Raw genomic sequence first — 72,089 nt, forward strand, 5'->3', positions numbered from 1 at the left:
AGAGCCATGAGAAATCATGGCACTTGTCTCTAAAGTTGTAGTGGAGATCTTGTCAATAGGTGTCGAGCATAAGGCTCAGGAGAAAACCTCATCAACTGTAGGAAGGGAGCTTTCGGACGTAATCTGTTGACGAAGGGAGGAATATTTAGGCCCTAGTGCTTTAAGAAATAGTATCGCTTGAAGATCCTCCTGGCGTTTGACTAATACATTCGAATCATTGGAAGCTGGAAGATAAGCATCTAGCTGTCGGCAAAGTGTAGTGAAACGAGCATAATATTCGAGATAGAGACCGATCTCCATGTTGAAGATCAAACAAGGCCTCCCATGTGTCACACTCGTGTCATATTATTTTGGCCGAATAAAGTAGAGCACATTTATCCCAAACTTCATTAGCGAATTACATTGAATGAAGTGAGGGCTAATCTTTAGATCCATACTATTCCATAACAAAGTGTACGAATCATTACATCTCTTGTAATCCAATCATCTACTTTACTCTTATCCGAGGGAAGTGTAGATGTAAGATAATCATGTTGTCTAGTTGCGGTAAGATAAACTTGTACAGCTTTAGACCATGATGGATAGTTAGTGCCATCCAACTTGACAGATGTCAATTGGAAATGTGTCAAACCAGTAGATGATGTAGAAGCCATCAGTATTAACTCCTCTGAACTCCAATAATGCAATTAGCCATATAGGTTGAACACAAGAATTGACCGAACCCAATAAGAATGACACAATAATCAAGCACTTAACTCCAGTTGTGCAATCAGCCACAGAACAACAAACAAAAATAAGGGTTTACCAACCAGTACTTCAAAGATGACTGGAAACCATCCAACACTTGAAAGATTACTGTTTGCATACCAACCAGCACTTCAAGAGGTAATATACTTCAATGAGAATCCATATAAGTATACTGGAAAACAACTTCTGATGCCCTCAGTTCGGGTCGATTTTTATTTTATTTTTTGATTTTTTTTTGGGTTCAGGTTGAAACCCTTGCAGAACCAAAGGCTTCCGAAATCCTCAAGATATATGAAAAACATAGAATCTAGATCGCAAGACAAACAAAGACCAAATCGTGCAATCGGTCTTCAATCTCATCATCAAGAAAGAAGGTTGAACACCTACCGATATTGCTGGATGGGCTTTGACGATTGATGCTGGGTAATAGTTCTGTCCAAATTTGCCGGACAGGCACTGTTGGGAGGTAGCAGGTGATGACGATGACGCCGGTGAGGGGTGGCTACGATGAGGGACGGATCTGGGTCTGGAGTTCAAACCTTAGAAAACCAATGGACAGATCTGGATCTGGGACGATGACCGAACGACGATGTGGGCGTTCTTTATGCTCTACTATCTAGAAGAGAAGCATGCTGCGGCGGCGGAGGATCTGGATCTAGCGACGGCCTCCGCCGCCGGGCTGTGTTGTCGTTGGGATTGAAGACTCTCTTTTTTTTAACTGTGCTTTGATACCATGTTGAAAGAGAGAGTATTCTATGTATTATATTCTCTTAATCAAAAAAGGATTACAAGAACACATACAATATATATATATATATATATATATATATATATATATATATATATATATGAATAGCCCTCTCAACATAAGATTTGTAATGACTCGGGTCCCATTGTGTAATATTGTCCGCTTTAGACATTGAGTCCTCACAGCTTTAAAATTCGTTATGCAGGGGAAGAGGCTCACCTCTCCCGAGCCATAATATTGTCCTCTTTGGGCCCTGCATTGGCATGGACGCACCGCCATCCCAGTCGGGCCACCTCTCAAGGCTTTGTTTTTAGTGCAGCGGAAGCGTACGTGAAATGCGTTACACAGATTTAGAGGGACGCAAGCCTTATAAACTAGCCCCGGGACTCCCCCCTAAGTGATGTGGGACTAGAGAGGACCCTTTCCCCTTCCCTGCGCACGTCCAGAGACCGAGGTGCGGACGCACTGCCATCCCTCCTCCCCGCGCACTGTCGCTTGGGTTATCACACTCTCCACCCCGTAGCAGCACAACGTCTTCACTGTGGCCCCACACGCGGTCGGGAGTCGGCTTTGATACCATTTGTAACGACCCGAGCCCCACTGTGTAATATTGTCCGCTTTGGACACTAAGTCCTCACGGTTTTAAAACATGTTATGTAAGGGCAGAGGCTCACCTCTCCTGAGCCATAATATTGTCCTCTTTGGGGCCCGCACTAGCGCGGACGCACCGCCATCCTAGTCGGGCCACCCCTCAAGGCTTTGTTTTCAGCGTAGCGGAAGCGTACGTGAAACGTGTTACATAGATTTAGAGGGACTCAAGCCTTATAAACTAGCCCCAGGACTCTCCCCTAAGCGATGTGGGACTAGAGAGGACCCCTTACCCTTCCCTGCGCACATCTGGAGACCAAGGCGCGGACACATCCCCATCCCTTCTCCACGCGCACCGTCGCTTGGGCTGTCACAAGATTAACTATTGACTATTTTACCCTTATTATTATTTCCTAACACAAATTATTTATTATGATCTTTTCCTCTCATTTAAAATTCTTTCCTTGCGTCAATCTACAAAAACAATGTTAAAGGCAGGACGAATTGGTCGACAACATCTCTTTTTATGTTTTCATCTGTTCAGACCTCGTAGTTATCAATAATAAAATCCTTGTTTATTTTTATTGTTGTGTTTGTTTTTGATTTGCTTAACCAAAAATGGAAAAAAGAAGAAGAAAAGAATTTGTTAGACCCTGGAACTTATAATATGGTAGGTTTTAGGTTTCAAAAGACAAGAACCGATACCCAATGGTAGGTTTCAGGTTCTTTCTAGAACCTGGAAGCACTCATCTCTACCTATGATATTCCATGGCATTCAATAATAAGTGTGTAATATGAAATTACTAATCTAACCTTTCATTTCTAGCATTAACCATAACTGAAACTTTTACTTTGTTAATATTTCATAATTTTTATGTATCTAAATATGAATTGTTATAAGTGGATTGTAGCAAATGTATCAGTAGATGTGATAATTTAATGTAATCGTTTAGTTAAAATTACATGTAGAATTTGGATAGACTCTAAAACCTCTGACATGATAAGTTATCGATTCTTAGGCATGCAGGGTAGATTCAAGTTTTCAAAAATTAGGAGCCATATCAACAAGTAAGTTCCGGGTGGAACCTGGACAAAAACCACTCACCCGTAGACGTGACCTCATGCAGATCAATCATTACATGTGGAGAATCGTCAAAGAATATCCGATGAGATGCTACTTTTTCCATTACATGAGATACTAATAGTTTAAGACGTTGTTAGCGCATGTTAAGGTTGTCTGGTCAAAAGTGTTAGGACATGGGGGAGGTGGGAAACTCTCCACTATCAAATAAGCTTCATAGACCATTCTAGGTTTCCTCACAGTCAACCAATTCCAACAGCTTCCAGTCATTACCTGGCAAGAATCGTCAGAGGAAATCCAATGAGATGCAACTCTTCCACTGCAGTCCACATGCGATGCTGATATTTTAATAGGTTGTTAGCGTATGTTAAGGCGATCAGTCAAAAGAGTTAGGAAATGGGAAACATGGCAAATTTTCCACTCTCAAGCATTATGTAAAATGGATGTTCAGTACCATGATGATTAACTTAAGTAAGTACTTCAAATGAGCTTCATAAACTACTCTTAATTTCCTTACAGTCTTCCAACTTCAACTGCTCCGATCTTTTTGGTACAGCGGTTCATCTCCTCCTATCCCAGTCTAATATGCAGTCCTTCGGGTTTTGTACTTTCAAGCAGATCGAACAGCTTCTCTTGGACTACTCAGCACTTTCCATGTTGCTGACCCTCCAGAGGATTAAAACAGTTTGATTGAACAGTACAAAGTCTCAGGAATTGTTTTCCCACGTCGATCATTGCTTACAATTCGGTTTTAAGTAGATAAGAGCTCAAGAAATGGGTTTTTCAGGAATTTAAAACGCCCAAACAAGTTCGAAATTTTTTCCTAAGAACGCAACATCGATATTGCCATGAATTGCCTCAAGCAAGACCAGACTCGTTTCTTCGTTTACCAACTAGTCATGCACAACACTTGCCAGGTGATGGTGTTACTAATCGTGATCGTTATACATCTGTCCCATAATGCCATGGTACTTGGCTGTGAAGTAAAATCCTTCACCATGGGTTTGGAACTTTCAGGGCCGATCATCGAATAACTAGGACTCTCATGGCTTATAATACCCCAGATCTCATCTTGAGAGTTTATTGTCACTTTTACTTTTTTTTTCAGCATTGGACGGATGAAGTTGTTACTTGTCAGTACTAGTATGCTGAAGCATCTTGATCATCAGCGACTCGGTTGGAACGACTGCAAATCAAGTGTGGTAGAGTGACAAAGATCTTTAAAACTATAAAAGATCAGATTGCATTGACAAATGAAGCAAAAACTGTTGGTCTGTCATTTTCGCATTCGGAGATTGAGGTGATGTGAGTTAAGGACGAGAAAATTAATTGAGTTTTGTGTATAGCTGTTGGAAAAACTGCACTGACTCGAATTTGAATGGACAATGGCCTAATCAATGTTTCTGTGCTTTGTGGAGAAAATTATGAGATGTGCATGAGGTCTGGCATCTATAAATAGGCATCATTTTGCAGCAAGTGTTCGCATCCATTAGAGCACCCGAGAGTAGAAAAAAGAAGAAGAGAAAAGAAAACAACATGACAATGAGCATTCGACTTTCCGCCAGTTTCGCACTCTTGGCTCTGATGCTGTCCCTTGCCGACGCCTATGACCCAAGTCCCCTGCAGGACATCTGTGTGGGAGTCGCAGAACCCCACAATGCTTGTAAGCTTGTCTTCCCCTTGCTTGGCAAAACAGTCCGAGTTAGTACATTTTGCTTTAGATTTCAGAGTAGTCATCCTTTAAGACTGACACTCTTAATGGGTGCGCTGGGGAAGCTCGTTAGGCATTACGATCAATTTTTTTGAACCAGACGTTGAGTTTCCACACCAAACAAGACAATTAACCTAACAAAAAGATAACATTTCTCATTCTCGGTGCAACCTTATTGTATCCTAGGATGTGCCTCAAAGGTATATGTCAACAACAATTTAACAGAAACTCCTCCCTATGCAGTGTTTGTGAATGGACAGTTCTGCAAGAACCCCAGTCTTACCACAGCAGATGACTTCCTCTTTCTGGCCTCCAAGTTCCTAGAAGCACGGCCAATCCCGTGGGCTCCACGGTCACCCCAGTGTTCGAGCAGCAGCTACCAGGACTCAACACTCTCGGCATTTCCATGGTTCGTATCGACTTTGGAATAGGTGGTTTAAATCCTCCGCACACTCACCCTCGTGGCACCGAGATTTTGCTCGTCCTGGAGGGCACCCTCTATGTAGGCTTTGTCACATCCAACCAACTGAACAATACTTTCTTTGAGAAAGTCCTCCACCCTGGAGATGTTTTTGTTTTCCCGATTGGGATGATTCACTTCCAGCTCAATGTTGGAAAGACCAACGCAGTCGCGATTGCTGGTCTAAGCAGCCAAAACCCAGGAGTCATCACGGTAGCCAATGCATTGTTCAACGCAAAGCCACCTATTTCCCTGAGGTTCTGGCCAAGGGGTTCCAGGTGGATGAGAAGCTTGTTGAGACACTTCAGAAGAAGTTCTGGTACTACAATTAGCCAGAGAAATGCATCTGATGGTGTCTGTCATCTCCGTGTACTTGATTAAACAAACTACTACTTTTTAAGTCTTCTGATGAAGTTCCCAGTTCAAGTATGAAGAAAGCTTCCTTCTGTCACAACTTGTATTGATGTCAGTATAATAAGACTGTTGTTTTCTGCACCATCTACTATGAGGTTTTTGTGATGAACCTATTTCATGGAACCAAGACAGAAAAAGACAGTGAGCTCGACACTAGACTCTACCATGTCAGAGGATTCCCGTACTGAATGCTTTACATGCACGAACTGCAAATAACCATCGCCAGTTCTGCTAAGGCCGCATAACTAATTAATAATGAACAATCAGAAAAATGAAACTTCAGTAGTTTCAGGAATCATGATGCTGCGTTGATTTTATTGGGAATGAAGCCTCAAAGCATTCCTGTTTTATGAGAAACTGCCATTGCGATTTGCTTGCAGTATGTACTAGTTTGAGATATTTGATCCACCACTTTGCGTCCCTTCTTTTTTTTTTCCAAGTTCTGTTGTACATGTTTGTAGGGGTTCTCAAATTCCATTTCCTTTCAATTTTGCTCACCATTGATTATGTCCCTTTGCTATTTACATAATCTATGAACGAAAGAAGGTCTTAGTAAGTGCTAAAGTAACTAATAAAAGAAATGAAAAACAGAAATTGACAGCTATGATGTTGGTTTCCTCATACGTATATTAGTAAGTTTCCTGAAGTCCCCGTGATTGTACAAAAGTCATTAGTGAATCTCCTAATTGATTGGTTAATCTTATAATATTATGTTAGGTGAAAAGATAAGTTGAAACGCGGATGCTGGTAAGGTTTCTCTATCATTAGTAGTGCCTTATGGTGAGGTTTCTCTATCATTATAGTAGCTTCTTAAGCTACTATAAAGTATGGGGATGAAATTGAAAAACAACGACAATCAATTTGCCATCCGTCAAACGAGGTGGAGACCAATACGGTTAAACAATGCATGAAAATCTCCTGTTATTTTGACTTAACAGAACCGTGGAAGGTCCGACAGCACAAGCGAGTTGCGAATCTAAACTTTCCATTCGGCATTATCGTTAATCCAAAAAGAGATGCAACTTCATTTTTCATTATTGCTGAAATGATCAGAACCATAATGGTATATCCATAAAATAAATTGTTTGCATGGATGCTGGCCCTTGATAGTAATTAGTAATGGATGATTGTTAAGGTCGCTGGTCAAGTGTCAGGAAATGGGAAAACCTTAAAATTCTCTACTTCAATCAGTTTTCCAAGGTATCAATCACATATGTGACTGCAAGTACCTCAAACAGAAATAGAGAAGAATACTGACAATAGTTTTAATACAATCAGCCATGCTCACTAATCCAATCTTTTTGGTGCAATCATTCCTCTTCTTCTAGTTGAAGCACATCAACCATTCTTTCTCAGCCCTCAGCATATTCCTTGTTGTCAACAGATGCCGTATTAAGGTTCAACCACTCCTGATTTCATTTTATTAATTTGTTCAATACCTGTCACGCTCCAAACCCCAGGCATGCGCACATCCCTCGGTAGTCGATCAAATTGCGACGTTCCTAGGACTCGTTGTCGACCCATTCATTTAATGCACATGCGAAAGCAAATTAAACAATCTCTAGACAATAATCAACAAGTGATAGAAAAGCAGGACAACCAAGTAACACAAAACATATTTTATAAACAAACCGGGTTTATATACAATCAGGCTAACCCTATGGTTATATATACAGGAGCCTATACTAAAAAAGAACTACAGAGCCACCTAAGCTCCGAGCTCTCCAGTCATGGGCTCCGGGTCCTCCACAACACCATCAAGGGTGTCAATATCCATAGGATGCCCTATTTTCCACTCCTTGGTTCCGACGGGAGGCCCATCAAAACCTCCCATAGGACCCTCCCGAACCCTGTTGGGCTTGTTAAGGTACCACGCCTTGAAGCGATGAGGTATCAAGTGAGATAGGCCCTCATCAACTCAAACAGTGGACTCAACTAGCTTACGGGTCAGGTTGGTCTCGGGAATAGGGAAATAGGAGTGCTGAAAGTCTACCTCCTGCGGGACCCCATAATGTATCTGCCATACTTCCATCTAAGGACCTGTAAAAGTTTAAACCACGATGGGGTGAGATAAATCTCAGCAAGTCTACATCCTAAACCCTGATTAGGACGAGAATTCACCTAGAGGCAGCCTAAATATGCATCATATAAGACTTACCTCGCCTCAGCACCTCCCTACACATTAGTACAGCTCATATAACATATCAATACGGTAAACATATTTAATAACTGGAACACTGCACATCAATCATCAAATATTCACAGGGGTCCTGATTATAAGGCCAAATTGTTATGACACGTCTCATTTTGTGCCAAAAATTTTTGTCCCATAATCAGGCGCGACTATTTCACTCATTCAAGCGTTCTAGTTAATTACGACCCAATGGCCATGGCCAATTCAAAAGTTGGCGGTCATCTGGCATAATTGGGCGTTGTCTCGCTTTGTCGGACACAACAACGTCTACATCTAGATAACATTCCCGAAGGAGCATCGGCCCAGCCTCCACTATGATCGGCATCTGTTAACGTGGTGCATTCCATATAGGAACATCGCTCCCGACTTTCATTGGGTGATGGGTTCTCATAATGATCACACGCACATCCAATCTTGACCAATAACATCGTGCTTTGCACTCAAATGCCTTAATTTCAAATAATGCACTTGTCCTATTTTCTTCATATTAAAAACATTGGTAAAATAATTGTGTGTGGACACACGATCAGATTGAACCATAAAACGTGGTATACCCTTTTTAAAAATTCCACGATTTGATATAGTACTTAAAGTTTTTTTGGTGTCAAAACCCGACACCCAAAAGTATTTTTCCAATTAAATACCAAAATTTCCTATTATTGAAATAATAATTCAAAATCATCATTGAGCATCCAATTGCATAGTTTAGCACTCAATTTCACAAATCAATGCCACCATGACAATCATCGTAAAATTTTGACAACCGCTATCCCGATATAATTTACGCTAATTAATAATTAATTATATAAATTACATTTAATTAAATAAATTGCAAATTATTTAAATTAAACCACTTAACTAATTTACATAAGCTAATCTAGCTAATCTACTTAGACTAATCAAACTAATTGACTAAGCTAAGTAGATTATCTAATAAATCTAACTAAGCCACCTAACTAACCACCTAATAACTAATTAGCCTAATTAACCAATCCTAACTAACTTAGTCATATAAACTAATTACAACTAATCCATAATTAGCCTAACTAATCCACAAGCCTTAATTAGCCCACTAACCCCCTAATTAGAGTTTAGGACGTTAACTCACCGGTTTAGTGAGCTAACGAGTCCATGGCGACCAAAACCCAGGCCTACGACGACACCAAAGGAGGCCAAACCGAGGCTGAAAAAGGCTTAACACGGCTCAGCCCAAGGGCTGAAATCCGGTTTTGCTTTGGAGCTGGTCGAGGGAGTCGAGGGGGTTGGCTGCGACGCCGGTGGTTGGACGGCGTGGGGATGGCATCTGGACAGGCGACGGTGGCGAGCTAATGCAGAGCTGGGACGGGCGGAGGCTGCAGATAGACGGTCGGCCAGGCAGTTGCGATGCGGATTTGGAGGCACGGGGTCGAGTGGCTGTGCGGGGCTGGCTTGGACGCGAGTAGGCGGGCCGGCAATGCAGCTGGCTATGCTAGCTTGGCCTTGGGTGTTTGCAACTTCAACAATGGAGGAAAAGGAAGCTTTGAGGAAGAAGAAGAAGGCAGTAGCAGGGGAGGCTTCTGCTAGGTTGGTTCACGCATGGGAGGAGAAACAAAGGGGAGAGAGGGGGAACAAGGTGGGGACAAGGGCCAAGAGAGTCTTGCCTATGGCCCATGGGTTTACAAGGCAAATATCTTGCACTCAAGTGCAAGACACAAAATCTTCAGCCACCCCAAAGGTCAAGACAGCCTCCAATGGCTATTTTCCAGCATTTCCCCACCCAAACAAAGCCAAATTGAAGGCTAGAATAGCTCATGGCAGCAACCCTACGAATTCCCTTGAATTTCATCTCAAATCTCCACAAAATACTTCAATATGATGGCCAAAAATCACACCCACTCAGGCCATACGAATTTGCATAATTTCCCCCACAAACTAATCCACTTTGGTAGCCAAAAGATCTCTCAAATTTGCCCATCCGAATATCCACCATTTATTTTGCCAATTTTGCTTTGCCAATATTCTGGGCTCGCTGAAAATTCTTCAAAGGATGAGTCGATGTCCTAAAAATGAATCGTGATATGCTCGAACTTTCGATTCTTGAAACCGGGTTCAATTTAATGGTTAATTTCGATCGAACACGATTTTAGCGTGACCTAACATACCATATTACTTTTAGAGATTTTATCGCATTTAACCCATGGTCGATAATTCTCGATCCAAGTTTGTACATCTTCAACTCATCGGCGGCTCTTGGTTGTTGTAAAAATCTCAAGGTTTCAATTATGAATACCGGGTATAGAATCGACAGAAAAATCGGTTTAGTATTGTTTGACACGAATTTTGCAATCATGTGGAATCACTCACAATTTAATCACATGCTTCTGTCGAATCGACCTATCTCCGATCTCTAATCGATTATAACAGTGCCGTATAACCTTTGCCATGAGAGCAAGAGATAGATATGATGTTTGCATAAGAAAGAGCATATCAATTGACTTTTATGTGTAGCTGTTGAACAATTGCACTATCTAGAATATAGAGGAAAACAGTTAACCACCAAATATCTATCATTGTAGTCTTTTCTGCTTCGTGTTCAGTTGGAGAATGCACATAGACTCCAAATTCTAACTTAGCACAACAATAGACGGCCCCATAGTACAAGTCAGTTGGAGACCCAAAACTGATTAGTACAGCTTTGTTGAAGCCTAGGTCATTGTGATAATAGAAACTTGGTTTCGTAAATGTAATGTCGTCCAACGTAACTGTCAGATGATCACAATGCGTATATCCATGAAATGATTGTTTCAAAAGTTAAGGTAGCGCATGAGAACGTTTCTGTTTCTCAAGATTTTTGTTCTTTTGTTCCCCAGAATAAAAAAAGAACAGAAACCCATTTGGTAATGCCAAGTTGTTTTTCTATTCCTGGGAATAGAAAGTTAGCTCGGGAATAGATTTGGAGCAGAAATGAGAAGCAAAAAAGTTGCCTTTTGTTCCTTGGAACAATTTTTATAAATAAGCTAATTTTTTTCTTTTATTTCTCTCTCTTGTCGCGGCCACCTTCAACCGCCCGGAACCACCGCCCATCACTGGCCACCGCCACCTCCAGGTCACCGGTCGCTGCCGTTGCCGCCGGTCGACTGGTCGCCGCCCACCGGCCATCGCCGTAGCCACCGATCGCCGGTAGCCACGTCGGTCGCCGATAGCCACCGCCGGTCGCCGGTCGCCACCACCACCCACTAGTTGCCGCCGGTTGCCGCTGCCGCAAGTCGCCAATCGCCGCTGCCGCCCGCCGTCGTTGCCGCCGTTGCTAGTCACCATCGATCGCCACGGGCCACCGATCATCGCTGGCAGCGGCGATTCACGAGCAAGAATAAAAAATGAATAAATATAAAAAAGAAATTGTTGCGTTATCAAACGCATTTCTATTCTTTTTCTATTCTAAGAGTAGAAATTTTGTATAGTTACCAAATGAGTTCTTTTACTCAGAAACTGTTCCATGGAATAGAAATAGAAAAGAACCATTTCTTAAAAAAAACTCTTTCCCAGCCAAGAAGCGTTGTCACGCGCAGCCTAAATAGCGACATTTAGTTGTGGACTGGTCAAGTGTCAGGAAATTGAAATGTTATATGAATCCTACTTTATACAGTATTGCAAGGCATTAGTACTATTAGTACTTCAATTAATCATAAAAGACCCAATACTAATTTCCGTACAATCAACTAATTCTAACTACTCCAATCTTCTGGTGCAACAACTTATCTTCTTCTACATCACGGACAATATTTTTCTCAAGCTGATTGACAATTTTTCCTCAGTTTCCTTCAGCATATTCTATGATGCCTTATTAGGGTTATGGCCAGCCTAATTTTCATCATTTTGAAGTCCTTAACTAATGCAGTGGACGCTGCCAAATGGGCAATCCTGGTTTCCCCTTCAAATCCATTGTTATTCATGTGCTCCGCTTACATATGTAGACCAGACTCTGAAATCCTAGGAGATTGCACAAATCTCATCTTTAAAAGTAATTGTTACATTGACGGAAACTGAACTCCATTTCATGCAAAAACTATATAACTAGTATAGCATCAGGATTGAAATAACCTGATTTGAGTGAGCTAGAGTAAAGTAGAGGACAACAACGTATGAAAGAGATGAAAAAGGGATGACTGAGTGTGTATATGACAGAAACTTACCGCTAGAAAATAGATCACACAGCACTCCAATAGCCATGTAGCATAACTCACACGTACTCTCTCGCTTTGAGAGCTGGGCACCCTGAGTGTCAAAACTTGGTACAGAAGACACTTAAGTGTTAAAAGTTATGACACTTAAGTGTCACTTTTAAAAAAAAAATAGAACACTTGAATGCTAAATCCGGCAAAGGTCGCTGGAAATTCTACGTAGCAATTTTTTAATAATATAATTCACCTACATGGCATGCTTTGGAGAGCTGAGTTAGCGATGAAGAACCAAAATGATGTTGTTTTGTTTTTTTATAAAAATTATAATATACATATTAATTAAAATAAAATATTTATTTTATAAACATAAAAAAAAAAAAAGAAAAAGAAAAAGGAGGAGGAGGTGGAAAGTGAGGGCTCAACCTCCAATCTTGTCTTCTTCCTTTCTTTTTTAAAAATATTTAATTAATATATAAATAAATTTAATTTAATTAATATTTATATTAATTATCTAGCCATGTCAGCAAAACAACGTCGTTTTTATACTTATCTAGCCACGTTAACATGCGAAATGATGTCGTTTTGTACTTGTCTTGCTAGAAAATTGTCACGTCAACATTTTTGCCGGATTTTTTTGTTGTTGGCACTTAACTGATTTATTTTGCTCCGATTTTGGAACTAAGTGTTAATTTCATAACTTTTGACACTTAAGTATTTCCTCGTATTAAGTTTTGACACTTCATTTTTTTTTTTTGGCCCTTTTGCTTTTGAAGACGGAGACGAAAGTGACCGGTTGTTTTAAAAAAGAGTAACAAACAGATTATTGCGTAGCTGTTGGATTTTAGTACTGTTTGGAATATAGAATGAAAATGGCCAACCAATCATAGCTGTCAAAACTTTCTCTGCTTTCAGACACTCCATCCATAAATAGGCTTAGTTTTTAGCCTAGTTTCCTCACCCTGCTAAGCACTTGTGTCAAAAATAAAAAAGAAAACCAGATAAAAATGACGAGCAGTGTCAGATTTTTGGCGGGCGTGGCACTCTTGGCTCTAGCATTGTCCATAGCCGATGCCGAGGACCCTAGTCCCGTCTAGGATACCTGCGGAGCAGTCAAAGAACCAAACAATGCTTGTACGCTTGTCTTTCCCTTGCTCAATCGAACTTAATGGATACTAAGGCAACATACCCTATAATATGACATTACCACATATATTTTTCTCCTTATGAAATGATTAAGACGCCAGGTTTCGCATGCAACAGGACAATTAAGGTGCAAGAGAAATTATCATTATATTTTTCTGCAACAATTTATGATATACCTCTGACCGTTCCGAGGCAATTGTCAACCATTCCCTCTTAACAACGAGTTTTCTCCCTGCAGTGTTTGTGAATGGAAAGTTCTGCAAAGAACCCAAATCTAGCAACAGGGGAGGATTTTCTCTTTTCTGGCGTCCAAGTTCCCAGAAGCACCGCCAATCCCTTGGGCTCCACTGTCACCCCGGTAACTGTAGACCAGATAGCGGGACTCAGCACTCTTGGCATTTCCATGGTTCGTATTGACTTTGGAATAGGCGGTTTGAATCCTCCCCACACTCACCCACGTGGTACTAAGATTTTACTAGTCTTGGAGGGTACGCTCTATGTGGGCTTCGTCACGTCCAACCAGTTGAGCAATACTCTCTTTGCAAAAGTTCTTAACCCGGGAGATGTTTTTGTCTTCCCCATTGGGATGATTCACTTCCGGCTCAATGTTGGAAAGACCAATGCAGTCGCGATCGCTGCTCTAAGCAGCCAGAACCCATGAGATATCACTATAGCCAATGCATTGTTTAATGCAAAGCCGCCTATCTCGCCTGAAGTTCTAGCCAAGGGGCTCCAGGTGGATGAGAAGTTTGTTGAGAAACTTCAGAAGAAGTTCTGGTACTACAATTAACCTGAGAAATGCATCTATTATCTCCCAGATTTGTGTCCCTGATCAAACAATTTTTTTTGACTTTCACGATAAAGTTTCTTGTTCACGTATAAAGAAAAGTTTCCTCCTGTAACCGTGATGTATGGATTTCAGTGTAACAAGATTGTTATGTTCGATAAATCCTCCAATCGAATTTGTAATTTTTGTGTATGATTTCATTTCCTGAAAACCGGCCAAAGACAGTGAGCTTGATACTTGCCTTGAGAGTTTCTTGTATGATGATACACTTGAAAGGAGGGGAGAGAAGGGAAACAGTGTTAATATCTAATTACGCTTAAATGTTTAGCAGCATTAAACTATCTTCAATTTGAAAAGGAATTGACACTAAAGGCGGTAAGCCTACCGGCAAGATGCTTCTTGATATGATAACGGGCCAACTTCATCAAACCGGAAATAAATTCAAACTGAAAGATTTGCTTCTGTATGTCTCGTTCTTTCCGTATACTTCCAATTAAGCTACTCAAATTTTTGGCAAAAGACCAGAAAACAGGGGCAGAATCTGGACTATACACGATAACATCAATGGCAAAAAATTTCTCGTGATCTCATGGATACAAACCTAGGGGCAGCTTTTCTAAAACCATTTTTTAGGCACTTGTAAAACATGAATTTTAGTATTTATTACTGAGACAACACATTGGTGGAGGAAATATGGATAAGGTCTAGTATCTTGAAGGATCGGATACTCAATTATCATCAAGTATGGGTGATTTTGGTATCTGATTCTTCAATCTTGAAGTTGGATCTGATCCCTGAAACTTTGAGTGCATTCCTTATTGATATGGTCATGAGTGGTTCTTAGGCACTCGCGCAGTCATCCTGTAATATTACTCCGTTTCAGGTTTTATGGCCCTGGCAATTAGTAATAAATGTGATAATCATAGGCGCGTGTTGGTGTATCATCACATAAACCTTCTACGACGAGACCTCTAGCAGTGACACAGTACCCCACGCTGGATTGCATAATTTATAAACCTTGGTCGTATTAGTAGTACATTTGACCAAATTCCAAGCACATTAGCTGCTCTATGAGAACGTGATTGACCACATGTTGCGATGTGTTCATGATATACAGTTCTCTATCTTCACTTTCCTCAATTTCTCCCCCTTCATTTGAAGTCCTAGTGAAATTCCTATATATTTAGAAGAGGTGCTTCTTATAGGATGTTCCACCGACTTTTGGCTGGAAGCTGGGCGCAACAGTTCTTTCGGCTGTTACAAAGTTAATTTAGTTACTGTCATTAAGTTGGATATTCAACACATCATCCATGAAGCTACAATTTGCAGAAGATTTGTAATAATTCATGGAACCAAAGCAAGAGAAGACAGTGAGCTCGACGCCTGACTCTGCCATGTCAGAGGATTTCCAATCTGAATGCTTTACAAGCACGAACTTCTAGTAACCATTGCTAGTTCTGCTAAGGCGGCATAACTAACTAATAATGAACAATCAGTAACAACGAAACTTGAGAAGTTTCAGGGATCATGATGTTGCGATGAGTTTATTTGGGAATGAAGCCTCAGAGCATTTCTTTTTTCTGAGAAACTGTCCTTGCTATTTGCTTGCAGTGTGTTCTAGTTTGAGTAATTTGATCCACGACTTCGTGTGCCTTTTTTCTTCCAGGTTCTGTTGTACATGTCAGTTGGATTCTTAAATTCCATTTCCTTAAGATTTTGCTCACCATTGATTATTGTCCTTTTCCTATTTACTTAATCTATGAACAAGAGGAGGTTTAAAAGAAATGTAAAAAAAGAAAACGACAGCCATGCTGTAGTTTCCTCGTACATAAATTAGTAAGTTTCCTGAAGTCCACGTGATCGTAATGAAGATATCAGTGATTGAATCTCCTAATTGATTTGTTAATCTCCTTATATTATGTTAGGTACTAAGATAAGTTAAATCACAGATGCTGGTAAGGTTTCTTCTGCATTAGTAACGGATTAAGCTACTATAAATTATGGTCATAAAGTTAAAAAAAAAAAAAAAAAAAAAGAAGAAAACTTTCAATTTGTCATCAATCAAATGAGTTGAAGACGAATACGGTTGAACAATGGACGAAAATCTTATGTTAATTTCACTTGACAGAATCACGGAATGCCCGACAGTACAAGCGAATTGGAGACTTAAACTACCAATTCGGCATTTTCATTTATCCTAAAATAGATGCAACTTCATTTTGGATTATTGCTGGACAATGATCGGGATCAGAAGGGTATATCCACCGAATAAATTGTTTGCATGATTCTGGCACTTGATAGTGATATCTCGCATGGATGATTATTAAGGTTGTTAGTCAAGTGTTAGGAAATGGGAAAACCTTAAAATTCTCTACTTTAATCAATTTTCCATGTTACCAACACTATATATGACCAAACCACCGAAAAGGTATCCGTACCGGAAGTACTTCAAACAGAAAAAGACAACAAAGCTACACACTAGTTTCAGTAGAATCAACCAATTCTAACCACTGTCAGACCAAAAAAAAAAAAAAAACCAATTCTAACCACTGGAATCTTCTTGGTGCAACCACTCCTCTTCTCCTAGTTGAAGCTAATTGATTGTTCTCTCTCAGTCTACTCAGCATATTCCTTTGTTGTCAACAGATGCAATATTAAGGTTCTACCAGTCCTGATTTCATCATTATCAGTCTACTCAGCATATTTCATCGTTTTACGTGGCTTATAACTGGCCTCCGATAAATTAGTGGGTCTCATCAAATACGAAGAAATTTTTTTCATAATTACCTGAGTCAAACTAAGTTGTAATTAGTAAGATTTGAGAGAGCCCGAATCAAATATGAGTGTCATTTCACAAGAGAAATCATTCATGCTTTTTTAATAGGGTTAATATTCTTAAAAACTCCAAATTGGTATATTTATGATAAATTTATTTTAAATTATTTTTTTGAGCACGAAAAATCTCAAACTAGTACACTTACGACAAATTTATCCAAAATAATCACAAAAATCTTAAACCGATATATTTATGATAGATTTACTTCAAATTAATTTGTTTGATCGTCAAAACCAACTGTTACATTTGTGACAAATGAACCTTTCGTTAAATTGGATTAATACAAAAAATCATAAAAACAAAAATCCCAAACCAGTACACTAGTCAATTATCACATATCATCCAATTTAATAATCTGACAGTAACATTTAACAGAAATTAATAGAGGATATATTTGTAATAATCGGTTTAGGATAAATTTGTAAAAAATGTATCAATTTGGAATTTTTAATAGTAAAAAAAATTAGTTTAGGGTAAATTTATCATAGGTGTATTGGTTTAAATTTTTGAGGGTATTAACCCATTGTATTAACTCATCTTGAGGAATTGTGTTTAATGTTTCCCCTCAAGAGGATCACGACAATTTATAGCACTACTCAACAAGCATTGTTGTCTTTTGACAATTCTTCATTGCATGCTCCCTGGCCATAGCAACAACCGTGTTGAGCGTAGTAATTGTAACCGTTATGTGATGTATGAAGGAATAGATCGTCCACGACAATCCACAAGTCGTTGCAATATGGGTCGGTCTCACTGCTGAGTGTCCTTGCACTGCATATTTTGTACACCAAGCTATCATTATAACCACTTGACATCATTGCAAGAACAAAGTAACCAAAAAACAAGGAGCAGTTTCACAATATGCTGAGATAATGTATTCATGGTTGGCCACTCTACGCCTTTCCTTTCCTCAATGGTTCTTTGAGGTTCAAGTAGTCGTGTGTGTGTGTAAATATAAGCGAAACTTCCTCTTACAGGTTTCTCCACCAATTCGTCCTTACTTGGGGGGCTAAACCTTGAGAATGTCAAAATAAATGAATTATTAAAATCCTTTCTCTCGTTTAATATCCTTCTCCCTGGAGCAATCTACGGAATCAATGTTAACGGCAGGACGAATTGGTCGACAACATCTCTCTTTGCTACCGCCACTTCCATGTTTTCATTAGATCAGACCTCGTAGTCATCCATTGGAGTCATATTCTGCTCGAAATCATTAGGCGGCTTTGTATCCCTTTCCATGAGCAACTGCTCAAATTTAGATACTGTTTGTCAGAAACTGAAGGCAAGCAAGGAACGGACGAGAAAAAGAACGAAGTTTAGGGAGAAAGATTTTTTTGTATTCTGACTTGTAATCAATGTACAGGGCTTTTGCTGTTTATATTACAAGATGTATACATAAAAAAAAAAAGGCAATGTAATATTTTACAAATCAGTCTAATATTTGGATTGATTCTCTATAATCAGAAATCGGATCAATCAATTCCCGGTATATTTCCAGGATCTCTGCATATCTTCCAACACTCCCCCTCAAGCTGGTGGCTTGTAAATGTCCAAGACGCCTAGCTTGCTCAGTAGATATGCATGTTGTCTTTGACATAGGGCTTTGGTAAACACATCTGCTGGTTGTTCAGCCGTTCCAATCCCTCTTGTCTCGATTGTCCCTTCTTGAATCTTCTCCCGAGTGAAATGACAATCCACTTCTATGTGCTTGGTCCTTTCGTGCATTACAGGGTTCGCCGCAAGTTTCAAAGCCGATTCATTGTCACAGAATAACTTCGTCGGACCTTTCAGCTGTATTCCGAGATCACTCAATAAACCTCGTATCCATACAATCTCACATGTGGTCTTTGCCATGGCCCGATATTCTGCTTTAGCTGAGGATAGAGAAACTGTTGCTTGCTTCTTGGTTTTCCATGAAAGAAGAGAATCTCCTAGCTTAATAAAAAACCCAGTTATGGATCTTCGACTCATAGGACACGTTGCATAATCTGCATCGCAATATGTTGTCATTTCCATGTCGCATCTTCTAGATAAAAGTATCCCGAGTCCTGGACATCCCTTCAAATACTTCACAACTTTTAGAGCGGCATTCATGTGAGATTCCTTCGGACTGTGCATAAACTGACTGAGGTTCTACACTGCATATGATATATCAGGTCTGGTCATAGTCAGGTAAATAAGTTTTCCAACGAGCTTTTGATAACTCGTCAAATCCTGTAATATAGGATCATCTTGAGATGTTCCTCCAGTGTGGTCTGCTGTAGTCAATCTGATATTCTGCTCGATTGGAATGACAGCTGGCTTGCATCCTGATAAACCGGCCTTTGATATAATCTCCAACACAAATTTCCTCTGATTGAGAGAAATTCCTTGGTGAGATCGAGCGATCTCAATCCCAAGAAAATATTTTGGTGCTCCCAGATCTTTTATATGAAATGTGGTATGCAAATATTTTTTACAGCTCTTTATTGCAGCTTCATCATTTCCCATGATGAGAATGTCATCTACATAAATCATCAAGTAAATAGATGACGTACCTTTGGTCCATGTAAATAAGGCATAATCATACTTGGATTGTTTGAAGTTTGCACTGATGAGAGCGTTAGCAAATTTAGCATACCATTGTTTGGAAGCTTGTTTCAGCCCATAAAGGGATTTGCGGAGACGACATACTTTATTCTCCCCCTGTCTCCGTAAGCCCTGAGGAATATCCATGTAAATTTCTTCATCCAGATTACCATGAAGAAAAGCGTTGTGAACGTCCATTTGGTGTAACGGCCAATCATGGATGGCTAGAACTGATAAGAATGAGCAGATGGTGACATCTTTAGCAATTGGAGAAAAAGTTTCGTGATAGTCGAAACCTTCTCGTTGTGTATATCCCTTCGCCACCAATCGAGCTTTGTATCGTTCAATGGATCCATCAGCTCTATACTTTACTTTATAGACCCATTTGCATCCTATGGATTTCCTATTTGGGGGCAAATGAACTATCTCCCATGTGTGATTATCAGTTAAGGCCTGTAATTATGCTTCCATGGCCTTTTGCCATCGTGGGTCTTTGGATGCCTCATCATAACTAGACGGTTCTTTCTCATCTAATATACGACTAATGCAACATCTATGCTCCGACGAAAGCTTTTCAAAGGAGACATAAGAAGATATTGGATAATGAATACCTGGTCCGTTAAGTGAGGCACATACATAGTCTTTGGTCCACGTTGGTGGTTTCGTAGCTCGCCCCGAATGTCGTGGATGATCCGTTGGTGGTGGAGGAGGAGATATTTCCGCAACATTGTATTATGTTTGTTCGCCAGAATCATCCTCAATGTTTAATGGAAGAGCAGGTACATTTTCCAATGTTGCCGTCTGAGGTGATTGATCAAATGAAGAAGGCGGAATCACCTATCCTGGTGATGCTGCGAGAAAATATTCGGGAGATATATTTTCCTCAATTGAGGAGCGATGAGAATTGGTTGAGATATCCAAATCCTCTGTAGACTCATGAAATTGAAAGATAGCTTCGTGAAAAATGACATCCCTGCTCACGAAAAATTCTCCTGTTGATGGATCGAGAACATAATAGCCCTTATGTAGGTTAGGGTAACCCATGAAAATGCACCTCCTGGCACGTGGACTCATTTTGTCTTGAGGCTCCATAGTTGTAGTATAACAAAGACAACTGAAAACTCGCAGATGATCTACTGCTAGTTTTTTTTTTTTCATAAAGTAATTCAAAGGGTGATTTACTAGCTAATATTCGAGTAGGCATACGGCTTGATGAGATAGGTTGTAGTGAGGACACAATCTCCCCAATATATTGCTAGAACGGATGCCTGAAACTTCAAAGCTCGTGCGACCTCTAGCAAGTGACGATGTTTACGTTCCACCACTCCATTTTGTTGTGGAGTATAAATGCAGGAGCTTTCATGTAGAATGCCATGAGACAAGAAAAGTGATTTGCAATCATGACTAAAAAATTCCTTCCCATTGTCAGTCCGTATTCACTGGATTGATTTCCCAAACTGATTTTTAGTCAGGGTGATGAACATTTTCAAATGAGATGGAACTTGAGCTTTTGATTGCATTAGGAAAACCCATGTGGCCCGAGAGTGATCATCCACAATTGTGAGAAAATATCGTGAACCATCATGGTGTGCTGTGTGATAGGGTCCCTAGACATCCACATGAATTAAAGAAAGTATAGTAGCGGAACGTTTTGCATTCGAAGGGAAAGATGTGCGAGACTGTTTTGCAAGAGGACAAATGGGACATTTAGAGTATGGAAACGAAGCACTATGCCCCATTCTTGAATGTAAAAGAAAGTCTTTATCATTGGCAATGACATTACACAATGACAACTTATTAAAAGGAATTGAATTCAAATCAAGATGACTTGGAATACTGGTCCAGAAACATAAACCTTCAGAAAAACTACCCAAGCCCATCAGTTTTCCAGTCCGAAGGGCCTGAAAAAAACATGTGTCAGCATCGAAGAGTATTTGATAGGAATTTTCCTTGCAGACTTTGGATACAGAAATGAGATTAAACTGAAATTGTGGGACATAAAGGACATTGTGCAGGACAATTTGAGAGCTTAGTTGAATAGTCCCTGTCAATGTGACATGAGTAATGTTTCCATTTGGAAGTTGCACAGAAATAGGCGTATCCAATTTCCTATGCATTCTTGAGAAAAAAATTTATATCACAAATGATATGATCACTTTCTCCTGAGTCAACTATCCATGCCCTTTTTGAAATTGAATTAATCAGGCAGTGGGATATACCTGAGAAACTTCCTCCTTTATTTCCAATGTCTGCTTTCTGTAGTGCCTACATCAATTGCTGATATTGCCCATAAGTAATCGGTCGGTCACTACTTGGTCCAGTAGGTCCAGTCACCTGGTAAGCTGCAGAAAACTCTTTCTTTTTTCCTTTTTCTCCTGGCTTTCCATGCTATTTCCAGCAATTATCTATGGTATGATGTGGACGTTTGCAATGCTCACAGTATAATTTACCTCTCCCCCTTGAATTTTGGCCGAAATTCCTTATTGATGCGGAAAACATTTGACCGTCGAATGCTTTAATTGTGGAATTATCTCCACCGTCCGATGCAGCAGATACATCGACCCCTTGCAGACCGTCAGATCTCCGAGGGAAATCAAGGCCGTCAGATCTTCGCAAGAAATTTGAGCCGTCAGATCGCCGGATTGAATCTGGGCCGTAGCTTCCTTCCCTTTTAAGGACTCTTTCTCTGGTTGCGGACACTAGCCCCTCGCAATTTTCTCTCCCGGGCTAGGGTTTTCACCCCCAATTCTCTCCTGCGGCGTTCTCTGCGAAGAGCGAGAGTGATAGCCTTGCCTCCTCGTGTCTGCTCCGGTGTTGTGAGCCGCTGGCTCTCTTCTTGCACGGCCAGCTGGGAAATCCGGCCGAGGGGCAGCACGGGATCATCACTAGGATCTACGAATGAAATGTTAGGTATGTTTCATTCAATATTAAAAGGAATCGAGTGGATTTCTCCCTCTCCTTCATGGATTTGTATTGCCTGAGAGTTTTTGGAGGTCCCTCGAGTTTTTCTTCCGCGGCCTCGAGCTCGTTCCAGAGCGATGAGAGTTTGTTATAAACCGCGGTGACAGACATATTCCCTTGCTTGAGATCTGTGAGTTCCTGCATGAGACAAAAGATTTTTGCTTGGTCTAATTTCCCGTACATTTCTTTGATGTTATCCCACATGGTTTTCGAATCTTCCGTTGGTGGGAGGCCTACTGCGACGTTTGGAGAGATGCAATTGCCGATCCAGGTGCGGATCGGGTGATTGCACTTTCTCCAGTGCCTCACCAGCCTTTCGTCCGACGGAATTGGTACGGTTTCGTTGAGGAAACCATCTTTATCTTTTGTCACGAGGGCCCGCCGGAAGTCTTGTGACCATTTGTTGTAGTTTTTTGGCCCAGTCAGTTGCAGACTAATTAGTCGCAACTCTGGACCGTCAGTGGTTGACACATGCAAGGGATCGCCTGGCTCTGGTCGGCCAGTGATGGCCACAATCGAAAACGGTAAAAATCCAAGTGAAAAGTTCGGGTAGGGATTTGTCCCTGTACCCGACCCATTGAACCTAGTTGCATGACCCGCATTGAAGAGTCCCAGTTGAGGGTTTGTTCCCGAACCCACTTCTCTAGACCCGTTTACTTGTTCTGTCTTGGCGGCTGAGTTTGCCCTACTTGCGGCTGGTAGACTCCCATCGGGCTGAACGTTATTGTGGTAACTCATTACCCCCGGCAATGATGGTTTCGGGCCTTGCCCGACGTACCATGGATAGGGTACCCATTGGTAAGGATGGCCCAGAATGGGCTGCCCCATATTCGCTTGAGCCGGGAATATCTGCCATTGAGTCTGGATTTGTTGCTGGGTTGTGGGAATTGCAGGTATTGTGCTGTGGCCTTATGTCTCTCCCGTCGGTGTGACGTCGCTTGTGGAAGGAACGCTAGTAGTGGCAGGGAGCAGATTCTCTGGATTCATGGTAAGAAAAAGAATTCTGTTTCTTCTTCCTTCTTACATAATTTGATTCTTTCGTAATCAAGATGCCGATCTGTCTTGCAGCTTCGAAATCAATCAATTGCGGAAGATGGAGCTTAAAGCCAAAGCTTTGATACCATGTCAGAAACCGAAGGCAAGCAAGGAACGGACGAGAAAAAGAATGAAGTTTAGGGAGAAAGATTTTTCTGTATTCTGACTTGTAATCAATGTACATGGCTTTTGCTGTTTATATTACAAGATGTATACATAAACAAAAAGGCAATGTAATATTTTACAAATCAATCTAATATTTGGATTGATTCTCTATAATCAGAAATCGGATCAATCAATTCCCGGTATATTTCCAGGATCTCTGCATATCTTTGCAACACTCTTGTCGCCAACCAGAACAAGCCGGCAAAGCCCGTATCTTCAAATCGTTCTCTAATGTTGAACTTCAGAACGTCAAAGGCAAGATTTATGAAATCTTTCTCGGAGAGTGCCGTCAGATAATTCCCAACTTTCGATCAGTACATAGGTGCAAAGGCCCTTAGGAAGTTAGTTGACTTAATCCTATTATAATTTTCAGCATTAAATAATGCATAACTAAAGTCTCGTGTAAACCGAAGCGTCATATATGATGTGCAACAAGCCCGGTCAATCACAATGTAGAGATGTGGGGACTTGTACTTTTAATTTTCACAATCAAAAGCAGTAATGTTTTCAACTTGCATGAAATCGATTATTCCCATATTCCAAAATTAATAATCTTGTCACAAATAAAGAATTGAGTTTGTCAGTTATAACAATTTAAATTTTTTTAAAATAATTAGTTTCTCACCACACCACACAAAATGCTATGCCTTGACCATGCACTCTTTGCAACGCCCATTAGCATTAAAAATTTAGAAAAGCGCATTAAGGACGATCAGAGTGCCCATCCCTCAAGCATTTCTTTTGAATTCTATTCCATTTGGCGAGGGAGTGCAGGAGACAGCAATGACCCGATACCACGAGGGGATAGGGAATCCCATAGCGGCTCCTATGATGACACCTCTAGCAGTGACATAAGTATCCCACCGTCGATACTTTCTCTAGAATGCATAAATAATAAACCTCGGTCGTACCAGGAGGACAGATATGTGGTAATGTGTTGATGATATGTGGCCCTCTATCTTCACTTTTATCCTTAATTTCTTTGTTCCCTTCATTTGAGACTAAAGGGAAATGTCTATATATAGAAGAGGTTCTCCTTAAAGGTGCAAAGGAAGATCGGCAATCCATATGATATGTAGGATGACGACTCTGGTGAACGTCATCTTTTTTAAAACTATGTTTTGTTTAACTCTACTAATTCAACTTGTACATAACGTGGAATGGACATCCCTGTTTTCACTCGTAAGTGTCCCATGCACATCATGCAAGACATATTTTGTGACGTCATCCCTTACCATAATTGTTTCTTGTCATCCTTGTAGTAGAGAAGAAGCATCCGTTTGTTGTTCCTAATATTCCAAAATTAAGATTATCGCTGCAAATAAAGAATTGAATTTGTCTATTATAACAGTTTGGTTTTTTAAAATAATTAGTCACACACTACACTTCAAATTTGAACCAGTATTATTTTACTAGGATTTTTGAACTATGAACAATTGCCTTGACCAGGCACTCTTTCTGACGGCCCATTAAAAATTGGAAATTAAAAAGAGAGCATTAAGGACGATTAGTATGCCCATCCCTAGAGTATTTCTTTTGAATTCTATCACATTTGGCGAGAAAGTACAAGATACATATACCTGTGTAGAGGGGAGTTATTCCTAGAACAAGAGGGCTCAAGCAAAGTGTGTCTCCTAGCAAAATTTCAGAATGACGAAAGATGTAAGAATAAGGAGGTTCAGCCATCGTGGTTGAGCTCGATGAAGCTCAAACAACTATGGCCAAGCTCCAAGAAAATCTAGTGGTTATCACAGCGAGCTCAATGAAATTCAAGTGGCCATGGCTGTGCTTGACCAAGCTCGAGCGACCATGAGAGAACTCAATGAAGCTCAATCTGCTTCAGCCACTAGCTTAATGAAGTTAGATTGGCCGTGGCTACGAGCTCGAAGAAGCTCCAGCTGCCATTGCGGTAAGCTCTCTCTCTCTCTCTCTCTCTCTCTCTCTCTCTCTCTCTCTCTCTCTCTCTCTCTTTAAGTTTCCATGGCTGATGTGGCAATGTCACATAAATTTTTATTACGAATCATAAATGAATGAGTGCATTTCGACTTCCAATTTAACAATTCGATCATCTATGTTTTAAGACACATATCAAGAGATTTTATAAAATCATTGTCGACTACTCTAAAAGTTTAAGCTGTTAAAATGTGTGATTTATTATATAAATATACTATCCCTTCTTGTCAAGCTTAGTCTTTTTGCCTAGTACTAAATATGAAAATATTCCATTCGCCAAGCAAATATGGGACTTGAAAAATTCCAAATTCAACACCTCTTGCTCTAATATTTTGTGGGATTACCATTATAGCAATATTACATATCTCTCAGGATTATGCATATATCTAATTTAATTGTGCATATTCCTGATTGATTATATTTGACAATATATTTATTTATTACCATAAATATTCATCTAATAAAGCCTATAAGTAGACTTGTGTATTCTTCTTCAACATAGATTGAAACACACATGAAATTCCATATTTCTCTCCTTTGAATTATTATTCTCTACTCACATGATAGGAGGAGAGAGAAGAGAGAAGGAAACAAATTTAACATGGAAGCTACGTTTTAATACCACAAAAAAACATCAAACTTATACACATGAGTTATATTTACCCAAAACTTATTTTTATGTAATGAAAAATAGCACCATATTCACCCCAAATTGGTATATCTGGGCCACATTTACCCTAGCTTGTCGTAAATCTGGGATATTAATGGGTAAATGTGGTGCATGTGTACTAGTTTGGAATGAATGTAGTATGGGTGTATTGGTTTTGGACGACATATATACTAATTTGTAATTTTTCAAACACAAAAGTTATATGTAGCATGGGTATACTAGTTCGGGAGTTTGTCTAACACAAAAATTATATATGGCAAGGTGTATCAATTAAGAGTTTTTGGTGGTATTAAGTCTCAAAAAAGGACTACTTTATCCTAGACCAGTTCAATCAAAACTGAAATTCCTTTCGCAAGCAAGAAGGCAATTAGACTACTTGCTAGGTGCTTCTTGCATATGATACCCGGTCAACTTCTTCAAACGAGAAATGTATCGTCCGATAGATTTTCTATTAACATGTCTCTTCCTTACGATATTACTCCCATTAGGTTATTTAAATTTATGGCACAACACCAGAAAACAGCTTAGCTATGCACGATAACTCCAATGGCAAGAGACATTTCTTCTAATCTCGTGGATAACAAAATCATGGCGCACTTTAAGCACTTGTAAAAACATGGGTTTTAGTATTAATCGACGAGACAACACAGTGGTGTAGGATATGTGGTTAAGGTCCAGTATCTTGAAGGATTATATACTCAATTGTCATAGAGTGGAGACTTTCGTATCTGATTCTACAATCCTAAAGTTGGATTTGAGCCCAGAACTCTGAGATTATTCCTTGTCGATATGGTCCTGAGCGGTGCTCAGGAACTTGCCGCAATCGTCCAGTAATAATGCTCGTCACAGGCAGCATTGCCATAGTAATTGTTAGGAGCACATTCAACCAAATTGCAAGCACAAAGTAGCCTTTAGCCCTATGAGAACGAGATTGACAATATGTGGTGATGTGTTCATGATGTATGGCTCTCTATCTTCGCTATCCTCCTCAAATTTTTTTTTTTTTTGCTCCCTTCATTTGATGTACAAGTGAAATGTCTTTAAAGAAAAGAGGTTCTTCTTTTAGGTTTCTCCACCAACTTTTTGTTGAGAGCTAGGTGCAAAGGTTCTCTTGGGCTTTTAGAAATTCAATTTAGTTGATGTTATTGAGTTGGATTTTCAGCATTAGAGAATGAACTATTAAAAAACTTGTGCAGATCGTAGCTTCAAAAACTAAAGATTATAGTCAGAAACAAAGAATTGAATTTGTCTGTCACAACAATTTAAAATTTTAAAATAATTAGTTACACACTACACTTCAAGTTCAATGCGACACTACGATTTTCTCGAACTATCAACAAATGTCTTGACCGGGCACCCTTGTATCGCTTGCTATCCTCAGCAGAGAACTCTTCTTAAATCAAATTACATCAAATCCGATTCCAACAAACCAAACGCGGCAATTGATACATACATACATACTTACATACATGTATGTGTATGCATAACAAATACAAGTAAAAGAGAAGGTGAGAGCAAGTAACTTATGCAAAGAGACTCGCCATCATTCAAGTTATAACGATTGAGATTGCTTTATTCTTATGGACAGTAGCGTATTGAAATGCATACATTGTAGATAGGGTGTAAGTTCACGCTGGGCCTCAAACTTGATCATCGGTAAGTGGATAATCTTCAAATCTCATTCCAGAGTCTTAAAGCTGGACTTGAGCTCCACGGCTTGAGCCACAATCTTCATCGAGGGTGTTATGAGCTTTTGTCAGGCAACCTTGACAATCGTCTTTGACAATGCTCCATTGCATGCTCCATGGCCATAGCAGGAACCGTGTTGACTGTAGTAATTGTAACTGTTGCGATAGGGCGAGTGATCAAACAATAATATAGACAGAAAAAGAAAATAAATCGGACACCAGATTTACGTGGTTCAGTCGTAAAGACCTACGTCTACAGGGAGAGCAGCTGCGGATTTCACTATAGATCAAGCGATACAAGGAGATTACACACTCGAGTCACTCAAACACTCTCTCGGTGTTTCCCAAACCCCAATTACACCCCATACACCAATTTTTCTTAGATGTAAATCACGAATAAGCTTTGCCGTACGAGAAACATGAAGACCAGCTATCAAGCACCCAGCGCCTACGGATGTCTCTCGAGCAAGCCTTCAAAATAAATACTGTAATCCACCACTAGAGACTTGCATGCATAAAGGAAAACGAATCATCCAAGATTCGGTCAACAAAAGCAAAAGATTTTACTTTCCCTTTTATTTCCTTCATCCAACTCCATCAAGAAATCGACTGCCTCGGTCAACTACCTCCAACGTTTGTTGACCAGCTTTAGGAAGACTAATTCGTGTACTCATCTTCCTTTATTTCAATTTAATTTATTTTCAAAATTCAGCTTTTACTTCAGGCTTAAACTCGAGACATATTTTAACAGTAACCGTTATTTGATGTTTGCTCTTCTAGATCAACCAAAACAATCCTTAGGTCATTGTAATATGGGTCGATCTCACTGCTGTATGTCCTGTGGCTGCATACTTCGTGCACCAATTTATCATTAAAATCGCACTCACCAACATTGCAAGAACAAAGCAACAAAAAAGAAAGGAGAAGTTTCACAATAGTTTGGGATGATGTATTCATGGTTGGGCACTCTACTTATCATTAATGTTCAGTGGTTGTGTGTACACAAGAGAAACTTCCCCTCGTAGGTTTCTTCACCAACTTTTCCTTGCTCAAGGGCAAAAGCCTTGAGAATGCTAAAAAAAATTGTTGAAAGAGAGTATTCTTCGTATTGTATTTTCTCTGAGTTAAATTTATACCTGTATGTGAGTAGGCAACCTCAATACTTAGGAAATACAAACGCGTCCTCTATCCTTAGTACTAAACTGTGTATGCAGAAATTGTTTGACTCATTGAATACCATTTGAATCACTGCCAGTAATAATTATCATCCACATATACCACCAAAAGAATACAACCAGTTGAGGAGATAGAACTATAGACCGAATGGTCTACTTGACAACGCTTTAATCCAAATTTGATAATAGCATCACTAAACTTACCAAACCAAGCACGAGGAGATTGCTTGAGTCCATACAATGCCTTATGTAAATGACATACCAGATTCTCCCCCTGAGCAACAAATCTAGGTGGTTGCTCCATATACACCTCTTCAGCAAAATCACCATGTAGGAACACATTGTTGATGTCTAATTGATGAAGAAACCATCCAAAATGCGCTGCTAGAGAAATAAAGACACGAACAAATGGAATTTTGGCTACAGGAGAAAAAGTGTCATCATAATTAACACTATATGTTTAAGTATATCCTTTAGCGACCAACCGTGTCTTCAATCAATCTATGGTGCCATCAGGGTGGACCTTATGTGACATCCTGAAATTTCATTATACTTTTAATTAAATTAATCGAGCTTTTCATCAACGCGCTCATAGTGTTGTTTTCAGAGCTGATCACTCTTGAGATAATTAGACCGTCTAGGAAAGTCATTAAGAGATTTTAATGCAATAGACTTGAGAATTCGACCATGGATCGATTACTATGTTGAGTGGGTTCATTGTAGCTCGAAGAAAATCGACCACGGGTCATTTGCACTAAAATTTTTGAAACCTACACTGTAGCCTAGGTCATGCTAAAAGCGCGCGTTAAAATTAACCGCGAAATTGAGTCGATTTCATAAATTGAAAGTTCTGTCATGTCACAATTAATTCTAGGAGCATCGACTTAGTCTCCGAAGATCTTTACGCAACCCAAGATTTTTTGGGAAAAAGTCGGCATAGGGTCGTTTTTGTCCAAAAAAGATAGGGATAATTTTTATCACAAATTTGAGAATCAAGTGGATTGTATGGGTGAGAAAAAATGCCGAGATGATCGATGGTGGGTTGATTGATTTTATTGAAGCCGATTGTTGTTGATTTAATAAAGAAAAGTGTCCAATTGAAGCCAAATCACTTGAAATTCGTATGTCCCCCTATGCCTATGGTTTTTGGACCATTTCAATGTTGCAAAGGGAGGCTTGGATGGCTGAATTGTAGCCAAGGAAGTGCTGGTGGCTAAGGATGAGGTCAAGGGGAGCAAAATATGGAAAATAAGCTTAGTAGGCCCCCTTTGATTCTCTCTCTCTCTCCTCCCTCCTCCCCAGCCATCGTTGACTGCTCCTTTCCTCTTCTTAGTGTGCTGTTCGACGTCCAGGAGAAGCAAGGAAGCTAGTGGAAGCCAGCCGTTCCCCCGCCGTGAGCCGCTCGTTGCTATTGCCATCCTCGTGTGCCACCACCACTTGCGCGCGTGCTCCGCCTCGACTGTCCCCGTCCCGCCTCCGTCGTGCGTCTAGGAGGTTTTCAGCTAGCCCAGGCCGCTACCCAGTTCATCTCCGCCACTGTGGACCATCGCTAGAGGCCCATCGAGTCTCGTTTAGACCCGAAAACCGTCCTTGCTGCCTTCCTCGATCCTTACCGTCCCAACCAGCCTTGTTTCCTCTATTTTGCAGCTCAAAATAGAAGCTAAAGAAGTGGGTATCTCAGCAGCTTCTAGACCCGTTTTGAGGTGGTTTCGGGCCTTGAAAGTTTGGCCCGCTTTGGATAAAGCCGGTCCCCGTTGCGTTCCAGACATTTTGAACCGGATGGATCACGAATCAAGTGAGTTGAACTCACTAATCCCCGCTTAATCGGTTAATTATGCTTAGGGTTGATTATATTAATTAAGCATGATTTATGTGGATAGATTAGATTAGATTAGTTAATTTAATTATCTGCCGATGCATGTTAGGTGGTTAGATAGTGACATTAGCAAGTAGACTCATGCTATTATTTATTGAATGAACCTTGGAATTTTTCTGGGCCTATTTTGGCATTCAATTAAGCATTACGGGCCTAAGTTGGATTTATTGCATTTATTTAATATTTTCCATAATTATTTAAATAATTATTTATTTTTCAGAAATTAGGCTAGGATAGTCGACGATTGAAATTTTATGCTGATTATTGTGGTGTCGTCTGTCTATTTATTTGAGCTTTAATTTGTGCTGAATTGATTTAATTATGATTTTAGGATTTTATTCCTAAATTAATTATTTTAGTAATTTATTGAAAATTAACCGAGCGTCGGTTTACAACGCCAAAAATATTTTGGTGGACGATATAAAAATGGTGGGAATGGTGGAAGTGAAATTATGGTATTTTGGCTAAGCCCGACCGTGTATTCACACGGCTATTTTTATTGGGTATGATAAAAATGATGAATTGACTATATGTGTGGAGTGGTATACTATATCGACCTACATGTGATATGTCAGCTTTGGGCGAGCAAAAGATATCGGTACACTATATCAGCCTATGGGAATTATACTTTATTATCAGCTTTGAGCGAACATATATAGTATATTATAATGGCCTGGGGGCCCTAATCTATTAGCTTTAGGCGAACATATATACAATATACTATATTATCAGTTTTAAGTGAGCTATACTATCTATTTATCAGTTTTGGGTGAGCAATCCTGAATTAATAGGACTTTATAGATAGTATTGAATGTATCGATCAAGGAAAGGTCGTTGTGACATGTAATCGATTGAGTCGATTGATCGATAGTTCAATCTGATTGGGTGAATTGATGTGATTTGTGCATATTTGAAATACACTGATTTGCAGGGTGGAACTGATGCCAAGGTAAGTCCTCTGACCCATATTGTGCTGAGGCAACCCTTAGGGCGTGTTGACTTCCTAATCGGATTTTAGGATGGTAGAACCTGTTGAGACATGATCTCACCCCGTTGTGGGACAACATTTCATATCTCTAGATGGCAGTAGCCCCCTCCTCCCATGCATTTTGGTATACCGGAGGAAATCACAGAAGTATGTTATCATATTCTGATACACCCTCACCCTGAAGGATTGAAGTTTGTGATGGTGAAATCCATCGTCTGGGTTGACGTGGGTGAACCTGAAAAGGTGCCTCATAGGTATCGGTCATGGTATCGTCACTATCATGACCGACGAAGGGAGGAACTTGTGCTGGAATCTGATATACTTCGGTATGTTTTGGAGGTTGCGCTCGGGAAAGGCACAACGTATCCTGAGGGTGGATCAGTAGTGGACACCAAGGATCCTAAATTCGAAGGCGATTTTGACTCTCTGGTGTACTCAGTTGAGGCTGCCAACTTGTCATGCCCTGAACCTCGAGTGCGCGCACATCCCACTCTGGTCGATACAAATGCGACTTCCCAGGACACGTCGCCGACCCATTCATTTTTATTGCACATGCGGAAGCGAAACAAATCCCCTGACAACATTTAACTTGGGATAGAAAAGCAGGCAATCAATCACAACCAATCAAGCTTTCTTATAAACACACAGGTTTATATACAACACTGGATTATCTACAAAATAGACAGGCTCAACAACTAGGGAACTGTCCTATGACCAACTTGTCAGACACGTTCACCGATTCTTCAGCCTCCACCTTCCGAACTTCAGGACTTCCGATCCTCCACGACCGTCATCTAGGGACTTGAAATATTATCCCACAACCGGGATGAGACTACGTCTCAGCGAGTCCTACCCTTTAAAACTCAATTAGGAAGAAAATACGCCTCAGGGCGCTCTAGCCACACAAATAGGATAGATGACTTACCCCGCCTCAGTCCTTTCCTGCACGTCAGTACAATTCATATTCAAACAATGCTCGCACAAGCTGAAACTACCGACACACCCATCGGTCGATCAATTCAATCAATCCAATTGATATCATACAATCCACATATCTATCAATTCATACCATCTATTAAACCATATCATCTATTCATCCATCAATACATTCACGGCTCACACAAGTTGAAATGGATGCAATGCTCTCACAAGCTGATATAGATGGTAGCTCGCACAAGCTGATATATACATAGATGGTAGCTCACACAAGCTGATAGATAGATCGTGCTCACACAAGCTGATAAAACGATCTTAGCTCACACAAGCTGATATATATATAGATCGTGCTCGCACAAGCTGATAAAACGATCTTAGCTCACCAGAAGCTGCCGCAATATTCAATATAGTATATATATATATATATATATATATATATATATATATATATATGTGCATATCATAATTGCTCGCCCAAGCTGATACATATATATAATCAATGCTCGCCAAAGCTTATCATTCAATAATAAACCAACTCATATCTCAATTCAATCAATCAATCAATCCAATCGATTCAAACTGGTCATACAAACCAATTACGGTGCTAAAAGCCAACACCGGGTATTTTCAAGTTAAATACCACAACTTCATCAATATCACTCAATTCCACACTTTTGGAATAATTAACCATAATCATCAATCACTCAATTTCTCAATTTAAACATACAATTAACACAAACCGACCGCACTTCTTTGCAATCGGCGAAATTCTAACAACCTAGGCCATCCCTAAGCATAATTTTCGAAATTATTAAATAATTAAATTTAATTCCGAAAATTCAATAATTAAATATTATTTTATAAAATATAATTTAATAAAATAATATTTATAAATTCGAAATAATTATTTAATTAAAAATAATTAATTAGGGCTTAAACTAGATTACACTAATTTAAACATACAATTAGCCCTAATTAAACATCCATTAAGCTAATCATACAACTAATCTAATTTATATTAAAATAATCTAATTTAATCACATAAACCTAATTAGACTAATCTAAACACCCCTTAAGCGTCATTAACTCACTAAGCAAGAATTAGAGGATAAACTCACCGGTTTTGCGCGCCGGTGAGTTCACGGCGACACCGACACCAAGACGGTCGATAAACCCCAAAGCGGTGACACCAACGGAGGCCAGGAAGACACTGAAAACGTGCCTCGAAGTCTGGAACTTCTTGCTGTCTTACGCATGATGCAGGCTAAACTGCAGAGAAGAAACCAGCAACTTCAACGGCAAAAACGAGCCGATCGGAGCTCCGGCAAGCGGGTGGTTGGAAACCGGCGGCTCCCGGGGGTCTTGGGGATCTTATAGGAGGTTGGGATGGGCAAAGGAAGGGTCGGAAAGGGGCGAAATAGCAAGAAAACCCGAAACAGGCGGAACCAGGCGAGTCCAGACGGTCCAGCGAGTGGCAGCTTCTCTCAGGATTTCGGGACGACTGGAGAATCGTTCCGGCGAGCGTCTGGATGCTCCGGAACGGGCTGGATGTCCTCGTCACGGAAGTGGGTGGATCGTTCATTGATTCATCCGGGAAGTCGACTTTTAACTCGAATCTTTAGCGAAAGGTCAGCTGGAGCAGAAACTGGAACGAGGAGAAAACAGGGGAGGAAAACGGCCGACGATGGCCTTCCGGGTGTGCGACGATGGAGGGGCTGGTGCTGCTCGGTTCCTCTGGTTTTTGCTGAGCTTCTCTCCTTCAACAAAAATGGAGAAAGCCACAAATTATGGGAGAAGAAGGCTGCTGAGCAAGGGGGGTCTCCTTGGGCTCTTTAGAGCTCAACACTTGCCATTCTCTCATTGGCTTTGCCCCCACCATCACATCACATGACCTCAGCCACTCTCTCTCCTCAAGCTTCCTCCACAACCTTGCCAATAGGTGCAAAATAGCTCTCCCCTCATGGCATACGAATTTGTTACATTTCCCTCTTCAATCTCAATCAATTTCATCCAATTCTCAACCAAACACATCCAATTGAAGCCCAATTAAATCCATCAAGGTATCCTCGTCCGTCTCATGACTTTTCCCCATCAAATGATCCAACTTGCATCTCGAAGATTCGATTAAAAACGGCCCTCGACAATCCCGAACAAAAACGGCATTACTTTGCTTTTCCGCAAAAATCTCGGTTTGTAGAAAAATCTTACGGAGATGAGTCGACATTCCTAAAATGAATTGTGACTTGACAGAACTTCCAATTTCTGTAATCGAGTTCAATTTCACGGTTAAATTCAATATGGCGTGACTTTAGCGTGTCCTAATCTACCGGGTAGCTTTTAGGAATTTTCTGTGCAATTGACCCATGGTTGATTATTTTCAAGCCACAAAGTGCATCTTCGACACATTGGCGACTCTTGATTGTTGTAGAAATCTCGAGGTTTCAAATACGGACACAAGGTACCAAAACGATAGAGAAATCGGTTTAGTGTCGATCAACAAGAATTGTGCAATTAGGTGGAATCACCCATACTGAATTACATGGTTACGTTGAATCGACCTATCTCCGGTCTCTAATCGGTCTGTGCCGTAATGACCCTTGCAGATTAGTACGGTCGAGCAGTCGTTTCCTGGTCGAATTCTCAAGTCTATTGCGTTTAGATTCCTTAACGGCTTCACCTGATAGACTAATTATCTCGTGAGTGATCAGCTCAGAGAAGAAAGCTATAGACACGAAGATGAAATGTCCGACTTATTTAATTGAAACCAGAATTGGAAAATCGGGATGTCACACAACTGGAGCGAGGAAGAAGGGGAGATCGATGAGGATGAGGAGGTGGAGCAGGAAGAATTTAGTGATGATGAATAGTTGTGGTTGTTAGACCCTCGCCCACTGTTTGAGAACCTGGTGTGGTGTATATGTTTTATATACCTAGACCAACTTGTATAATATATGACATAGTCTACTATGTATGTATGTATATAAGCGTGGTTGTGTGGTTTGAAATTTTACGGCCCTGCTTTCCTATCCCATTATTTTATTATCTGGGGATTATTTATATGATTTCACATGCGTATATTAAAATGAATAGGTAGAAGATGCGTCATGGGATGTCACTATTTAATCGACCAGTAATGGATGGGCGCGCGCTCGAGGATTGGGGCGTGACAGCCTCCCCTTGTCGTTGCAACTACCCGTCGAAGCCGGAGCCACCGCATGCCATCGTCGTGTGTCCGTGCTCGCCCGCGAGCCTCGTGCATGTTGCGCCCTTCTCCGTTGTCCCAGCTACGTTGTTTAGCCCTGCACGCCGTCCAGCCATCTGCCTAAGCTGTGTGGAAGCCATCGGAGCCATCGTGAAGCGTCGCCATAGCCCACCTGAACCCGCGACTAGTCCCTTCGCCCATCCCCGCTCATTTCTAGCCCAAGCCAGCACCGGAGTAGCATCTTCGGGCCCCCGACCGGCACAAAATAGAGTGGATCTCCAAGTTACTGTTCAACCCATTTTCAAGGCTTTCCCGACTTCGAAAGGTGGTCCCCCTTTGGAGTAGCTCGTCCCTCGCCACGTCCCTGTCGTTTCGATCCAAGCGAATCGCTTAACAAGTGAGTTTAACTCATTAATCCTTTCTTAGTAAGTCAATGACACTTAAGGGTTGTTTAGTTTAAGTTAAGTATGGATTAAGTGGATAGTTAGATTAGATTATCAATTTAATTAATTGTTGTTGCATGTTAGGTGGTTAGAGTAGTGTAATTAGAGTCTAGACAAGCTCTAATATTTATCTAGAGTGGTTCAAAAATTTTCTGGGCTTGTCTCGGCTTTCAATTAGGCTTTACGGGCCTAAGTTCTATTTATTGACATTTATTAATTATTTTCCATGATTATTTAATTATTTATATATTTTTTGGAAATTAGACCGAGATAGCCAGTAACTAGAATTTCGTGCTAATCGTAGTGGTGTGATCTGTTTATTTATTTGGATGTTAATTTGTGCAAATTGAGTGTGATTGGTGATTGTGGGTAATTATCTCAAAAACTGATAATTTTGGTAAGTAATTGGAAAATTACTGGGCGTCGGTCTACAATGCCAAAAATCTATTTTGGGACTGTTGAAACTGGTGGGATGTTCAAAAGTGAAAATATTGTATTTTGGTTAAAGCCGATTGTGTACCTATACACGAGTATTTTTATCAGGTATGATAAACATGGTGAATCTGTCAGATGATCAGGATGGTATACTATATCAACCTACAAGCTCTGATATGTCAGCTTAGATAGAGAGCATTATACTTTATCAGCTTAGAGCGAGCAATATTATTATCAACTTAGAGTGAGCAATATTACTATCAGCTTAGAGTGAGCAATGTTAATCAGCTTAAAGTGAGCATCATTAGTATACTATATTAACCTATGGGCTTTGATATGTCAGCTTAGATTGAGAGCAGTATATTATTTATTAGCTTAGCGCGAGCTATACTATCTATATATCAGCTTAGAACGAGCAGTCCTTATACGATCGGACTTATTAGATAGTATTGATTTGGCTAACTAAGAGAATGTCATGATGACATGTAATCGACTGAGTCAATTGATCGATGATTCGATTTGATTTGGTGAATTTAAATGATTGGTTGATGTGATTTGTGTATCTATGATATAGACTGACTTGTAGGAAGGGACTAAGGCAAATGTAAGTTCTCCAACCTATGTTTGTGCTTAGGCAGCCCTTGGGGTGTATTTTCTTCCCAGTCAGGTCTTAGGGGGTTGAACTCGCTGAGACGTCGTCTCACCCCATTGTGGGATAACATTTTAGGTCCATAGATGGCAGCTTCTCCCGAGTTTTATGGACGGCCTAAGAAGGTTACAGAACAGATATCTTACTTTCCATTGCATGGGAACCCTAGGAGCTGGACCTATCAACTAGTAAGGTCCATTGTCTGGATCAATGCAGGTCTCACCCATAAGGTGCCCCACCGATATAGGTCATGGTATCGCCAAGCTCAAGATGGCTAGAGAGAAGGTCCCATAGGAGAGTCTGAGATACCTCTGTATGTACTGGAGATGGCTTTTGGAAAGGGTACTGCAGATCCCTCTAGAGGTTCGGTGGTAGACCCGGATCTTGAGGAACCAGAGTTCCTGGTGTATTCTGCTGAAGGCTCCAGTTGGAGTGTAGATAATGATGGAGAGGAGGACGAGGACCCTTAGTTTTTTGAAACCCCCACCCCTGTTTTTGTAAACCTGACATATATATATATATATATATATATATATATATATCGGTTTGGTTTGTATATAACTGGTTGTGATATGTATATTTAAGTGCGATGTTGGTTTTCAAAATTATGATCCTACTTTTCTATCCCATATTGTTGTTGTCTGGGGATTTTTAAATTGCTTTTGCATGTGCATTAAAATGAATGGGTCGGTGATACGTCTTGAGACGTCGCTATTAATCGAGGGTAGAGGGATGGGCACACGCTCGGAGGATCGAGGCGTGACATCCCCGTTTAAGTGGTATCAGAGCATGGTTCGTGATTGGAGTGATAAGATGCGATGGTTCATGGGATAGTTAGTAGAAAAAGCCTTTAAATTCATGTTGGTGCATGTCTGTGTTAGTTGATTGGTAGAATTGTTTGTTGTTATCACTCAACTTCTAATTCGGTGTCGAATTGGAAGGCAGGTTTTTATAGAAAGCTTGAAAGATGATAGATCAGGAGCAGAGGACTCCTAGAAAGAGTATTGTTAGGCCTGTAGCTTGGGGTAGAACACCGACGAGGATCGGTACTCGAGGAGGCCGAGGTAGAGCGCAGGCTGAGGCCAGCGTGAGTGGAGTAGCACCATCTCCAGTTGGTGCTGGGGTAGTAGCCCCTGGTGATCTCAGAATGGAAGGGATCATGCAGACGCTCGAAGCTATGAGAGACTTGTTAGGGCAGTAGGCCTAGAACCAAGCAGCTGTTGTTGTAGCCACTGCTACTGTAACCGTTGCCGCCGCTGCTAAGGCCGCACCTGTTGCTGCACCCGCTGGAGTTCAACTTGAGAATGTAGTGGTACCGAGAGAAATGTCGATTCATAAGTTGGTGGAGCAATTCTTGAAGCTAAACCCACCAAGGTTCAATGGTGCAGGAGACCCTGAAGCTACGTCGCTCTGGACCCAAGATCTGGAGAAAGCCTTTGCATTGCTGATGTGCACAGTAGAAGAGAAAGTGGTCCTTGCAGTTTACCGGCTGTAGGATAATGCAAATACCTAGTGAAGAGCCGCCAGAGGTTTAGTGTTTCTGGAGGGCGTGGTCCCGGTGTGGGACACTTTCCTAAGAGCCTTCAATGATAAGTACTTTTCAGGTAGCGCTTGAGAACAGAAGATGGGAGAATTTCAACGCCTCTGCAAATGATTGATGACTGTTGACCGGTATGAGGTCAAGTTTGCGGAGCTTTCTCAATATGCTCCAAGGTTAATTGAGGATCCAGAAGAAAAAGTTCGAAGGTTCAAGAATGGCCTTTATCTTGAACTGACGCAACTGTTGATACCTTTGGATTTGAAGGAATATCGTGAGGTGTACAACCGATGGGAAGATATGACCGGAGGAAGATTTCATGTCCCGCCTAGCAGGAAGGGTGGAATTGGAAAGTCAGTGCCAAATCAGAATGTCATATGTCGCCTCTGTAGAAGACGACATGGTGTGAACCAGTGCCCTCGAAGAACGGACGCTTGTTATGAATGTGGCCAGTAGGGTCACTTGGTTGGAGATTGTCTTAAAAGTCCAAGAGGACAATCGTAGTTACTGCCACTGCCATAGATGGGTTAGATAAGAGGTTACGTGCTGCCAAACGCGCCACAGAACGCACTGTAGGGTGGACAGATGAGACCCCTAGCTCAGGGAATAGTATATGCCATCACCCGAGGTCAGGTAGAGGATGCACCTAATGTGATTATAGGTACAGTTTCGCTGAACGACCATGCTGCTTATACTTTATTTGACCTTGGAGCAACTCATTTTTTTATTGCCGAACAATTTGTTAAGCTGATAGGATTAAGTCCTGAGTTGCTGGAGTCAATGGTTAGCATTTCTACACCATTAAAGGATAAGGTGTTGTCTGCATTGGGTTGTTCTGGTTGCAAGTTAGCAGTTGGTGAGTGAGAGGGGAAAATAGATTTGTTAGTTCTAGCCATGTATGACTTTGATTTGATAATTGGCATGGACTAGCTCACCAAGCAACGAGCTAAGATGGACTGTTATCATAAGGCGATTCAGTCTAACCCGTTAGAGGGTGGAAGTTTCGAGTTTGTTGGAAGTTGAGGAAGACCCTCGATTACATTGATCTCGTCGCTTGAAGCAACCCGTTTGTTAGACGAGGGCTGTCAAAGTTACATTGCAACTGTCGTGGATACGATAGTTGAGGAGCCGAAGATGGAAGACATTGCAGTGGTAGAAGAATTTCCAGATGTATTTCCGAAGAAATTGTCAGGCTTACCGCTGGAGAGAGAGAGATTGAGTTCATTATTGAGTTAGCCCCCGGGACAGAGCCAATCTCTAAGGCTCCTTACTGGATGACGTTGTCTGATTTGAAGGAACTGAAGGTACAAATGCAATAATTATTAGATAAGTGATTCATACGTCCCGGTGCATCACCGTTGGGAGCACTAGTTTTGTTCATTAAGAAGAAAGATGGTTCGTTGTGTTTGTCCATCGACTATCGCTAACTTAATCAAGTGACGATCAAGAATAAGTATCCACTTTCGAGGATCGATGACTTGTTTGATCAGTTACAAGGAGTGTCGATATTCTCTAAAATCGACTTGAGGATAGGATATCATCAGCTGAGGATAAAAAAAGAGGACACTAAAGTTAGCATTTCGTACTCGATATGGTCATTATGAGTTTACTGTAATTCCGTTCGGGTTGATGAATGCTCTAGCTGCTTTTATGGATTTGATGAACCGAGTGTTCAAGGAATATTTGGATCAGTTCGTGATTGTGTTCATCGATGATATTCTGGTTTATTCGAGGAATGAGGAAGAGCATGAAGGTCATTTGAGAGTAGTACTATAGACTCTAAGAGTTCATCAGCTGTACGCCAAGTTCAGCAAGTGCGAGTTTTGGTTGACTCGTGTTGCTTTCTTAGGTCACGTAATTTCAGGCGAAGGAATCTCCTTGGACCGGTTCAAGATTGAAGCAGTGATCAATTGGCTGAGACTGATTACCATGATAGAGATAAGAAGTTTTCTGGGTTTGGTAGGTTACTACAGAAGGTTTGTAGAGGGAATCTTAGCATTAGCGTCACCGTTGACTTGACTCCTGAAGAAAGAAGAGAAGTTTGTATGGACAGACAAATGCGAGCGTAGTTTCCAAGTGCTTAAGCAGAAGTTGACTACCGCACCTGTGCTAACCATTCCATCTGGTCTTGGAGGATACGAGATCTACAGTGATGCGTCGTTCAGAGGACTGGGTTGCGTGCTGATGCAACATGGTAGAGTGGTTGCATACGCCTCCCGTCAGTTGAGGCCTCATGAGCAGAATTATTCGACGCATGACTTGGAAGTCGCCGTAATAATTTTTGCTCTGAAGATTTCGAGACATTATTTGTGTGGAGAAAGATTTCAGATCTTCACGGACCATCAAAGTCTCAAGTACCTATTCTCTCAGAAGGAGTTGAATATGAGACAGCGTTGATGGATGGAACTTTTGAAGGACCATGACTGTGATGTTTTATATCACCCAAGAAAGGCGAACAAAGTCGCTGATGCTTTGAGTCGGAAGTCGTCAGTTGCTCATCTACTAGTTAAAGAGTGGAATTTAATTAAGAGAGCTTGAGATTCGGTGTTCAAGTTTGAGGTGGGCCACTTTCCGAATCTTATGGCCACCCTCATAATTAAGCCGGATGTTCAAATCAGGATCAAGTTACTTTAGTCGACAGACCTAGATGTTCAGAAGATTCTACAAGAGGATACTGATAAAAGAAAGGCTAACTTTCAAGTTTCTGATGATGGAACATTGAGGTTATGAGGGCGATTGGTTGTACCTGATGATGTGGAGCTTAGAGAGGATATCTTATTAGAAGCTCATCGCAGTTATAGCATTCATCCTAGTAGTACCAAGATGTATTAGAATCTACGTTAACACTATTGATGGTCTAGTATGAAGGCAGACATCGCCAAGTGTGTTGCCAAGTGTTTGACGCGTTAGCAGGTCAAAGCACAACATTGTAAGTTGGGAGGACTTCTGCAACCTCTCGAGATCCCAAAGTGGAAGTGGGAGCATATCGCGATGGATTTCGTGATAGGTTTACCAAGGAGTCAAAGAGAAAATGATTCCATTTGGGTAGTGGTCGATCGATTGACAAAGTCAGTCCACTTCATTGCAGTATGAAAGGACTTTAGTTTGGATAGATACGCAGGGTTGTATATGCGTCAAATTGTTTGTCTGCATGGAGTGCTGGTTACGATAACCTCATATTAAGACTCGAGATTTACATCTGCTTTTGGAAGAGCTTGTAGAGTGCTTTAGGTACGAAGCTACAATATAGTATGGCATATCATCCTCAGATCGATGGCCAGTCTGAGAGGACAATTCAAACCCTCGAGGACATGTTGCGAGCTTGCGTGTTAGACTTCAAGGGAAGTTGGGAGGAACAACTTCATCTGGTCGAGTTCGCCTACAACACCAGTTATCAACAGAGCATTTAGATGGCTCCTTTCGAAGCGTAGTATGGTAGAGCGTGCAGAACACCAGTTTGTTGGGATGAAGTCGGGGAAAGAAAGATTACAAGCCCAGAGTTGGTTCAGTAGTCAGTGGATGCAGTTGCAGTTATCAGAACTAGACTAAAGACCGCTCAGAGCTGACAGAAGAGTTACGCAAATAAGCGTCGAAGGCTTTTGGAATTCGAAGTTGGTGATCACGTTTTTCTGAAAGTGTTACCAATGAGGGGAACTTCGCGCTCTAATAAGAAAGGAAAACTGAGTTTGAGGTACGTAGGTCCGTTTGAAATTCCAGAGAGAATCGGGACCCTAGTGTATCGTCTTGCGTTGTGGCCGAGATGGGCACAAGTGCATGACGTCTTTCACATGTCGATGTTGAGGAAGTATGAGCATGACCCGACTCACGTGCTTAATTTCGAGGAATTGGATGTGGACGACCGTGTGTCGTACGTTGAAAACCCGGTTCAAATCGTGGATCGAAAAGAGCAAATTTTGCGTACAAAGACCATTCCGTTGGTCAAAGTGGTCTGGTAACACCACGGCACTGAAGGAGTAACTTGGGAGACTGAAGAGTCGATGAGATAATTGTACCCCCACTTTTTTTCTTAAGTATTGTAATGGTTTATATTTCGAGAATGAAAATTTTATAAGAGGGGAAGATTTGTGACATTCTGAAATTTCATTCTACTTTCAATTAAATTAATCGGGTTTTTCATCGACGCACCAATAGTATTGTTCTCAAAGCTCATCACTCCTGAGATAACTAGACTGTCTAGAGAAATCATTAAGAAATTTTAATGCAATAGACTTGGGAATTTAACCATGGATCGATTACTCGACCGTGCTCATCTGCTGAGGTCATTACGGCGTAGTTATAAGTCGATTAGAAATCAGAGATAGATCAGTTAGACTGAGATGTGTGGCTAAACGTGAGTGATTTCACCAAATTATAAAATTATCGTTGATTGGCACTAGAATGATTTTGCTATCGTTTTGATACCACGTGTCTGTATTTGAATCCTCAAGATTTTCACGACAACCGAGAGTCGCCAATGTGTCGAGGGGGTTCATTGTGGCTTGAAGAAAATCGACCACGGGTCATTTGCACTAAAAATTTCTGGAAGTTACCCGGTAGCCTAGGTCACGCTAAAGTCGCGCCATATTTAAATTAACCACGAATTTGAATCCAATTTCATAAATTGAAAGTTCTGTCATGTCATAAGTAATTTTAGGAACGTCGACTTAGTCTCAAAAGAATTTTCTGCAAAGTGAGATTTTTTGGGAAAAAGTCGAGATAGGGCCGTTTTTGTCCAGAAAATGCTGGTGACTGTTTTTTATCACGAAATTGGGAAGCAAGATGGTTCTATTGGCGAGAAAAAATGCCAATTTAATCAAGGACTTGATATTGGAATTTTTAGGAGCTGAATTGGATTAATTCAAAGAATGATTGCAGTCCAATTGGAGGGAAATGTGGTGAAATTCGTATGCCCCCATGACCCATGACTTTTGGACCCTTTCATTGGCTTCTTGAGAAAGATTGAGGGCTCAAGATTGCTGAGGAAGCCAACTGTGGAGGTGGGACCAAGCCAAGGGACAAGCAGATGAGGTTGAAGAATAAGAGGGACCCTCCAAGGCCAAGTTGTCTTCCCCTCCCTCTCTCCTCTTCACCGGTCGACACTTTCCCCCATCTTTGTCATACGAAGACCTCCAGTAGCTCAGAAAAATTGAGCTGTAGCCTCCCTTAGCCATCGCAACCGCCCACCGAAGCCGGAGCCACCGCACGCAGCCGTCGCGTGTTTGTGCTTGCTCGTGAGCCCCGCGCGTGCTACGCCCTTCTCCGCTATCCCATCTGCATCGTTTAGCTTTGCTCGCCATCCAACAATCTGCCTGAGCTGTGTGGAAGCCACTGGAGCCGCCGTGAAGCACCGCCACAGCTCATCTGGACCCACGACTAGCCCCTTCGCCCATCCCCACTCGTTTCCAACCCAAGCCACCACAGGAGCAGCTTATTTGGGCCCCCGACCAGCATAGAATAGAGTGGGTCTCCAAGTTACGTTTAACCCGTTTTCAAAGCTATCCTGACTTTGAAAGGTGGTCCCCCTTTACAGTTTCTCGTCCCTCGCCGCGTCCTCGTCGTTTCAATCCGAGCGGATCGCTTAACAAGTGAGTTTAACTCACTAATTCTTGCTTAGTAAGTTAATGATACTTAAGGATTGTTTAGTTTAAGTTAAGTATGGATTAAATGGATAGTTAGATTAAATTAACAATTTAATCAATTGTTGTTGCATGTTAGGTGGTTAGAGTAGTGTAGTTAGAGCCTAGACAAGCTCTAGTATTTAACTAGAGTGGTTCGGAAATTTTCTGGGCTCGTCTCGGCTTTCAATTAGGCTTTATGGGCCTAAGTTCTATTTATTGGCATTTATTAATTATTTTTCGTAATTATTTAATTATTTAATTATTTTCTAGAAATTAGACCAGGATATCCGGTGACTGGAATTTCGTGCTTATCACAATTGTGTGATCTGTTTATTTATTTGGCCATTAATTTGTGCAAATTGAGTGTGATTGGTGATTATGGGTAACTATCTCAAAAATTGATAATTTTTGTAATTAATTGGAAAATTACCAGGCGTCTGTTTACAGCACCAAAAATCTATTTTGGGACTGTTGAAACTGGTGGGATGTTTAAAAGTGAAAATATTGTATTTTTGTTAAGACCGATTGTGTACCTACACACGAGTATTTTTATCAGGTATGATAAAAATGGTGAATTTGTCAAATGATCGGGATGGTATACTATATCAACCTACGGGCTCTGATCAGCTTAGATAGATAGCAGTATACCTTATCAGCTTAGAGCGAGCAATATTATTATCAGCTTAGTGTGAGCAGCGTTAGTATACTATATCAACCTATGAGCTCTGATATGTTAGCTTAGATTGAGAGTAGTATACTATTTATCAGCTTAGTGCGAGCTATACTATCTATATATCAACTTAGAGCAAGCAATCTCGATATGATCGGACTTTTTAGATAGTATTGATTTGGTTGACCGAGAGAAGGTCGTGATGAGATGTAATCGACTGAGTCGATTGATCGATGGTTCGATCTGATTTGGTGAATTCAAATAATTAGTTGATGTGATTTGTGTATCTATGACATAGACTGACTTGTAGGAAGGGACTGAGGCAAAGGTAAGTCATCTGACCTATGTTTGTGCTTAGGTAGCCCTTGGGGCGTATTTTCTTTCTAGTCAGGTCTTAGGGGGTTGAACTCGCTGAGACGTCATCTCACCCCGTTGAGGGATAACATTTCAGGTCCATAAATGATGGGATAACATTTCAGGTCCATAAATGGCAGCTCCTTCTGAGTTTTTTTGGATGGCTTAAGAAGGTTACAGAACAGACATCTTACTTTCCGTTGCATGAGAACCCTAAGGGCTAGACCTATGAGCTGGTAAGGTCCATAGTCTGGGTTGATGTGGGTCTCACCTACAAGCTGCCCCACTGATACAGGTCATGGTATTGCCAAGCTCAGGATGGCTAGAGAGAGGGTCTCATACTAGAGTCTAAGATACCTCTGTATGTACTAGATATGGCTTTTGGGAAGGGTACTGCAGATCCCTCTAAAGGTTCGGTGGTAGACCCGGATCTTGAGGAACTAGAGTCCCTGGTGTATTCTGCTGAAGGCTTTAGTTGGAGTATGGACAATGATGAAGAGGAGGACGAGGACCCTTAGTTTTCTGAAACCCCCACCCTTGTTTTTGTAAACCTGACATACACACACACACACACATATATATATATATATATATATATATATATATATCGGTTTGGTTTGTTTATAACTGGTTGTGATATGTATATATAAGTGCAATGTTGGTTTTCAAAATTATGGTCCTACTTTCCTATCCTATATTATTGTTGTCTGGGGATTTTTAAATTGCTTCCGCATGTGCATTAAAATGAATGGGTCGACGATGTGTCCTGAGACGTCGCTATTAATCGAGCACAGAGGGATGGGCATGTGCTCGGAGGATCGGGGTGTGACACCTTAATTGTGAAAACCCAACGACAATCAACAGGTTGCTTTCCCTCAGGAAGGGTAGTAAGCTTCCAAGTGCGATTCTCAATGAGTGCTTTCATTTCATCCTCCATGGCTTGTCTCCAACCAGGATGAGCAAGAGCTTCAATAACATTGCTAAGCACAGAAATAAAGGACGAGGACGAGACAAAAGTAGAGAAGGTATGAAGAAATAAACGATCATAAGACATAAAGTTGCTAATAGGATGACGAGTATGAAGACAATTAGACAAACCAGAATAAAGTGTATAACGATCCACATGACGCCCAACACAAGATCATGTACCTTTTCGAGTAGCAATGGGTTGATTAGGATCAGGATTAGGAGATGGCACAACAACTGATGAGGGATAAGATGAATCAGGTGATGGACGTACCTCTGTAATGGGAGCTATTCCTCGTCTATGGTAAGTTTGATTAGCAAATTGAAATCCTGTTGACGATACTAGAGGAAGTGAGATTGGTGGAGGACTTGGTAAAGCACACTTGTCATTGTCAAGAGACACTGTAAAGACTGTTTGAGTACTATAATATGGCTAGTCCTTAAAAAATGTCACATCTACTGATACAAACACTTAGTGACTAGTAGGATTGTAACATTTGTAGCCCTTATGAGTTCAAGGGTACCCAACAAAGACACATTTATCAGCACGAGGAGCCAACTTATCATGACCTGGAGTCAGAGAATGGACGAAACAAACACATCCAAAGACATGTAGGGGTAATGCAAAGGGAGGACGATTTGGATGTAAAATAGAGAAAGGTGTCTCCCCCTGAAGAACGGAAGTTAGAAGCCGATTAATTAAGAAGTAGGCTATAAGAACCACATGGCCCCAAAATGTTTTCGGAAGATGCATGTGAAACGTAAGACAACGAGCAACGTCAAGAAGATGACGATTTTTACGTTCAGCTACATCATTTTGTTGTGGTGTATATGAACAGGAAGTTTGATAAATAATGCCATGGGAATCAAGAAAAAGTTGAAAATCAGAGGCAACGGCAAGATACTCTTTGGCATTATCGGACCGTAGAGTTTTCACAGAAGTATTATATTGATTCAGCACCTTAAAATAGAATTGACGAAAGCAATGAAAAATCTTAGTACAATATTTTATTAAGAACAACCAAGTCATTCGGGAAAAATCATCCACAAACGTTACAAAGTACCGGAAACCAGATGTATCAAAAACATGGCACCGACCCCATATATCTGAATGAACCAACTCAAAGGGACTAGACACATGACTCTTGAAAGTAAGAAGGAAAAGATACTCTATGGTGTTTTCTAAACTGACAAGCTTCACACTCAAAAGTACTCATAGACTTAGACTCTGGAAACAATTGTCAAAGAATGTTTGGTGGTGGATGACCAGCATGACAATGCATCCGATAGACATCGGTGGATGTGTGCTTCATAACTGCTGTAGCTATCACCTTTTTGTCCAGATAGTTTAGGCCATTTGATTCATGTCCCCCACCAATCATCTGTCTAGTTCTTAGATCATGAAGAACACAATGAGAAGCAAAAAAGGTTACGGAACAATTTAGTTCTTTAGTTAATGAACTAACGGAAATCAAATTATATAGAGATTTGAGATGAATGACGGATGATAAAGAAAGGGAGGAACTCAAATGGGCATCTCCAGTGCCAACAACTTGGGAAATTGAACCATCAGCTAATGTAATAGAGTTGGACACCCCAAGAGGTGTGGAATTTAACAAAGACAACAATTTAGAGTTACTAGCTATATGATGAGTAGCTTCAGAATCTATAACCCGAGAGTTTGACACTGTAGAAAGTAAATAGGATGAACTACCTTTTGAGATATGTGCTAGAGTTGCTGTGGGAGCTAAAGTTCTTGTCACCTGCTAGGAGTGAATCCAAGCTTCATATTCTACATGTGTCAATGTAACTGAATCTTTTGTATTCTGCACATTAGTAGGATCTGATTGAACTGGTGAGGAAGAATCTTCCACTTCAGCAAATGCAGCAATTGTGGGTTGAAGCTCTGGATGAAGCGTGTAGCAGTAAGCTTCAGTATGTCTAGCCCTCCGACAATGGTTACAATATCGAGAGCCACAGTTACCAATAATTCTATCACGACTACCACGACTTCCACTCTGAATAAACCCATGCCCATGACCCCGATAACCACGACCACGAGCTCCATGTCCACTAGAGCCATGAGAAATCATGGCACTTGTCTCTAAAGTTGTAGTGGAGATCTTGTCAATAGGTGTCGAGCATAAGGCTCAGGAGAAAACCTCATCAACTGTAGGAAGGGAGCTTTCGGACGTAATCTGTTGACGAAGGGAGGAATATTCAGGCCCTAGTGCTTTAAGAAATAGTATCGCTTGAAGATCCTCCTGGCGTTTGACTAATACATTCGAATCATTGGAAGCTGGAAGATAAGCATCTAGCTGTCGGCAAAGTGTAGTGAAACGAGCATAATATTCAGATAGAGACTGATCTCCATGTTGAAGATCAAACAAGGCCTCCCATGTGTCACACTCGTGTCATATTATTTTGGCCAGAATAAAGTAGAGCACATTTATCCCAAACTTCATTAGCAGAATTACATTGAATGAAGTGAGGGCTAATCTTTAGATCCATACTATTCCATAACAGTGTACGAATCATTACATCTCTTGTAATCCAATCATCTACTTTACTCTTATCCGAGGGAAGTGTAGATGTAAGATAATCATGTTGTCTAGTTGCGGTAAGATAAACTTGTACAGCTTTAGACCATGATGGATAGTTAGTGCCATCCAACTTGACGGATGTCAATTGGAAATGTGTCAAACCAAAGTAGATGATGTAGAAGCCATCAGTATTAACTCCTCTGAACTCCAATAATGCAATTAGCCATATAGGTTGAACACAAGAATTGACCGAACCCAATAAGAATGACACAATAATCAAGCACTTAACTCCAGTTGTGCAATCAGCCACAGAACAACAAACAAAAATAAGGGTTTACCAACCAGTACTTCAAAGATGACTGGAAACCATCCAACACTTGAAAGATTACTTGTTTGCATACCAACCAGCACTTCAAGAGGTAATATACTTCAATGAGAATCCATATAAGTATACTTTGGAAAACAACTTCGTGCCCTCGGTTCGGGTTGATTTTTATTTTATTTTTGATTTTTTTTTGGGTTCGAGTTGAAACCCTTGCGAACCAAAGGCTTCCGAAATCCTCAAGATATATGAAAAACATAGAATCTAGATCGCAAGACAAACAAAGACCAAATCGTGCAATCGGTCTTCAATCTCATCATCAAGAAAGAAGGTTGAACACCTACCGATATTGCTGGATGGGCTTTGACGATTGATGCTGGGTAATAGTTCTGTCCAAATTTGTCGGACAGGCACTGTTGGGAGGTAGCAGGTGATGACGATGACGCCGGTGAGGGGTGGCTACGATGAGGGACGGATCTGGGTTTGGAGTTCAAACCTTAGAAAACCAATGGACAGATCTGGATCTGGGGATGATGACTGAACGACGATGTGGGCGTTCTTTATGCTCTACTATCTAGAAGAGAAGCATGCTGCGGCGGCGGAGGATCTGGGATTTAGCGACGGCCTCCGCCGCCGGGCTGTGTTGTCGTTGGGATTGAAGACTCTCTTTTTTTAATCGTGCTTTGATACCATGTTGAAAGAGAGTATTCTATGTATTATATTCTCTTAATCAAAAAAGGATTACAAGAACACATACAATATATATATATATATATATATATATATATATATATATGAATAGCCCTCTCAACATAAGATTTGTAACAACTCGGGTCCCATTGTGTAATATTGTCCGCTTTAGACACTGAGTCCTCACAGCTTTAAAATTTGTTATGCAGGGGAAGAGGCTCACCTCTCCCGAGCCATAATATTGTCCTCTTTGGGCCCTGCATTGGCATGGACGCACCGCCATCCCAGTCGGGCCACCTCTCAAGGCTTTGTTTTTAGTGCAGCGGAAGCGTACGTGAAATGCGTTACACAGATTTAGAGGGACCCAAGCCTTATAAACTAGCCCCGGGACTCCCCCCTAAGTGATGTGGGACTAGAGAGGACCCTTTCCCCTTCCCTGCTCACGTCCAGAGACCAAGGTGCGAACGCACTGCCATCCCTCCTCCCCGCGCACTGTCGCTTGGGTTATCACACTCTCCACCCCGTAGCAGCACAACGTCTTCACTGTGGCCCCACACGCGGTCGGGAGTCGGCTCTGATACCATTTGTAACGACCCGAGCCCCACTGTGTAATATTGTCCGCTTTGGACACTGAGTCCTCACGGTTTTAAAACACGTTATGTAAGGGCAGAGGCTCACCTCTCCTGAGCCATAATATTGTCCTCTTTGGGGCCCGCACTAGCGCGGACGCACCGCCATCCTAGTCGGGCCACCCCTCAAGGCTTTGTTTTCAGCGTAGCGGAAGCGTACGTGAAACGTGTTGCATAGATTTAGAGGGACTCAAGCCTTATAAACTAGCCCCAGGACGCCCCCCTAAGCGATGTGGGACTAGAGAGGACCCCTTACCCTTCCCTGCGCACGTCTGGAGACCGAGGCACGGACACATCCCCATCCCTTCTCCACGCGCACCGTCGCTTGGGCTGTCACAAGATTAACTATTGACTATTTTACCCTTATTATTATTTCCTAACACAAATTATTTATTATGATCTTTTCCTCTCATTTAAAATTCTTTCCTTGCGTCAATCTACAAAAACAATGTTAAAGGCGGGACGAATTGGTCGACAACATCTCTTTTTATGTTTTCATCTGTTTAGACCTCGTAGTTATCAATAATAAAATCCTTGTTTATTTTTATTGTTGTGTTTGTTTTTGATTTGCTTAACCAAAAATGGAAAAAAGAAGAAGAAAAGAATTTGTTAGACCCTGGAAGTTATAATATGGTAGGTTTTAGGTTTCAAAAGACAAGAACCGATACCCAATGGTAGGTTCCGGGTTCTTTCTAGAACCCGGAAGCACTCATCTCTACCTATGATATTCCATGGCATTCAATAATAAGTGTGTAATATGAAATTACTAATCTAACCTTTCATTTCTAGTATTAACCATAACTGAAACTTTTACTTTGTTAATATTTCATAATTTTTATGTATCTAAATATGAATTGTTATAAGTGGATTGTAGCAAATGTATCGGTAGATGTGATAATTTAATGTAATCGTTCAGTTAAAATTACATGTAGAATTTGGATAGACTCTAAAACCTCGACATGATAAGTTATCGATTCTTAGGCATGCAGGGTAGATTCAAGTTTTCAAAAATTAGGAGCCATATCAACAAGTAAGTTCCGGGTGGAACCTGGACAAAACCACTCACCCGTAGACGTGACCTCATGCAGATCAATCATTACATGTGGAGAATCGTCAAAGAATATCCGATGAGATGCTACTTTTTCCATTACATGAGATACTAATAGTTTAAGACGTTGTTAGCGCATGTTAAGGTTGTCTGGTCAAAAGTGTTAGGACATGGGGGAGGTGGGAAACTCTCCACTATCAAATAAGCTTCATAGACCATTCTAGGTTTCCTCACAGTCAACCAATTCCAACAGCTTCCAGTCATTACCTGGCAAGAATTGTTAAATATGACTCGAGTTTGAGCGTTTGCTAAAACGCGAAATTTGGTGGACTCACGAAGGAATTACAAAAGAATAAAATAAAGAAGAAGGAACCCCTGCATTTTCGAATTCCTTTGAAAAAGGAAATTTGGGCACATGTATTATAATAATATAAGTTTCCTTTTTGGCGTGAAGTTCCTCCGTGAAGATTGAATTCGTGGGGCCCAAGGTCAAACTTTGACCTTGGGCATACTTATATATATAGGTTTTCTTTCTCTGCGGCTGCCGCTCGAAGACTTACGTAGAGAACCCTACGTAGAGGAGCCGCATATTAGAGGTTTCTTCTTTATGGTAAGTTGCTGCCGCACGAAGCCGATCGTTGAGTGAAGCCGCATATTGAAGTGCCATAATTCAAGCGAGTGCTTGGCAGGTTTTTCGTTCGTGAATTACATCCAAGAAGTTTAGTGTTTGTAGTCGATTAAATCTTGAGGTAAGATTTGCGTGTAATTCCTTCGTGAAATTGAGAGATTATTTTCGAGGAATTTCGAGGCTAAACACTAGGTGCGTTATTGGGTGTAATTGGGGCTTGGGAAACACCAAGAGAGTGTTTGAGTGACTTAAGTGTGTAATCTCCTTGTATCGCTTGATCTTTAGTGAAATTCGCTGCTGCTCTCCCCGTGGACGTAGGTCTTTACGACTGAACCACGTAAATCCGGTGTCTGATTTATTTTTCTTCTTCCATCTATATTTTGTTCGATCGCTCACCCCATCGCAACAAGTGGTATCAGAGCTAGGTTTGGCTGAGTTGAAGCGAATCGATGGCGACAGAAGAACTAAAAGTGAAAATCAACAGATTTGATGGGAATGATTTTAGTTTTTGGAAGATGCAGATTGAAGATTATCTTTACCAGATGAATCTGCACTTGCCTTTATTTGGGGAGAAACCAGAGACGATGAAGCAAGCCGATTGGGATTTGCTGGATAGACGAGCTATGGGTGTTATTCGGCTAACATTGGCTCGTAACGTGGCGTTTAACATCTTGAAGGAGAAGACCACTGCTGATTTGATGCAAGTCCTGTCGGATATGTATGAGAAGCCCTCTGCGATCAACAAGGTCTGTTTGATGCGACGTCTGTTTAACTTGAAGATGAAAGAAGATGCGTCAGTTGCAGATCATATCAATGAATTCAATGTGATTGTTAGTCAATTGAGTTCAGTTGAGATTGATTTTGAAGATGAGGTATGTGCTTTGATTCTATTATCCTCATTGCCTGATAGTTGGAATACTACCGTTACTGCTGTTAGTAATTCCTCTGGGTCAACAAGTTTGACGTTTGATGGGGTTCGAGATTTGATTTTGAGCGAGGACATTCGTAGAAGAGAATCTGGCGAATCTGTATCTACTGCTTTAGTAGGTGAAAATAGAGGAAGATCTGTAACACGTGTGGGTAATAGTAGTACCAATATGAACAGACGTAGTCAGTCTAGGACTGCTAATGTTGTCTGTTGGAACTTCTATTGGCAAGAGGGGGCATCTTAGAAGGGATTGCCTTAAGCTGAAGAATGAGAAGGGTAAGGGAATTATGGTTGATTCTACAGATAATGTTGCAGCTGTAGCAGATAATGCTGATTATGTCTTGTCTTGTGGGAGATAAGGGAGGTGATGTCATCCTAGGTCATGGTGGGTCATTTTTGTTGAATAAAAAAAGAAAGAGAAAAAGAAAAGAAAAGGGCCCCTCCTCCCCTTCTCTCTCCTCCCTCTCTTCTTCCTCTCTACCGTGCGACTCCTCCATCTCCATCTTCTTCATCTCCTTCTTTGAAAACCCAAAGAACCAAAGAAGTTGGAGAAGCCGCACGCTCCGCGGCTCACCGCCGCCGCACGCCTCCTCGGGCTGCCGCCGCTGCTCGCGAGCGCGCTCGTCCGCTCACCGCCGCCCTCTCTCCTCCATCTCTGGGTTCGATTATTCATTGTTTGATGGATGGATTATGGATTCTGGTTGTTCTTTTCATGTCACACCAAATAGAAATTGGTTTATCACTTATCGGTGCACGGGTAGTGATAAAGTCCGGTTAGGGAACAACGCTAAGTGCGATGTTGTGGGTGTTGGTGATATTAAAATCAGAATGCATGATGGTATCGTGAGGACATTGGTAGGAGTGAGGCATGTTCCCTAACCTCAAGTAAAAAAGAACTTAATTTCCTTGGGTGTCCTAGATTCAGCTGGTTGCGAGGTATTCTTCAAAAGGTGGAGTTCGAAGGTTGTTCAAGGTGCCTAGTGATAATGAAAGGAATCAAGCACGATGGCCTGTATAAACTTCAAGGTGAGACTGTGATAAATTCCGCTGCGGAGACGTCGGATACATCTGTTCGAGAGTCTTTTGACTACTCGAGGAAGACCTGGGTGTTTGTGCCAAGGCACAAGTTTAATGCTGATGTCAGGATCTCGCAGTCAAGAGCTTTGATCGAGACGGAGACTGGTAAGTCGATCAAGCATGTGCGGACTGACAATAGCATGGAGTTTTGCTCAGAGCTGGCAAATAAATTCTGCATGAAAGAGGGCATAGTGAAACACCGCACTAGTGCTAGTAAATCACAACAATTTGCAGAATTGATGAGCAGAACATTACTAGAGATGGCCCGAAAAATTATCTCTAGTGCTGGTATGGCTAGGAGATTCTTAGCTAATGTGCTAAGTACGGTAAGCTACTTGGTGAATAGATCCCCATCAACTGCTATTGAATGGCGGGCTCCTGAAGAAGTGTTGTCAGGTAACGTTGCTGATTATTCTATTCTTAGAATGTTTGGTTACCCATGTTATTTTCGAGTGAGTGATGGTAAGCTCAATGGGAGGGCAAGATGCATATTCCATGGCTATGCACAAGGTGAGCGGGGTGATCAATTGTGGTGCCCAAATATAAATTCACCTGTTAACAGCAGAGAAGTTACCCTTGATGAGTCTCAAGTACTTCTGGCCAAGAGTGATTATAGCAGTGTTAATTCGGATCTGAACGGTGTTCAGCTTGAGGTGGAGTTGCAACCAGAAACTCCTGAGGTAGCGAGTATAGGTACTAGCAAAGTAATCGACACAGATGGTGCTCATAGTGAGGTGGAGCCTATAGAGCCAATGGTTGCTGTAACTGCTGAAATTAACAAGATATGTATTCAATCTCCTGATAGATATTGATGTAATAATGGCTTTACTTTATCTGTGGTTAAGGAGGTTGTGTCAGAAAATCCTTGCGGAGCAGTTAAAGGTGCATGTGGAGTTGGTATTCTGATGAGGTCCTCGGTTATGGCGAAGTTCAAGCGAGGCTTGAACTTGGATAATATCTGTGGCGGTTGAGCCCATTGGAGGCTATGGGAAAGTAGCAGCAGAATTTGAATTTTTATGAAGCGATTATAATTTAGCTCAAACGTCGAGCCAAGGTGGAGATTGTTAAATATGACTCGAGTTTGAGCGTTTGCTAAAACGCGAAATTCGGTGGACTCGCGAAGGAATTACAAAAGAATAAAATAAAGAAGAAGGAACCCCTGCATTTTCGAATTCCTTTGAAAAAGGAAATTTGGGCACATGTATTATAATAATATAAGTTTCCTTTTTGGCGTGAAGTTCCTCCGTGAAGATTGAATTCGTGGGGCCCAAGGTCAAACTTTGACCTTGGGCATACTTATATATATATAGGTTTTCTTTCTCTGCGGCTGCCGCTCGAAGACTTACGTAGAGAACCCTACGTAGAGGAGCCGCATATTAGAGGGTTTCTTCTTTATGGTAAGTTGCTGCCGCACGAAGCCGATCGTTGAGTGAAGCCGCATATTGAAGTGCCGTAATTCAAGCGAGTGCTTGGCGGGTTTTTCGTTCGTGAATTACATCCAAGAAGTTTAGTGTTTGTAGTCGATTAAATCTTGAGGTAAGATTTGTGTGTAATTCCTTCGTGAAATTGAGAGATTATTTTCGAGGAATTTCGAGGTTAAACACTGGGTGCGTTATTGGGTGTAATTGGGGCTTGGGAAACACCGAGAGAGTGTTTGAGTGACTTGAGTGTGTAATCTCCTTGTATCACTTGATCTTTAGTGAAATTCGCTGCTGCTCTCCCCGTGGACGTAGGTCTTTACGACTGAACCACGTAAATCCGGTGTCTGATTTATTTTTCTTCTTCCATCTATATTTTGTTCGATCGCTCGCCCCATCGCAACAAGAATTGTCAGAGGAAATCTAATGAGATGCAACTCTTCCACTGCAGTCCACATGCGATGCTGATATTTTAATAGGTTGTTAGCGTATGTTAAGGCGATCAGTCAAAAGAGTTAGGAAATGGGAAACATGGCAAATTTTCCACTCTCAAGCATTCTGTAAAATGGATGTTCAGTACCATGATGATTAACTTAAGTAAGTACTTCAAATGAGCTTCATAAACTACTCTTAATTTCCTTACAGTCTTCCAACTTCAACTGCTCCGATCTTTTTGGTACAGCGGTTCATCTCCTCCTATCCCAGTCTAATATGCAGTCCTTCGGGTTTTGTACTTTCAAGCAGATCGAACAGCTTCTCTTGGACTACTCAGCACTTTCCATGTTGCTGACCCTCCAGAGGATTAAAACAGTTTGATTGAACAGTACAAAGTCTCAGGAATTGTTTTCCCACGTCGATCATTGCTTACAATTCGGTTTTAAGTAGATAAGAGCTCAAGAAATGGGTTTGTCAGGAATTTAAAACGCCCAAACAAGTTTGAAATTTTTTACTAAGAACGCAACATCGATATTGCCATGAATTGCCTCAAGCAAGACCAGACTCGTTTCTTCGTTTACCAACTAGTCATGCACAACACTTGCCAGGTGATGGTGTTACTAATCGTGATCGTTATACATCTGTCCCATAATGCCATGGTACTTGGCTGTGAAGTAAAATCCTTCACCATGGGTTTGGAACTTTCAGGGCCGATCATCGAATAACTAGGACTCTCATGGCTTATAATACCCCAGATCTCATCTTGAGAGTTTATTGTCACTTTTACTTTTTTTTTCAGCATTGGACGGATGAAGTTGTTACTTGTCAGTACTAGTATGCTGAAGCATCTTGATCATCAGCGACTCGGTTGGAACGACTGCAAATCAAGTGTGGTAGAGTGACAAAGATCTTTAAAACTATAAAAGATCAGATTGCATTGACAAATGAAGCAAAAACTGTTGGTCTGTCATTTTCGCATTCGGAGATTGAGGTGATGTGAGTTAAGGACGAGAAAATTAATTGACTTTTGTGTATAACTGTTGGAAAAACTGCACTGACTCGAATTTGAATGGACAATGGCCTAATCAATGTTTCTGTGCTTTGTGGAGAAAATTATGAGATGTGCATGAGGTCTGGCATCTATAAATAGGCATCATTTTGCAGCAAGTGTTCGCATCCATTAGAGCACCCGAGAGTAGAAAAAAAGAAGAAGAAAAAAAACAACATGACAATGAGCATTCGACTTTCCGCCAGTTTCGCACTCTTGGCTCTGATGCTGTCCCTTGCCGACGCCTATGACCCAAGTCCCCTGCAGGACATCTGTGTGGGAGTCGCAGAACCCCACAATGCTTGTAAGCTTGTCTTCCCCTTGCTTGGCAAAACAGTCCGAGTTAATACATTTTGCTTTAGATTTCAGAGTAGTCCTCCTTTAAGACTGACACTCTTAATGGGTGCGCTGGGGAAGCTCGTTAGGCATTACGATCAATTTTTTTGAACCAGACGTTGAGTTTCCACACCAAACAAGACAATTAACCTAACAAAAAGATAACATTTCTCATTCTCGGTGCAACCTTATTGTATCCTAGGATGTGCCTCAAAGGTATATGTCAACAACAATTTAACAGAAACTCCTCCCTATGCAGTGTTTGTGAATGGACAGTTCTGCAAGAACCCCAGTCTTACCACAGCAGATGACTTCCTCTTTTCTGGCCTCCAAGTTCCTAGAAGCACGGCCAATCCCATGGGCTCCACGGTCACCCCAGTGTTCGAGCAGCAGCTACCAGGACTCAACACTCTCGGCATTTCCATGGTTCGTATCGACTTTGGAATAGGTGGTTTAAATCCTCCGCACACTCACCCTCGTGGCACCGAGATTTTGCTCGTCCTGGAGGGCACCCTCTATGTAGGCTTTGTCACATCCAACCAACTGAACAATACTTTCTTTGAGAAAGTCCTCCACCCTGGAGATGTTTTTGTTTTCCCGATTGGGATGATTCACTTCCAGCTCAATGTTGGAAAGACCAACGCAGTCGCGATTGCTGGTCTAAGCAGCCAAAACCCAGGAGTCATCACTGTAGCCAATGCATTGTTCAACGCAAAGCCACCTATTTCCCCTGAGGTTCTGGCCAAGGGGTTCCAGGTGGATGAGAAGCTTGTTGAGACACTTCAGAAGAAGTTCTGGTACTACAATTAGCCAGAGAAATGCATCTGATGGTGTCTGTCATCTCCGTGTACTTGATTAAACAAACTACTACTTTTTAAGTCTTCTGATGAAGTTCCCAGTTCAAGTATGAAGAAAGCTTCCTTCTGTCACAACTTGTATTGATGTCAGTATAATAAGACTGTTGTTTTCTGCACCATCTACTATGAGGTTTTTGTGATGAACCTATTTCATGGAACCAAGACAGAAAAAGACAGTGAGCTCGACACTAGACTCTACCATGTCAGAGGATTCCCGTACTGAATGCTTTACATGCACGAACTGCAAATAACCATCGCCAGTTCTGCTAAGGCCGCATAACTAATTAATAATGAACAATCAGAAAAAATGAAACTTCAGTAGTTTCAGGAATCATGATGCTGCGTTGATTTTATTGGGAATGAAGCCTCGAAGCATTCCTGTTTTATGAGAAACTGCCATTGCGATTTGCTTGCAGTATGTACTAGTTTGAGATATTTGATCCACCACTTTGCGTCCCTTCTTTTTTTTTTTTTTTCCAAGTTCTGTTGTACATGTTTGTAGGGGTTCTCAAATTCCATTTCCTTTCAATTTTGCTCACCATTGATTATGTCCCTTTGCTATTTACATAATCTATGAACGAAAGAAGGTCTTAGTAAGTGCTAAAGTAACTAATAAAAGAAATGAAAAACAGAAATTGACAGCTATGATGTAGGTTTCCTCATTAGGTATATTAGTAAGTTTCCTGAAGTCCCCGTGATTGTACTAAAGTCATTAGTGAATCTCCTAATTGATAGGTTAATCTTATAATATTATGTTAGGTAAAAAGATAAGTTGAAACGCGGATGCTGGTAAGGTTTCTCTATCATTAGTAGCTCCTTAAGCTACTATGAAGTATGGGGATGAAATTTGAAAAAAAAATGACAATCAATTTGCCATCCATCAAACGAGGTGGAGACCAATACGGTTAAACAATGCATGAAAATCTTCTGTTATTCTGACTTAGCAGAACCGTGGAAGGCCCGACAGCACAAGCGAGTTGCAAACCTAAACTTCCAATTTGGCATTATCGTTAATCCAAAAAGAGATGCGACTTCATTTTTCATTATTGCTGAAATGACCGTAACCATAATGGTATATCCATAAAATAAATTGTTTGCACGGATGCTGGCCCTTGATAGTAATTAGTAATGGATGATTATTGAGGTCGTTGGTCAAGTGTCAGGAAATGGGAAAACCTTAAAATTCTCCACTTCAATCAGTTTTTCAAGGTATCAATGACATGTGACTGCAACTACTTCAAACAGAAAGAGAAGAATACTGACAATAGTTTTATTACAATCAGCCAATGCTAACTAATCCAATCTTTTTGGTGCAACCACTCTTCTTCTTCTAGTTGAAGCACATCAACCATTCTTTCTCAGACTACTCAGCATACTCCTTTGTTGTCAACAGATGCCATATTAAGGTTCAACCAGTCCTGATTTCATTTTATTAATTGGTTTAGTACCTGCTATCAAATAGGCAATTTCAGCTCCTAGACTGAACTCTGAAATTTTAAAAGCCAAAAGGTTCCATGAATGAGAGTAGCTCCCTTAATGATAACGCTGCATAATTCTTATCTTGAAAATGCTTGTTTCACTCAGATGATCCTCCATTTCTGTCCTTTTTCATTAGGAACTCCATTTCATGCTGACACTATAAAGCAAGTATAGCGTCAGCACCAAAATGACCCAATTCAAGAGTGCAAAGAGTACAGAGAGGACCACACAAATGCATGAGATGAAAAAGAGAAAACGTCGAGTGATTTAAAAGGCACAAAACGTTACTGTTGGAAAAAGGATCTGGTTGCGCTACATCAGCATATTATTATCACCATGAGAGCAAGAGATATATATGATGTTTGCATAAGGAAGAGCAAATCAATTGATTTTTATGTGTGGCTGTTAAACAACTGCACTATCTAGATTATAAAGGGAAACAGTTAACCACCAAATATTTATCGCTGTCAGTCTTTTCTGCTTCGTGTTCAGTTGGAGAATGCACAGACTCCAAATTTTTAACTTAGCACAACAATGGATGGCCCCAGAGTACAAGTCAGTCAGAGACCCAAAACTGATCAGTACTGCTTTGTTGCAAACCCTGGTCATTGTGATGATAGAAACTTCATTTCGTAAATGTAATGAAGTCCAACATAACGGTCAGATGATCACAACGCGTATATCCATGAAATGAATTGCTTCCAAAGTTAATCAGTGACATTTAGTTATGGACTGGTCAAGTGTCAGGAAATTGAAAATGTTATATGACTCCTACTTTATCCAGTATTGCAAGGCATCAGTACTACTAGTACTTCAATTAATCATAAAAGACCCAAGACTAATTTCCGTACAATCAACCAATTCTAACTACTCCAATCTTCTGGTGCAACAATCCATCTTCTTCTACATCATGCACAATATTTTTCTCAAGCTGATTGACAAATTTTCCTCAGTCTCCTCAGCATATTCTATGATACCATATTAGGGTTATGGCCAGCCTAATTTTTATCACTATGGAGTCCTTAACTAACGCAGTGGACGCTGCCAAATAGGCAATCCTGGTTTCCCTTTCAAATCCACTGCTATTCATGTGCTTTGCTTACATGTGTAGACCAGACTCTGAAATTCTAGGAGATTGCACAAATCTCATCTTTAAAAGTAATTGTTACATTGACCGAAACTGAACTCCATTTCATGGAAAAATCAGAATTGAAATAACCTGATTTGAGTGAGCTAGAGTAAAGTAGAGGACACTGTGACATCCGCATTTTCAGGTTCTGTTTTCGATTGAATAAGTTGGGCTTTTCATCGACATGTCTACAACTCTTTTCTCTAAGTTGGCCACTCACGAGATAACTAATCTATCGGGTGAAGCTATTAAGGAATCTAAACGCAATAGACTCGAGAATTCGACCAGGAATCAACTGCTCGACCGTGCTAATCTGCAAGGGTCATTACGACACTGTCAAAAATCGATTAGAGACCGAAAATAGATCGATTCGACAGAGGTATGTGATTAGTGTGTGGGTGATTCCACCTAATTGCAAAATTCTCGTAGAACGGCACTAGACCGATTTTTTTGTCATTTCTATACCCTGTGCCCATATTTGAAATCTCGAGATTTTCATGACAACCGAGAGTTGCCAATGTGTTGAAAATGTACAATGTGGCTCGAAAATAATTGACCACGGGTCAATTGAACAAAAAATTCCTAAAAGCTACTCGGTAGGCTAGGTCATGCTAAAATCATGCCTGATTGAAATTAACCGTGAAATTGAACCCGATTTCAGAAATTGAAAGTTCGGTCATGTCACGATTTATTTTAGGAATGTCGACTTATCCAACGAAGAATTTTTGGCGAGTCTGGGATTTTTACGGAAAATCAATTCGGACGATTCAGAAAAGAAAGGAAATTCGAAGGGGCCAAATTGAGTGGATGTTTGCCTACTTAGTGCGCTATTTGGTGAAGGAAAATTATGGAAATTGTGTACGCTTTATCCGCAGCAAAATTGGTCATCAAATTGGAGAGATTGGTAAAGAAACTGAAGTCCAATTGGGTGAAATTCGTAGGCTTGAGTGGGAGCTGCAACATGTGGACATCAACCTAGCTATATGTGGAATTTTATGTGCATAAAGGCTTGGGAGACAAAAAGGGATGAACATGAGGACTTTGAGGGCCAAGTTATGATGAAAAAAATGATATTTTCTGTGACATCTTGAAATTTGCAATTCTAGCCCCGTTTGGTTGGACTTTCCTAAGGGACTTGGGGAAATTTTTTATGTTTGGCAAAACTTTTAAATGCTCTTTTGCGAAATGTGGGCATTCCAAATGCTGAAAGATCAATGCTAGGGTAGGGCTGCTTTCAGCATTGGCATTTCCAAAATGCTAAGAGTCACTATTCATTCTTCTTCCTCACCCATCTTCTTTGCCGTTCGTTTCTTCTTCCCTTGCCTGAGAGTCGACTAAGCTTCGCGGTGGGCGGTGCTCAGCCGCAAGTGGGCCACCGAGACGCCTCGCCTGAGGTTGCGCAACCTCAGGCGAGGTGGCCTGAGGTCGGGCAACCTCGGGCGTCACCTGGGTTGCGCCGCCCGAGGCCGCGCGACCTTAGGCGACACCCTGGGTCACGCAACTCAGGGCGTCGCCTGAGGTCGGTGCGACCCAGGCAGCTGGGTGGCACCACCCAAGGCATCGCCGAGGCGACCTCTGGCAAGTTGTTCCCCGCCATCGCCACTGCCTCCCTGCCACCACCAGCGCCACTGCCACCAACCGCTCCCCCACGATCACTTAGCTGCATCTCCTTCTCCCTTTTCTTTTCTTTTTGTTTTTTCCTCTCTTTTTTTTCATCTTAAAGTTGCCTTGCAAATATACACTTTACCTTCCCCAAATGCGCATTCACTCAAGGATACTTGAGGAAATGGCTTTGCATTTCCCCAAAGTTGAACCAAACGGGCCCTCTGTTTTCAATTTAATAAATCGGGCATTTCATCGATGCGCTTATAGTGCTGTTCTCAGAGCTGATCACTTCTGGAATAACTAGACTATCTGGAAAAGTCATTAAGGAATTTTAATGTATTAGACTTGAGAATTCGACTATGAATCGATTATTCGACCGTGCTCATCTGCAGAGATCATTACAGTACAGTTAAAAGTTGATTAGAGATCAGAGATAGGTCGGTTCGATGGAGATGTGTGGCCAAACGTGGGTGATTCCACTAAATTACAAAATTCTCATTGATCGAAAATAGATTGATTTTTCTATCATTTTGGTACCCTGTATTCGTATTTGAATCATTGAGATTTTCATGACCACCGAGAGTTGCCAATGTGTTAAAGAGGTTCATTGTGGCTCGAAGAAAATCGACCACGGGTCATTTGCACTAAAAATTTCTGAAAGCTACCCGGTAGCCTAAGTCACGCTAAAATTACGCCAGATTGAAATTAACCGCGAATTTGAATTCGATTTCAGAAATTGAAAGTTTTGTCATGTCACGAGTCATTTTAGGAATATCAACTTAGTCTTCGAAGATTTTTCTGCACACCGATATTTTGGCGGAAAAAGTTGATATAGGACCATTTTCGACCGAGAAAATCAGAGAACCGTTTTTTATTGTGAAATTGGGATGCAAGTAAGTTATATTGGCGAGGAAAAATGCCAATTTGATCGTGAGCTCAATAATGGAATTTATAGAAGCCGAAATGAATTAATTCGAAGAAGAATTGAATGGGAATTGAAGCAATTCCAATCAAAATTCGTGTGCCCCCTTGGACCCAACTCTTTAGACCACTTCAAGCTTTTAGAAGAGGGCTTGGCTGCTGGAAAAGCAGCTAAGGAAGCCAGCTAGTGGTGGGGACCAAGTGAGGGGGACAGAGATGAGAGAGGGAGCAAGATGATCCCCTCCAAAGCCCAGCCGGTTCCCCCCTTCTTCCCCCTCTGTTTTTGTCGATCACTCCTCTCCATCTCTACTGCGTGAAGCTCCAAGGAAACCACAGAAAGCAGAGGAGATCAGCCAGTAAGCCACCAGAGCAGCCCAGCCACCTGTCCAACCACCGCACGCCGCCACTCACGCTACTCGCCCACATGTGCGTCCTCATGTCATCCGCTTGCACCACACACTAGTTTTGCCTCTTGTTCGTACTTAAGAAGCTGCTGAGGGCGCCTGAGCTACCGTGAGCCATCGCCTGCTGTCATCCAAGCTTCGCCTGCCCCCACCTAACTTGCCGTTGCCACCACCAACCTTCCCTCATCGTTCCGAGCCAAACTGCTGCCACCAGTTAGCCACTTCAGCCACCGAATAGAACCAGAGCCGTGGGTATTTTTAGTTGCTGTTGGCCCGTTTTCAGGCCTTTCCCAACCTCGAAAGGCATCCCTACTTTGGAGTATCTCGACCCTTGCTGCATCCCCATCATTTTGATCCGAGTAGATTGTTAATCAAGTGAGTTTAATTCACTAATCCTCGCTTAATAAGTTAATGATGTTTAAGGGTTCATTAGTTTAGACTAAGTATGGATTAGGTGGATAGTTAGAATAGATTAATAATTTAATTAACTGTTATTACATGTTAGGTGGTTAGAGTAGTGTAATTAAAGTCTAGACAAACTCTAATATTTATCTAGAGTGGTTCAAAAATTTTCCGAACCCGTCTTGGCTTTTAATTAAGCTTTACGGGTTGATTAGTTTAGACTAAGTATGGATTAGGTGGATAATTAGAATATATTAGCAATTTAATTAACTGTTATTGTATGTTAGGTGGTTAGAATAGTGTAATTAGAGCCTAGACAAGCTCTAATATTTATCTAGAGTGGTTCGAAAAATTTTCGAACCCATCTCAGCTTTTAATTAGGCTTTACGGGCCTAAGTGTGCATTTTTGGTATTTAATAATTAATTTCTATAATTATTTATTTATTTATTTATTTTTGGAAATTAGATTGGGATAGTCGGTGACCAGAATTTTATGTTGATTGCAATGGTGTGGTTGGTTTATTTAATTGATTGTTATTTTGTGCTAATTGAGTGTGATTTGTAATTTTGGGTATTTATCCCAAAATTTAATAATAAAAATAATTAATTAGAAAATCACCAAGCGTTAGTTTACAGCATCAAAAATATATTTTTGGACTGTGGAAATTGGTGGGATTTTTAAGGGTGAAAATATTATATTTTGGCTAAGGCCGACCGTGTACCTACACACGATCATTTTTATTGGGTATGATAAAAATGATAAAAGTGTTAGATGGTCAAGATAGTATACTATATCAACTTACGGGCTCTGATATGTCAACTTAGAGCAAGTAGTATAACGGTATACTATTTCAGCTTGCGGGCGATATATCAGCTTAGAGCGAGCAGTATACCTAGCAGCTTCTGGTGAGCATTATAGCAGCTTCAGGTGAGCATTATTAGTATACTATGTCAGCTTGCGAGCGATATATTAGCTTAGAGCGATCAGTATACTACTTATTATCTTGGAGTGAGCTATACTATTTATTTATCAGCTTAGAGTGAGCTATTGTGACACCCCGAACCCTTCACAAGTCGTCGCTAGCGCCAATGTTACACCTTATTACCTTTCTTTCTTTCGAGAAGTGTCCTAATTCGCAGACACACACATTTTTTTTTTTTTTTACAATCGGTCCCAACGCGACTCATTAGCGGAAGCAAATTAAAATATCACCATCTCTCCCCCTACCAACCATGATACAAATACACACCACTAATTCACCATCATTTTATAAACAAGCCTCGACACTTTACTTACATACATATATAACAAGATGGGATTCCCTTCGGGTCGGTACAACAAAAAGGAAAAGATAGGACTCAGCCACGTCCAGCTTAAAACCTCAAAAAGAAACCCTCGACCCTCAACATCATACGAGCATAAACCCCCCATCAAAAGTGTCGGCTATCTATATCAAAAAGATCCGGCTCCTACTCATCGCGTGCGCGGGTCTCACACCCAACCCGGTGCATCAGGTGGTGGCGGCGGCAACATCCCTCGCATCGCTCCATCCCGACGAACGTGCACAGAAATGAACTCCTGAATGACAGGGCCCCCAGCCAGGCCTATGTTGTACATCACTAGACAGCGTACTCGAATAAAAGTCAGTTCGGGAACAGAGGGACAGTCTATCTCAGCACACTCGACCTCTACATCGGATGGTAGACCATAAAACACCCCCCGTGTGACGACAGGAAGCGGCATACTGCTAATCTGAAATGTTATTCCCCAAATGGGTGAGTACAACCACTCGGCAGATAGGGAAATCCAATAACAACTCAATGCATCATGCAATCATACATGCATTGCAGGCATTACTTACCTTGAAGCCATGCGCATACTATCATGCATCATTATATCAATTCATAACACATTCATGTGTATCATCATTGTAACATACATGTCATGGCATCATTACATCATACATGACATCATCATCATAGCATCATTTCATCATACATGTCTTCGAGCCATATCATATATCATCATCATTATCATTACCATGCATATCATCATGCATATCATATCATAGGTGATCATCCCTATTTCACATCACATATCATCATCATCATCATCATCATCATCATCATCATGCATATCATCATGCATATAATATCATGGGTGATCATTATTATTTCACATCACATATCATCATCATCATCATCATGCATATAATATCATATATCATCATCATGCATATCATCATGCATATAATATCATGGGTGATCATTATTATTTCACATCACATATCATCATCATCATCATGCATATCATCATGCATATAATATCATGGGTGATCATCATTATTTCACATCACATATCATCATCATCATCATCATCATCATGCATATCATCATGCATATAATATCATGCATATCATGTCATGATTTAATTTCCACTTTTGGATTTCAATCTTGATCACCACATCACCCATTTCTCAATTTATCAATTTTATCATCCCCTCGGGCAAAGACCTCCGACAGGGTTCCCAGCATTCCAGCCATCTCATGGCCACCAGGCTTCCGACCCCCCACATTCCGGGCATCTCGCATCTCAACTAGCATCACGAGGCATTCCCTTCAGGCAGAAACCTCCAACAGGGCTTCCGGCATTTACACTCCCTGGCCGGGCATCCCACACCCCAAATCCTGGCATTGTGAGGCATTCCTTTCGGGCAAAGACCTCCGACAAGGCTTCCGGCCCCCCACATTCCGGGCATCCTGAATTTCCTAGGGAATCCGACAATGCATCTCTGTACATTCCGGCCTCATCCTCCACCACAACCACTTACTCACTTATCATTACCCACATTTATTATCATTTTGATCTCATTAATCATGGCATATGATTCACACATGCATCACAATTCATAGTCATACATACACCAATGTCTTATCATACATGCAACAATGCATAATTATTTATTAATAAATTCAATGGAATTTATGGCCAATAAAATAATCCATTTTTTTATTATTTTTATTATCATATTTATTTATTTTCATAAATAAATATTAAATTCAATATCTATAATTTCCCAAAATCACAAAATTCAAGCAATCATCAAACAAACCAATAGAATGGCAATTTCATGCAAAATTCATGGCCAACTTGAATTTCACACAATTTCACAATTTCCACAAAATAGCACATAATATTCGGATAATGACCAGAATGCACAGTTTCTGAATAAATTCGATTCAAATATCCATATGGCCTCCAAAAATTATGAAATTTTGCAGAGTGATAGCCAAGACATTTTCGCACAACTTTCATGAAGAACTCCAAGCCAGATTCTTTTTATATTATTTTATAAAACCTCACGAAACTTCTGGATCCATTACCGCATCATCCAGTAAACACATCTCCGAAACATTGAGATTTCACCTAGCTATTCTCTTTCGTTTCCTCTGAAATTTAGATATGTTATACATCAAGGTATCCTCTACAAGTTTCATGAAGAGATCCAAGTCAAATAACCTGAGTAGAGTCATCATTTAGGTCCTTGAAGTCTCGGGTATCTCAAAATACACCACCAGAATCATCTTCTTCAAGATCTAGTCGATTTTTTTTTTTGGTCAGTCCTACTCTATACCTACTCTACACTCACTCGTAGACTTGTGCCCTGCCTCTTGCAGGGCGTGGGAGTCGCAACCCACTCTCGAAACTTACGCGTCCCTACCCCCATCCCCCTTGAGAAGGTGGGGATTTGAACCCCTCACCTCCCCCTTCCAAGTTGGAAGGGTGGCCACTGGGGCGAACCCCTAGTGGTTAGATCTAGTCGATTCACTAGGCTATACTTGTTCATTTAACTTCAAATTTTATTATGTTGTATTTTAAGATGTCTCCTACAACTTTCATGAAGAAACCGAAGTGATATTCTCAACAAAAACCAATATACAACCACGAATCCAGCAAGAGGTCAGTAAAAACTCTCCAGATCTGAGGTCTCCGTAAAACAAGACTTTAACCCCTCAAATATCCATCATTTTCCACTAAATTTCAGTATGTTGTAGTTCAAGATGTCAGCTACAACTCTCATGAAGAAATCGAAGCCAAAATCGGACTCTAAACACACATGCAAGCTCAAACAAGTCACTGACTCACACGGTCCGAACACAAACAGCCACACCATCCACACACAACTCATCCATGCTTCGGTTTTTCACATCTAACACCCAAAATTCGACATGCAACCAACACACAAGCATTCAAGAGAAGCTAGAGGACTTCCACTTGCCTCTAGACCGGTCAGTCGACGGCGTAGGGCGGCAAACACGGCGGACGAACGGTGGCTCCTCCTCGGCTCCGCCTCCTTCCTCTCTCGGCCTCTCCCTCTCTCTCGCACACCTCTCTCTCTCGCACGGTGTCTCTCTCTCCCTTGGGCGAATGGCTAACCGGCCATTCTCTCTCCTCTCTCCTTCCCTTTTATTTCCCCTAAAGCTCAGGATTGATAATGATTGTTTTGCCTTAACCATGGCCAATGCATGGCCTTCTCCCTTGCCACTTGTCATCACACATGCAAGATGGGCTTGGGCCTCCCCTTCTTGGGCCGCTCATCTTGGCCCATTAAAGGCTTAGGCCAAATGGGCTTAAGGCCCATTCAAAAATTAACCCATTTTCCCCTTCTTCTTTTTTTAATTTCTTCTATAAATATTTTTAAATTTCAATTTTCATCTTGGCCAAAGTCTTGGGACATCTTGGTTATTGGAATTTAATTTATAAAGTACATGGCCAAGTATAAAATATTAATTTATCAAATTTAAATTTTCACAATCATACACACAAATCATCTAATTAAAAGACTAATGGCTAAAGCATAAGCCATGGAAATTATATCACCTAATTAAAGACTTTAACACACCTTATGGCTTGGCTTTGGATTTTTGGGATGCCACAGCTATACCATATATTTATCAGCTTAGAGTGAGCAGTCCTGATTATGATCGGACTTTATATATAGTGTTGATTAAGATGACTGGGAGATGGTTAAGATGACATGGAATTGACTGAGTCAATTGATCGATGATTCGATTTGATTGGTTAAAATGATTGAATGGTTATTTGAATTGTATTGACTTGCAGGAAGAGAATGGGGCTAAGGTAAGTCCTCTGATTTGTGTTTGCATCTAAGCAGCCCTTATGGCGTATTTTCTTCCTAGTCAGGTCTTAGGGGGTTGAACTCGCTGAGACGTCGTCTCACCCCGTTGTGGGATAACAATTTCAGGCCCCTAGATGGCAGCTCCTCCTGAGCGTTTTGGTCAACCAAAGAAGATCACAAAATAAGTACTCTATATTTCGATTCATGGGCACCCTAGGGGTCTGGTCTATGAGCTCGTGAAGTTTGTAGTCTGGGTTGATGAGAATCTATCCTATAAGGTACCTCATCGATACAGATAATGGTACCGTCGTGAGCGGCATGGACAAAGAGAGGGTCCCATATTGGAATCTGAGGTATCTGTGTATGTGTTGGAGGTTGCTTTTAGGAAATGCACTGCAGATCCCCCTGAAAGTTCAATGGTAGACCTGGTGGACCCGGATCTTGAAAACCCAGGAACTCCAGTGTACTCGAAGGAAGGCTCCAATGTTAGTGAGGAGGTTGAAGAAGAGGATCTGTAGTTTTATAAACCCCCTTGTTTTGCAGACCTTGTTTTTATAGACTGGTTTGTACATGACTTGTTATGATATGTATATATAAGTGTGTTGTTGATTTTCAAAATTATGGACATACTTTCCTATCCCATCTTGTTATTTTCTGGGGATTATTTATTTGTTTCCGCATGCATTTAAAAAAAAATGGGTCGGCGATGCGTCCTAAGACGTCACTATTTAATCGACCATGAAGGATGGGCACGTGCTCGCAGGATCGGGACGTGACATTTTCTTTGACTTTGAAAGTTCTTCTCTCTCTCTCTCTCTCTCTCTCTCTCTCTCTCTCTCTCTCTCTCTCTCTCTCTCTCTCTCCAGGCCGTTTTTCTCCCTAGTTTGCGCACGTTTTCCTCGATTTTCAGCCGCGCATCCCTTCTTCTTCATGGGCAGTCCAAATGCCTTGAACACCCCCCATCTCTATCCACGTTCTGTTCTTGCTTTCCTTTTATTTTTCTTTGTTGAAGCCAGCTTGCTCCCTTCCTTTCGTGCAACTCCACCGATCTTCCCTTCGTTCTCTACCACGTCAACCCATCTCCACCGAACCCCTCCATTTCCCCAGCTCGCTGCCTCATGTCCGTCTCCTCCTTCCATTGAGTCAAAACCCACAAAGTTGACTTCGCCTTCGTCTTCACCACTTCGTGCCCCATTTCCCTCACTTCTGCTAGCAGAAGCCACATGTCTCCACTGAGTCAACCCCAACGGCTTCTCTCGAAGTTGACCTTGCCACTCGTCCGCTCCACCAGCAAGCATTCCACCATCCCGTTGACCCAACATCCACCAACGTAGCCCTACTTAACCTCACCCACTTCGCCAACTTCAGCCTAGTCTCAAGTCGCCTAGTTCCAGCAGCCACCGGCCCACTTTAGCCTCGATCTAGTGTCCATTCTGCAGCTAAGCAATTGGCCTGCGCCAAGTCAATTCTTCTAGAACAGAATCGAACCCAGCAGTGTTGCTGTGGGCTTGCTAGGCCTTTTTTAGGCCTTCCCGAGCTTCCTTTGACGTTGCTTTAAGCCTGTGTTTCAGTCGCTGTCACGCCGCCGTCGCCGTGAACCGATTTTCGCGCTAAACTGGTGAGTTTACTTGCTAAACTCTGCTTAAGGAGTCAATGATACTTAAGGGGTGATTAGTTTAGGCTAATTATGGTTTAGGTGGTTAGTTAGAATGGATTAGCGATTTAATTATTTGTTTGTGCATGTTAGGTGGTTAAAATGGATAGATTAGAGACTAGATAAGTTGTACTATTTATCTAGATAAGTTCGAAAATTTTCTTGGCCCATTCGGGCAGTTAATTAAGCATTTCCGGCCTAAGTTTGCATTTTTAGTAATTAATTGTATTCATTTAATTATTTTTTGTATTTATTTAATTATTTTTTGTATTTATTTAATTATTTATTATTTTCCGGAAATTATACCGGGATTGCCGATGATGGAATTTCGTGCTGATTGTCGTGGTGTGGTTGAATTATGCAATTGAGTGCTACTTTGTGCAATTTGATGCTAAGTGTTAATTATTGGATTATTATTCCAAAAATATGAGATTTTGGTATTTAATCAGAAAATATCATGGGTGTCGGGTTTTGACACCAAAAATATTTTTATGTACTATATTAAATAGTATGATTTTTAAAAGGAATGATATCAATTTTTTTTGTTCGATTCGATTGTGTATCAACACACGACTATTTTCACTAGGTGTTTTTAATACGAAGAAAATAGGCCAAGCACATCATTTGAATTGAGGCA

At 41.0% G+C, this 72,089-nt stretch overlaps 1 protein-coding gene and 2 pseudogenes across 1 annotated transcript; all 3 read left to right on the forward strand.

Moving 5' to 3' along the window:
- Positions 1–4,612: 4,612 nt before the first annotated feature.
- LOC120287743 lies at positions 4,613–5,833 on the forward strand (annotated as a pseudogene).
- Positions 5,834–9,518: 3,685 nt separating this feature from the next.
- LOC120287396 lies at positions 9,519–14,036 on the forward strand (annotated as a pseudogene).
- A 43,654-nt stretch (positions 14,037–57,690) lies between these two features.
- Positions 57,691–58,836, forward strand: LOC120286890 (germin-like protein subfamily 1 member 20). The gene is made up of 2 exons (XM_039299483.1): positions 57,691–57,828; positions 58,120–58,836. Exons 1-2 carry the CDS (start codon positions 57,702–57,704, stop codon positions 58,668–58,670), a joined length of 678 nt encoding a protein of 225 aa, XP_039155417.1. The 5' UTR covers positions 57,691–57,701; the 3' UTR covers positions 58,671–58,836.
- Positions 58,837–72,089: the final 13,253 nt, after the last annotated feature.

The sequence above is a fragment of the Eucalyptus grandis genome, chromosome 8, assembly GCF_016545825.1.
Source record: "Eucalyptus grandis isolate ANBG69807.140 chromosome 8, ASM1654582v1, whole genome shotgun sequence".
Lineage (NCBI taxonomy): Eukaryota > Viridiplantae > Streptophyta > Magnoliopsida > Myrtales > Myrtaceae > Eucalyptus > Eucalyptus grandis.

Excerpts from the sequence above, each read along its gene's own strand:
- LOC120286890 (XM_039299483.1), top strand. The coding sequence starts at position 57,702 with ATGACAATGAGCATTCGACTTTCCGCCAGTTTCGCACTCTTGGCTCTG. Across the intron at positions 57,829-58,119 it reads CGCAGAACCCCACAATGCTT|TGTTTGTGAATGGACAGTTC; the intron begins GTAAGCTTGTCT and ends CTCCCTATGCAG.